The sequence below is a fragment of the Lottia gigantea genome, assembly GCF_000327385.1.
Source record: "Lottia gigantea unplaced genomic scaffold LOTGIsca_33, whole genome shotgun sequence".
NCBI lineage: Eukaryota > Metazoa > Mollusca > Gastropoda > Lottiidae > Lottia > Lottia gigantea.
In genome coordinates, this window is record NW_008709110.1 from 441,804 (window position 1) to 506,752 (window position 64,949).

Genomic DNA, 64,949 nt, shown 5'->3' on the forward strand with positions numbered 1-64,949 from the left:
TATTTACAAAACATGATCTTAAAATTTAGAATAAGTATTTTTGTCCATATTTGGTGCACAATTCAAAATATTCTTTATAAATAACCGTGTTATTACATAAGTGTTTTTGATATTTCTCCTTTTCAAAATACACTTTCAAAAAGCAAATCGTTCGTTTTTATTCCAAATATTCTCAAATATATATTCTGTTGTTTAAAAATATTTCCTATTATCAGTAAACATCTAGTAACGGTTGATATTGTTTAACAAGCTAATAGACAAAGTACTATATTATTTATAATATATAGAGTCAAACAATTAAACACTTTAGATGTTTCAAATATTGTCTAAATAATTTACTAAACTCTTGTATTGTATGGTATAATGTCAACTATTTATCTACAAGGATGTGTATTAGGCGTCAGGGAATAGGTAGAATTATCTATACTAACAAAATTCTTTACTTCGAATATCTCTTTTCATTTAAGACGTGTTTTTTTTTTAAGTTTGGCATGTCAAGCATGCTGTGTATATCAAGTCCCTTTTAGTTTTGGTACTAAATTTTTAATGATCCCAGACTGTTCTACAATTCTTTTGAACAATAAATATTTCTACGGCTATTGTTAGTAATAAAATGATTCCCTTTATTTTGTTATCTTTACTATTGATCAGTTTCATTATATTTCAATCATATCCTTTGGAATTATATCGAATTGATACCAAAATAAAAATCATTATTTACACACTGCAAGAAAGAAATTAAGACAAAAACAAACTATTCCTATATTAATATCTTGTGGGTTTTTGTTTTGTCTTTCTAAAGTTGAAAATCATTTTTTTTCTCATTCCTATCACCGAAGCTTATTGTGTGATTGGGTTGACCAAACTGGTATTGAAGTAAGAATTATATTGTCAGTAAGTCTACGGATCAAACAAAAAGTATCATCTTAAATAATTACAAAATAGTAACATCCAAAATGAATTAGCGTTTGCGTTAATTATTACTTTGTGTGATTTTCTGATACTTCAAATGCTTTTGGTCAAAATGTCTTCATTTTTGAATTGCTGAAATCAATTTCTGGTCGGTTGTCCCTTTTTGCATTTTTGCGCTGCCTGAAACACTTGTACTAACCAATTTGTAAGAATGTTAATTCATTTCAAAGATTGCGTGACGGAATTAGTTGAGGTATTGACATGAGATGAACTTAAAGTTTAAAATTACCAAGTAGTTAATCGTGATATATATCTAATACTCCATATAGCCCAGACTTCTCTACATCCATCGTCGCCAAAAACCTCCCTCAAACAATATCTTACATAGATCTGTTATTACTGGGTGACTTCAGAAGTCAAATAAGTCGAGACAAAATATTTTATAGACAAAATATAAGCACTTAGATTATAAGGTACATTATTTTAAAAAATGTAACCTTTTAGAAAATATATCATTATAAATTATAATTATAGGGTTAAACTACCATTGAATAGTGATAATCCATCTGATGCCAATTTTAGATAAACGTTTATTTTTAAACGATAAATTTGGGGACTAAATATTCGTCTAAAAACCTTCGTATTTTTTTGAACAAGATATACCTTCTTTTCTTCTCTGTGTATAGAGCCTTTTTTTTAAAAATTGATAATATTTTTAACTTTTATTCTTAGCTGGAATAAGTAATTTTATACTTTTTTACTCTAAATAGAGCCGATTATTGGAATTATATTAGAACCTAATTTCCGAACACCATGTTTTATTGCAGGAGAAGAAAGCGAAAAAAGTTTCACCAACTCAGAACATCCGACATCTTTATCAAAGCATAAAAAAGCAAGAAAAGCACGAACAGCGTTTTCAGATCATCAACTTGGTTCCTTAGAAAAAACGTTTGAGCGACAGAAGTATTTAAGTGTACAAGATAGAATGGAATTGGCGGCAAAATTAAATTTAACAGATACTCAAGTAAAAACATGGTATCAGAACAGAAGGTAGGATTTTAAATTTTTATAGAACCTACAATATTACTTTTTAGCGCTGGTTAGTGAACCATTTTCGCCATTTTCAAGGATTGATTTTGGTCTTGAACATATGTAAATTGTCTTCAGAGGTACTAGAAATGTACAACAATCGCATAATTTCGTGAACAATGCCTCAAACTAGGAATTTCGCTTTCTATTACTATATATTATGTCTCTTGTATATATAGTCTCTAGAAAAGATTTCATTTCAACTTTCAAACGCGGATAATTCTGGACACATAGGCTCAAATTTCAACTGTGAGCTGTGAACACTGTTACTTTAAGTAGCTGTATATTCTCATTCGGTTTATCCGCTTTATATTCTTGATCAACATGTTTAATGTTTTGATCCGGCAGTCATAATACAATGGAATTCTCCAAGACAAAATAGAATAGCAATATAAATACATGTATATTAAAAACTTTGGATGCCAATGAGCTAAATTAAAAAAAAAAACTTTGGTTGTTATATTATCAATATTTCTCAACATATTTAAAAGTTATTAAACATTAAAAAAATAGCTACCGAAATTCTAAGTTAAGCACCAAATTGACTTTTGATGACATTTGTTGAGCTAAAGGATGTATTAACTCAACAACTAGATTGGATTATATGTGCAATATCAGAATTTGAATAGAAATAAATATCGTATTTACAATGGCACGTGCAAATTTAAAGCCGAAATTAATCGTATAAGTTAAGTACAACACGGCATGTGTTTTTGGTGAAAGGTAACTAGCACGATCTTGCACAATCATGTGCATTAATTGAACATAATAACAGCTCGAATTGGGCATACAACTATGATTAAAAAAGATAATTTCAAGTTATTTCAACTATTGAGAAAACTTTCTGCCCGATTTCTTACTTTATCAATATGTATTAAGAACAGTTCATGCTGAAGTAGAAGATGTATAATACTATAAACTATCATTTTAATATTTACTTCTAAAACCATCCAATATTCTCTATATACATACTCAATAGCTTTATTGATGAATTTCAAATGGAGATGCGATATCTATCATCCGATTGATTGTTGAAAAATAAACCTGCGGGGATTCTTTCAGTAGAGAATTTTAAAATCCAATTTCAAGAGTTCAACGAGTGTGAATATGTTTTTAAGTGATGTAACAAACTACAAAGACATGCTCTCAAGTCCGATTTAGATGTTATTGAGGTTCGTGGGTCGAGATCTAATAGAAGAAAAGGGTGTATAAAAGTGGTCCCATTTGTAAGATGATACGAGTTTATTTCTATCATATTAAAAACGTAAGTCGATATAACAAGACTTTTCACTGTGCTTTATGTATACATTTATTCAATACTATGGTGGCTCTATTTACACAAAAGTCTCCCACAAGAGCACAAATAACAGCAATGTTATCTTATTGGTGGGTTTGTACAACTTTTGTACGACTAACCTGAGTTTAGTGACAAGAATATATAAGCAGATTTCTTCAAGGCAACAGTGATTTACAAGAGACAAATAGAATGTCACTGTAATTTTCACATCTTTAGCGACCTTGCCTAAAAAGTCTACTAAATGATATGTTTAAATGATATTCTACTCTTTTTTAAAGTTATATATATATATATGGATTTTCTTCGATCAAATGTTGATGCAGGAAAGAGCAATCAAACAGATATCTCATTAGGTGGCCCTTAAGTCTTTAATAAATAACGAATTGTCCTCTACTAAATACTTCAATAAAGAAGTTTAAATAAGGATACAAAAGGCGTATCACGAACATATTTTAATATGGCACGAAACGTCTTCTACCTTTAATCTCTGACTAAACATTACACTTATATAATTTTATGTAGAAAAAGAAAATTGTTATAAAATGAATTAAAATAGGATACAGCAGGTGGATAGGCTAAGATGAAAGAGAATTTTTAATTATGGAAAGGATTTGAAGAATAAACTTACTTTATTTTCATTAGGTGAAGATAAATATAGCAGTAAGAGTTATCACCACCTTGTAACCTTCTACTATCTCGGTGGGTGGCGCTACTCTATCTGACCACTTCATATTGCCAATAAAAACTTTCCACCCAAAGCCACAAAGGAATAAAATTACATCACTTTGTTACGAATTCTCCTGGATGTTAGTGTTCACTCATCTTTTAATTTCAATTCAAACATCTGATCAAAGTTGAAAAGACATATAATCGCCCTTTAAAAACACAAATTATAAATGTGACAAGTTTAATATAGTTGAAGCTAGACCCACCATTACTAAATATAGCCTACTAATTAAATCCCTTCTAAACAATATATTTATATTTAAACACATTTTCATTAAAATTTAATACAATACACACGTTTAATTTTAGTTTCAAAGACAAAGTTAACCGTTAATGCCAGCAGTTAAAGTCAATTCCAAAGCTTCCAAATTTTCAAACGTTACATTTATATCGAAATTTTAAATCATTCTATAAAGTTGCACCAGAAGGATGCATTGCTTGTTTTTTAAAAGTATTTGGATTTCATGCAGAAGTAACTTATGAAGTGCTCTTGTTAACTCTTGTGTCGTAATAGGTCGCGTGTAGAAAATCTATACCACCTAATAACAGCCTCTTTATTCATAACTGGTTAATAGAGTCAATTAGTGAAAGATTAGTTTATCAAGTCCTAATCTTCTCATCTAAACGCTGATTAACTAAATATCTCTTTAATGACGTCCTCGTTTTGTTTAATGAACTCTCTTGTAACTGTTTCTTCTTTATGATCTGATTTATGAACCAAACCTTCATTACGCTTGTCCTATTCCGTTAATTCCGTACTTCGTAATCGAGAGTATTCAGGCGTTAACGTCTATCTCCGCCATTCAAATATTACGAGAAGGCATATGGTGATAATACAAATACTTTATTTATAACGGGTGTGATGTTTAGAATAGAGCAATTAGTATTTAAATGACAAGAGTAGTAAGAGATTGTTCAAACTTTGTTGGTGACAGAAGTTTAGCCATAGGGCATATCTCATTTAATTTTAGCACATCTCTTTTCCAAACAGACGAACCGCCAAGTCAAAATGTGCAATAACATATCATGTCGAATGGTGGCTCTCATGTGAACTATAAATTAAACATTTAAAATACACCGTAGATTTTCTTTGAGTTGAAATTCGTTTTCCTCCGATACATCCTATCAGTGATGCCTTTTTAAATATAAGGAAGCATTCTGTACGGGTATTGGGTTACAGAAATGAAAATAGATATTACAGTTATTTAGATATATTCAATGTTGTAACGGATACATCTGATAATCTTTCCAGCAAATCCCAACTTGTTTAATAAAAAGGGAAGCCGACATTTTCAATAAATTGACTACTTAGAAATAATTAACTGTCTTGTCTTATAGGGTTAGAAAGCTTTTAGAAGAGTTTAAATCGCTACCTCTTCCCAATGATTCGAATGACTGCTTTCCTCAATAGACGATGTTCAAGGATCTGACACAAGCCTAATCAAAGACTGAGCCTAAATAAAATGGTAATGAAGCGACAAGTTGCGCCATTTGTATCCAAAGAAAACTAGAAACGTTGACTGGTTCCCTTAATACACACTAATGAACTGAAATGAAAAAGGCATTAGAAAATCATTGGAACCAATCACTTAATTTTTTGTTAAGTGATGCCATTTTCTTCCCTTTTCGCTCCTCTACATTTCTCGCTTTATCGCGTCGTTGGCGAAAGTTCTACACGTCTGGGTTTTGATGGTACAAACAAAACAAAATCATTCAAAATTTACTTCGAAACATCATCCAACAACAATTTAAAAGTATTTTCTTCTGTCAACAGTTAAGAACAATAGTTTGATTTTCTTCAGCGAACTTGAATTCATGAAAATTGAAGTGACTATACAGTTGGTCAATTAAGTGGAAAAATCTAATTGTCAAGAATTTTCAGATAATATCAAATACTATGTATCAAAATATATTATTAAAATTATAAAAGGCAAGCAAATTCGAAACGAAACACTACTTATAAAATATTCAGTTTTGTCTGTAAAAAGGTTATGGACCGACAACTACTCAACTCATAATGTCTACATTACTACTGGCAGAATCTGAGATCAACTGGATTTGTATAGACTGGCAACTGGCATAAACTAAGAGAATCTAAACAATCTCTAGATCTGCACACCACCACCACCACAACTCTCTGTTGTTGACGTGAGCGGTCAGAATCTGCGACCACGTGGTTTGTCGGTGTTGCTAGTATTTATTCCATTTCTCAAATGAGTGTTTCTCGTCTTCATTGGCCGACATGGTGCAGAAAAGTAGGACGTAAAACTAATTTCATTTCATTTCATTTTTAAAAAAGTGTTCACTCATATCGACAGCAACCAATGTTTTTCTTCTTCAAATGCTCATTTCTGATTTTTGTATGTTTTTCAGAACCAAGTGGAAGAGACAGACAGCTGTTGGTTTGGAATTATTAGCTGAAGCTGGAAATTATGCTGCTGTGCAACGAATGTTACAGTCAAATCCTTATTGGTCATCATATCATCCTGGTACTTCAGCCATGTTTTCTAATATGGACGCTCTTTATTATCGTCATGGGGTTGGTTCACTTCCAGTTTCCCGACCAGTTATACCGCGCATGTTTATTCAAGGTCTCCAGCAACATGTAAGCCAGATACCACCACCACACTGAAGTTGTACATAGTATATCATCATGATTTGTGACGTAGATGAAAAGGGGTAAAAGTAGGAAAAAAAACTATGCCGTTTGATGAGTAAGAATCTCTTTATCGTTAGACATTACTCTACAAAATAGATATTCAGTATAAAATTCGGCTATTAGGATCGTATTCATCTAGTGAACCACCATTAGATTGAGCCATGTATCTCCGAGCTACATCTGTGTGAACAAGTTTAGTTGAAAAGAATTCCTGAAAGCTGAAAGGGAGGATTAGTCTCGTGACCAGTATTGTCTATAGCTTTATACAGTGTTATGATTGTAATACTTAATATTATCATGTATATAAAATGGTTTTAATTGTTATTAATAAATAAATGGTCAGTTATCAATGAGCTGTTTATAATTTACGAGGATATTACCATGTTACCGATGTCACGCCTGTTAACAAAATAATTTATTTTGTCAGCTATGTCTGTTATGCTTTCACGATATCCCCTTTATACATGAATATTTGTAGGCGAAGCCACCGTTTACATCAAAATATAAATTTTAGCAATGTCACCGCTACGTATTGGAGAATAATTATTTATTTGTCAGCGATATCATCCAAGCAAATCATATTTTTCAATACACAATACTTTCAATAATAATTAACTATCAAATGTTACACAATTAATTTTTCAGCAATAATATCAAATGTTTAACAATAATTTTTTCAGCCACGCTACCAAATGTTAGACCACATATTTGTTTGAGATGCTAATAACAATTTAGACCATATATTTGTAAGCAATGCTATCAAATGTAAGACAATATATTTGTTAGCAACGTAGTCTCATGTTAGACAATTAATTTGTGAGCAATGCTATCAAATGTTAGTCGATCAATTCGTCAGTCATGCTATTAAGTGTAAGACGTTAAATTCATCAGCAATGCTATTCAATGTTAGACAATGCATTTGTAAGCAATGCTATCAAATGTTAGACGATGCTTTTTTGAATTTGTAATCAATGCTATCAAACGTTAGACGATTAATTAATCAGCAATACTATCAAATGTTCAACAATAAATTTCTCATTAATGCTATTCAATGTTAGACAATATGATAGCGATATGATGCTCTCTAATGTTAAACAACTTCAGCAATGCTTGCCGTAATAAGACAATAGTTTGTCAGCAATACTATCAAATATTAGAAAATTTGTCAGCGATGCCATAAAATGTTAGACAATAAATTTGTCAGCGATTCTTCTCAATTTCAAGACAATAACATTCTTTCAACAGTCTGTCAAGCTTACACGAATATAATTACAATTGTCAACAATGACATCAATAATTTACAAAAGATAAAAGTTACCATTGTTGACAATCCTGTATATTCATTAACACATTGCGGGATATATTTATTTTACAAGAAAAAAAACAGCTCTGCATTTTACAAAATTGCTGACTTTTTTGGAGGTAATAAACCAATATCTAAACATTTCGATGGATAATGTTAAAACGTAACTTCACTCGATTTCATCTGAAAGAAGGGACATAACCAAAGTCTTAAAATACAGTGAGCGGTTATAAATCATTAATTTTGGTTATGAAAAGAAGAGCACGCGATTAAATAAAAATAAATGAGGGAGGGTCCTTTAATCCGTTATTTAGTTAATATAATGTAAAAGATAGTTAATGTCTTCAAGGTATTTCAAGGGTATTTTCGTACATTTATTAGTCTTTATTAAAGTTATTGATAAATGTATTAGTTATGACACGAGGGACGGAAGATTGTCTAATATTAGAAACTGGGGATTAACAGTCGCTTAATTTCACTTAAAACATGATTTTGTAGCCAAGGTGTCTATGACATTCTAACTGACACTTCTATTTGACTGTATAACTTACCAGGCTGTTTTTATTCACACGATTTAAGTCTCTTTCTTCCATTCCTTGTTATTAAGGATCATTTAAGTTATGTTGAAGGTATTTTGGGGTTCAATCCGTACAGATTATTGTACATATAATCTTCTGTTATTCTAATAACTACATTCACAGTCTGTTAGTCATGAGTTTTATTAATAGGTACAAGATATCCTCATTGTTAAACAGCGCCGCCTGATCGTAATGAAGTTATTTTCGCGATTTCAGTTAATTGAATATGATAATTATTATTAATGATCTGATATTATATTAATATTGATATAATAAAAATTGGTCATAAACAATTGTAGCATGGATTGTTACAATCTGTATCCGAGAATTCAGTATCCGAGAAAAGAGACAGCTTACAGATCTGATGTTGCCGGAATATGATAGGACGACAGCCGATAAATTTCAGTATGTCAAAAAACTTTGGAAATAGCTGTTCGGTTTAAAAAAAAAACATTATGTACCGATGAAAATATTTGCCAACTGTAGCCAAATTATGACCAAGCTTGAAAACTTTACCTCGACTAGTTATCTCATCGTGCAACACAAATACTATTTTTTTTACATGTTTCTTTAAAAAAAACTTTGGTGCTTATTGATGGTCTAGGTGCCTTTTGATGTCCTAGATTCACTGGTAAAGATCCAATCGACTAACACGATGAAAGAAAACGGGTCATATGATCTCAAAAGTTCCCTCTTAAGGTCAGAAAACCACAAACCAGAATATAATTTGTGCCTTAGTTGTTTTTCTGTAATCATTTCTGTTCTACTTTCTGGCTACTTACATCGGATCTTGATTAACACAGAGGACTCAAACTCAAAGCGAAGTTGTATTTTTCCCTTTTCTGGAAGACCACAAAGTAGTTTAAATTTGTTATTCTGTAAACTTTGTTTTCTTTCTATAAATCGGATCTTGATTAACATAAAAGATGTAAAACGAAGTTTCAGCTCCATTCCTGTTATGATTATTTCTTCTTCCAAATACAGTGTACAAGTTGTCCGTTAGTGCATATTAGTTTGTACAAACTGTCGGATGATTTCATGAACTCTCTAATTTGAATCATATTAAAATAATTGCTGTCAAATAGTGGGTTATCAAGATCATGACATGAACATGAAGTCCACTGAGAGCTGGAGATTTTCAATTCCGCCACTATATTTACCATCATTATTTTGATTTGGTGTGAGATGTCTGAACACTTAATGCAGTTTATTGTTCAAATTTCATTTAAACATTTGGTAGAAATTAATTTCGATATTGCATCTTCTCTACTCCAACACAAAACATATTGGATTTTTATTGAAAACCTGTCGTTGACTTCTTTTGTAAGCTTTATAAACATTTATTAAATATTAAACGGGAAATCGCACTAAATGATTGGTGTCGTTCGGCTCGGAAATAGTTTAATCTAGTGGAAAACCTGATCATATTTAAAATCGACGAGACGTTTAGTGGAACGATATTATTGTTTAAATATTTTACGTCGTTTAAAAGCCAGGCTTTTTGTTTTCCACTATACATTACTCTTGGGGTAAAAGACTTTTATCCACATCAGCAAATCACCATTGTCTATAGAACCAAATCGAAATCATGACAGAACGTATGTTATATATTATTTAGGCTCCATTTGGTCATGCCGTAAGGGGCCTTTGTAATTTCTTAATCAGTCTGTGAGGTATGTATAGACAAGTGAAAGGCAGAGATAATAGTATATGATGTTACGTTAAAGTGTTTTTCGAGTTCCGCTTCGGCTCCCCACAATAAGTTTGTAAATGATTACTGAAATACAAGCGGTGGAACTAAGGCCTAGTGAATTATTGAGCAGTATTGAGTGTTATTCTCCATTGAATCATTATAAAGCTCCGATTATTCCATGTATGTACTGTTGTCGATGACGTATCCAATTATATTACATTTTTTGTTACAAAGTGAAACAATGGATTACGTATAAACATTAAAAAAATAGAATTAGGATGTAAACATATTTGTTATGAGGATAGTGTAAAAAAAAAAAAATCACCGTTTACCTCGCAGTCCTGACATCCGTGACAGTAATACAATTAGACAGAGATGTTTAATAATAAACACTGTCTATAGACTGAGATATTTAATAGTTAACACTGTCTACAGACCCAGATATTTGATAGTTAACACTATCTACAGACTAAGATATTTAATAGTTAACACTGTCTATAGACTAAGATATTGAATAGTTAACACTGTCTATAGACTGAGATATTTAATAGTTAACACTGTCTACAGACTGAGATATTTAATAGTTAACACTGTCTATAGACTGAGATATTTGATAGTTAAGACTGTATATATATTGGGATATTTGATAGTTAACACTGTATATAGACTAAGATATTTGATAGTTAACACTGTCTACAGACTAAGATATTTAATAGTTAACACTGTCTATAGACTGAAATGTATAAAAGTTAGCACTGTCTACAGACTGAGATATTTGATAGTTAATACTGTCTACAGACTGAAATATTTGATAGTTAACACTGTATATAGACTGGGATATTTGATTGTTAACACTGTCTACAGACTAAGATATTTGATAATTAACACTGTACACAGACTGAGATATTTGATAGTTGACACTGTATACAGACTAAGATATTTAAAAGTTAGCACTGTCTACAGACTGAGATATTTGATAGTTAACACTGTCTACAGACCGAGATATTTGATTGTTAACACTGTCTACAGACTGAGATATTTGATAGTTGACACTGTCTATAGACTGGGATATTAAATAGTTAACACTGTCTACAGACAAAGATATTTGATAGTTAACACTGTCTACAGACTAAGATATTTGATTGTTAACACTGTATACAGACTAAGATATATGATAGTTAACACTGTATTTAGACTGGGATATTTGATAGTTAACACTGTCTACAGACTAAGATATTTGATTGTTAACACTGTCTACAGACTAAGATATTTGATAATTAACACTGTATATAGACTGGAATATTTGATTGTTAACACTGTATATAGACTGAATATTTGATAATTAACACTGTATACAGACTAAGATATTTGATAGTTAACACTGTATACAGACTGAGATATTTGATAGTTAACACTGTCTACAGACTGAGATATTTGATAGTTAACACTGTCTACAGACTGAGATATTTAATAGTTAACACTGTCTATAGACTGAGATATTGAATAGTTAACACTGTCTACAGACTAAGATATTTAATAGTTAACACTGTCTATAGACTGAGATGTATAAAAGTTAGCACTGTCTACAGACTGAGATATTTGGTAGTTAACACTGTCTACAGACTGAGATATTTGATAGTTAACACTGTATATAGACTGAGATATTTGATTGTTAACACTGTCTACAGACTAAGATATTTGATAGTTAACACTGTATATAGACTGGGATATTAAATAGTTAACACTGTCTACAGACTAAGATATTTGATTGTTAACACTGTCTACAGACTAAGATATTTGATAGTTAACACTGTATACAGACTGAAATATTTGATAGTTAACACTGTATATAGACTTGGATATTAAATAGTTGACACTGTCTGCAGACTAAGATATTTGATTGTTAACACTGTCTACAGACTGAGATATTTGATAGTTAACACTGTCTACAGACTAAGATATTTGATAGTTAACACTGTCTACAGACTAAGATATTTGATAGTTAACACTGTATACAGACTCAGATATTTAATAGTTAACACTGTATACAGACTAAGATATTTGATAATTAACACTGTATACAGACTGAGATATTGGATAGTTAACACTGTATATAGACTAGGATATTTCATAGTTAACACTGTCTACAGACTGAGATATTTAATAGCTAACACTATCAACTGGCTGGACGGACCCACAGGTCGACGGAAACCTCGCGTGGACGTATATAAACTGTTTAATTCTTTATCATATTTGTATTGTCTTCGATGGCTTTCCTAATGTAGCAAAATTCGAGAAAATACCGTATAAGCTACATCTGATTCTAATTTATAATTCCATTATAATAGTTATAATGTGAAATATGATATACTTTGTATGATTCCCAAGAGTAAGTTTTATAGAATATTATATACTGAATACGCTAGGGAAATAAACATATTGCCAAACATGATTATCCATCTTAAATTTCATTTTGTCACTTAATGTAAAATTAAATTCCTTTTAATATTTCAGAGGAAGTGTCTTTGAGATTTTTTTACGTTATAATTGTCAATAAACCAGAGGTGAACCTATCAAATTATATTCGAAGCTGAACAATTTTTTTTTTCGATGATCTGTTTTGTTTAGAGCAACATTGTTGTACCATATTATCAATTTCAAATTTGATCACTAATAGTAGTCAAATTGACAAACAAATATCGAACCGTATTACGAATAACGAGTCAACAAACAAATTGATAAAGGGTTCGTCATTACATTTTTTAACAGTTAGCGACGTCTTAATATTCACTGCATATTTATTGTTCGGAATTGGACCTTTCTCGTACTTTCTCGTCAATAAAAAAAACAACAGATAACGGATAAAAGTTAAGTACCTTGCTACTATTTCAAAGGATGAAAATATCGTTAATTTGAATGTTTCAATAAGCAAACTTGTGCTCGTTGGAACAGTCTTGAACAATAGTTTTGAACTATGGTGAACTGTGATCTGATTACATTGATTACAGTTCATTTTCATTACTTTAAATCACATTATACACATAATAACTGATGAAAACTGTAACACTTATCATACAATTATATCTTTATGGCGTGAAATTAACTCAACGACGCAATCAAAAGTGTGCTAAGTGAATGATAATCCGAAAGGTTTATTAATAGTCAGAAAGTCCATTATCATTGCTCGCATGAAAATAATGATGAAGTTGCCTACCGTGACGGATTATTAAGCATAGTGAATATGGTGTAATATCTAGGTAATTTCATTTCCAAACATACGCCCATCAAAATGTTTTATATTTGTCTGATAACCTAACACAATATTAAATAGGACATCATGGGATGAATAACTTTTCTTTCGTTTCATTTTATTCCGGTTCATGAATTTGTACCAAGTCAACTTTTTTAAGTGACCGACTGTGCATACGAAAGCAGTGTTATTTCCCACGAAGATAAAGCAAAGAATTACGGGTTCTTTGTAGCGAGGTCTTTTAATATGCCCTCGCAATGAAGAACAATGAGAAACAATTTATGCTAGCTGTTGATGTTCGTGTGTTTGTTAAAACATACGTCAGTTCTTGAAGTTAATCTACCTTAACGATACGTGTGCAATTCTTTTATTTTTTAATCTGTACAAAATTTCGTATTGTTCTCTTTAATATTAAAAATATAGAAATGCATAACATCTTTCAAATGTTTCAGAAGTCTCAACGTATTTCTCTTTGACATCTAAATCGATCTCTCCGAATCAATTTAAAATTGGCTAGAAAAACAAGAAGCCAGTTAAGGGTTGTTCATTTTACAAATTTCCGAAACATTACCATTTGCCCTTGACGACAGTTCTCATCTAACTTTCTGCTTGACTACTCTTCAATTTCCGGTTTTAGCGCGCGAAAAGTGAGAATCTCTTTAAAGCTTCTTCCGGTCCATATTTACGATATAATGTATCCATTTAGTGGTGAGTGTCTTAAGATAACGCTCATAGCGTTTCCGCGAACAGCTGATTTATCGCCTCGACGATCTTTAACCTTCCAATTAGTCAAACAAAGAAGAACGGATTCATCACGCTATCTTTCTTTCTAAAGACAGTTAATATCTGATTCTATATTATAACAGTTACCATGTGATTGCTAAATACCTTAACATCCAATTCACGAACCTTCTTCGCTATTTGCCCATGGCATCTGCTTTGTTTCGTATTTATCATGATTCTTATACTGTTATTACAATAATATGACTCTGATTTCGGTATCAAAATTTCGTCATCAGTTGTCAACATGTTAATGCAGTCAATTTCCAGAACGTCGACATTCACGCCAAAAAAGTAGATGTGTTAGTTTTCTTACAAGGAGAAAGAAAAAATCTTAGATTGCGTGAAAAGCAATGATTTAAACTCTTTAGTGAGTGAAATAAATAGTGGTCTACTTCCGATATAACTCATGCATAAAACGAACTGGTTTTAGTTCGGAAATGAAGAATTTGGAACGTGATGGCCGTCACGAGGTCTATCATCGACTCGCTGCATAATTCCAACTCTTATTTTGACAGCTTCCTCTTTCCGGTAAAGGAAATTAGTGAAGCGCAGGCGCAGGATATTGCATTGAATGCATGACTAGATCAACACGTCATAAGTTGATGTAGCGGTTAACATGACCAGTATTTTGTGTTTGAAAACATCCACACTTGTCAGTATCATATTCAGATGTGAAGACAAAGAATTTTGAACTTTGATGACTGTATAACACTATTCTATTGCCTTTGAAGTAAAAGATAATTACGAGGAATGTGATACAGATACTCAAAGTAGAAACGAGTTTTACGTCACCTTACATGACCCAACCATTAATCGGTCAAGAGTATCGCCTAAAACACTGAGAACATGCTTTTCATTTGTAGGTTTTGAGTTGGTTATCTTAACTTCAAATTGAAATCGGCCAGTATAATAAAACTCCAAGAGAAAGAAGGTTTTGTATATGTTGTAAATCAGTATATATTGAGGATGAATTCCTTCTTTATTGTCCAATTTATACTTCTTTATATCGTCTTTTCTTCCCCTGATATTTTTGGTCATTCCCGTCCTTGCGTAAAATGAATATGTAACTTAATCCAAGGTCATTAAGAGATTTAAAAAACTTTGGAAATTATTTATTTCAGGCTTATAAGTTACGCAATTAGCTTTTATCATAGAACGAATAACTCTTTATATTAATCTATTTAATGGTTATCTTCGGGCAAACATGATTATATTGTATATACCTTTATATTCAGACTGTTTTCCCCGATTTATTTACAATTTGTTAATAGTGCATAGTTTATATATATTTTACTTATTATAGTGTGTCAATGCTTGGTTATCATTTATTGTATTTTGTTTGCAATTCTCTGGCAATAGAAGGTAATTGCTTAGCTTCATAAAACTAATATGTAATATGCTTATCTTTATTACTATCATAATTGTATGGAATATAACCAGAAAAAGGTATTTCATCGAGCAAATAGATATGCTAAAATAGTCATAATTTAGCTATAGTTGCAGTTATTTTGGACAAATTGTGAAGACTATGGAACATACAAATGCTGAAATATCAACTTTCATATATGTTTGCTCTTTATTTTCTTTTAAGTCGCTTATTCGACACTATGTATTGGTTTACCAAAGTTTTATTCTGAATAATCATTTTTATAATATAAATTTTGATTTATATAAACATATGGATTTTTCTTCCTTTTCAGTAAAATATTATGCCACTGTTTAATATAAGTTATTCCGCACTCTTTTTTCTCAAGTTGCAGCGTCTTAATGATTTTATCATTTTGAAAATCGTTTCCCATCAAGTTAGTAAGAAAGCTGTATATTTAACATATTTTTAAAAATATAAGTCCAAATATTACCTCCCTTGAATGAGGTAATTACCCCTCAGCAACATTCTCTTATGCGACTAAATATAGGCTAAGTTGATTCGTTTTTTTTGCCATATATAGTCTTTATTCTTTGATTACCTTAGCCGTCATAAAAAAAAAACTTTCTTATTGAATCGAGTTTGTCGTGAGCTTGGATTAAAACTGACTGCTGTTTTGGTTACGTTATTTTTGTTAATGATTTTGCTCAATGTAATTTAACCATGATGTATATTCTTTTGAATCATGTTATATGTATTATGAAATAATAAGTATATATTATATTTATATGTTCATGTTTGTATATTTTTGTAAATAAATTATACTATAAACTAAAAAATTAAATAATTGGACCATGATGGCTTTAAAACGCTTAACATTTTCTTAAATTTTCACTCAAAGTTTGCAGAGAGTGATTTGATTCGTGGTTACATTTCAATGAATTTCATGTTTGAGTCTCCCGTGGCGTATTCGTAGGTATAATTATGCACTAATGTCACTTGTGGTCAGTAGCCATCCGCAAAGTGGCAACCAGACTCCAGACCAACAACGTACTACGAGACAAAGAGTTCAACGCCATTAAATGTCGCTGCGGCCACGTTGCCACAAGGTCGCATGGCCTCATTCAATGCACCGAACTGAAACCCGCTCGAAAGCCACTGACAGAGTACCTGGAAACCAACGGCATACCACTCACCATACAGAATGTTTTGGCTCCACCCACGGACCACTGGTATACGATAATAGAACTCGTCTTCCATTTCATAACCAAATCTGTCTTGAACAGTTTCTTAACACGTTTAATTATATCCAATCAATTTAACAAGTTTCATTGCAGAAACATCAGAGAACATCTTTCCCCCTTTTGTTGAAAGCTTTTCCCCCTTTTATTTTTTTCCCCCCTCTTTTCTCACTTTCTTTTTTTCTTCTAGTTTTCAAACAGTTATTATATTATCTAACCAAACCAAACCAAACCAACGACTACCATTCGATCAACAAGAAATACCACGATCAGAACGAGTTTGGAAGAATGAAGGAGATCGAGTTACTCATGCCACACCATCCAGGGCCGAGTTTCACCGCCATTTCATTCGACCCGACCAGATCTAACAAAGAATCAACAACCAAACCAACAACACAGAATCATCCAATTTGAACCAATCCAACTACCAACTATACTACGACTACCTAGTTTGCGATATCAGCATCCGCTGGAAGCGAACGTTAACTTGTCATCTACCAACCAACCAACTTGTGGTCATATTAATGTACCCTGGTCATATCGTTGAGGCCTTATACTTACCTAGTAACCACTAGTCCTCTACCAATAAACTTCTCTTTTTTTAGCAGCTTAAAAGCTTTAAAATGGCAGCTTCCTGTTTAAATTTTGTCTTTCTCATTTCGTGCCCTTGGTGGTATTGATCTATTTTTTTTAATTCTTTCAGAAAACTTTAAAATCCATAGTGGTTATTTTCAAATTACATGAATGACACGTTTTTTAGTCCATCTGTGACTTTGAACATTCGTGAATGTCATGAAATATATTCACACATGACAATTTTGTAAATTGGTCCAGAGCAGAACACAAAAGATAATTTTTGTGTATATATGTATCATATTTCCTCACTTCACCTGATGATGACAATGTAGATGTTGAAACGTAGTGTGTAATAAAATAGTAGTATACCATAAAATTGTGTCCGTTATCTAAAAGATGTAAAGGGAGCTAACTGTAGTGGATACGAAAGAAATCCAGACAACATAAATATTACAGCTCTGACTTGCCCACTTGAATCGATTCTTGGCATTTACAGCTTATGAATTTAATCTCAACAGATAAATCTCCGGATTCGCTTGGACTTGATAGTATATTATATGTCATAAGACTGTGCAGTGGAACAACGGGTTGTCTTTATGGACAACGAGCGACAACTATAAATTACTCTTTGTGCGTTTGTTGTGGTGTTTAGGCTATAAGCGGAAATATCGATACAGTTCAAAATATAAGAAACGAGGTAAGGGTCCTGGCAGGATTGTGCACATTTTTGGTCCGGTCAGATTCAGAAAGTATGTTGTAAACCTTTCAGTCATTTTTCTATTAATTCTTTCAATTATAACGAGAAACTGGAACTGGAGGTTCTTACTTGTAAGACTGAAGTTAAATTCTTATCGTTCTCATTGACGTAGGCCTAGCCTATATGCTGTTTTGAGGAAAAGTGATCGTTGCCTATTCCACTGATTGTATGGTGTTGAGCGTAACTTTGCTGTGAAAGAACAGCACGTTAAAGATCCCTCGACAGTTGGAAATCGAAAAAGAGCAGGCTAATACCACTATCCTGGCAAAATTTCCCTCATCGCACCCTGCATGGCGTTGCCCGTCTTCATTAGCCCACATGGTGCAGAAAAGTAGGACGTAAAACTCCATTCATTTCATTTCATTTGTGAAAGAACAGGCCTGTTGTTAAGAGTTGGTGATAATTTAAACTGTCGGGATCGTAGCCTATATTTCACTGGTTGTATGTGTATAACTAGAATATCAGTTGGAAAAAAAAAATCATTGTCTTAGATTCACATTAATTAGATAAAGAACTTTACATTGTTTTATTTGAAATATTTTAGATGTACGTGTGTTTACGTACTGATAATTTTAAGACGCCGTTTAGAAAGGCTATATCTACCGCACAAAGTTGTCAGAAGTAGTCAGACAGAAGTGCTTCTATTCACAATTCAATGGATAAAGAACGGCATCATAAAAATTGTCAAGACGCCAATGTCACGAAGAACTACTGGTCAATTCTAAACATAATTGGAATCAATTACCCCCCTCTCCCCTAGAAAAGTAGTTTGCACCCCCAATTGTACCCCCACTTTTTTCAACAAATCTAAATGTCTACAAATTTTTCTTCAAAATATGTGTCAGAATGAATAACATCAATCAATTTTCCTAAAGTTTTCTTGAGAGAACCATCTAAGACACCACCACAGAGTGGTCAAAATTTGAATTCAGCCTCAGCAGTTGTCCCACCATTGAGTCAGTCCCAGAAGGCTGGTGCCTTGTAAATGTAGGGTTTTTTCAGGAGTTTCACATAACGGTGAGGTCTAACATTCAAAATGCTGAAAAAAAAATTATGACATACATTTGAAGCCCTGCCTTGTAAAGTCAACGAAATCACAAGATCTTTAGACTACACTCCATATAGTCCAATATTTGTTGACTTATTGATATGCTGTTTCGTGCAAGAATGTTTAAACAATGTCTCTTCAATGTAGTAATGGGCTATAACTAATCATGCCATGACAAAAATAAGACCACAGTTAAATGGCGGTTATTTAGGTTGTCAAGAAGTAATATAATAACGATTAGCAGGTATTACAGTATTAATATATCAACTCAATCATAATAATTGACAGTAAGACTGTAAAGGAGCATGGCATGTCACTGTTATCTGATATTAAGAATACTTCAAGAACATTATATAGACCCAGGTGATCAGTTTGTCGAGTTTGACAGGTATTGACTAATAATGATCCCTGTGGGCTTTGGATATTTGGACACATAGACGCAAATAATTATGTTCTTTTGTTTATTATCTCTAACGCAAGCTTTAAAACCAATAAGTAATGTGGTGATGACTTGAAAATATTCCAAGTAATCTAAAAAGGTTAAAGTGTAAGTTGTATTAAATTACACGAATGCCGAGAATCTAATATTAACTTATTATTATAAACAGCTGGTATGTCATGTTTCATTTTTCCCTAATTATTCGGAAATGTTTTTTGGCTCATTGGAATCGTAGCAGTTATATTCCGACTTGCTGACGTCAAATACGTTACTTTACATGAAAATAATAGATTTCTGACGCCAGTCGTTCTAATTATTTAGCAGAATTCCAAGAATTACATGGTTTGATATAAAGAATCTCAAGTAAAAAATAATGTTTTGAAATGAAGCTTAGGAACTATACTGTAGTCCACAAATGAAGGATACTGTTATGCTTGCAAACACAATGTGACAGATCGACGACACAGTTATACTCCTCTGTGTTTGCTTCAAACATTGCATGTATGTAAATGAATTATATATACGTACGATGTTACCATGGTTACGTAGACCAGTTTAAATAGTATACTTATCAGAGGACACTGACACAAGTTAAAGGGACAGTTCTATATAATCATTAGATTCAACTCTTCAAAAACCTGTAAATGGTGATCGAAATAGGATCGATAACTTATATAATTTATTGACATTATTTACTTAATTGACCTATATATTACAATGTAGGTTAAACGATTCCTTTCCATAATAAACAGAGTACCTATCGACCTTACCAATACTGCCATTGTTCAGTCTAGTTACTCATTGATTTTATCAGGTCCTTTCTCTTCCTGTCTTCATTGTTTTTCACAAATTGCTACAAATCCAACAGCTAACTAGCTTATTAATGCATCTAAAACCTACATATACTGACAGAAAACATTGATCTGAAAGAAATCGAAGATAAATTCCTCATTCGTTTGGTCTGATCGTTAAGTCTGAATAATTTACTATTCTGTAGAACTGTTGCATGTCTTAATAGATTGAAAAGAATTAGTCCTAATGTAACATTTATAATTCTTCAGTAGCAAACTGTTGATTTTAAAGCGATTGCAAACTGTCTATTTATGCTCTTTGGACTCTCAACCTCAATTGCGAAATGTACAGAGATCATATGAGCCGAAGAAGCTACTCAATATTACCAGATTAGGACTACGTGTACTTTATCTATTGAAATAAGATAACCACACGGCCTTGAAAAGCAATCTTTGATTATCTGCATAGTTAAACACTCAGTGACCTTGTCTGATATGCACTGTGTAAAGACTATTGTGACATTTTGGCTAACACTAAATTGTAACTGTTGCTAAGAATGCATGTTTGATTCTTGTGCGTTGTCTACCACAGGCGCTCCAACAGCAGACAAAATATATCGTATTTATAACATGTTATCTCAGTTTACCTGTGAAAAGATGGTGACCTTGTAATAGTACTCTTAACTGGTATTTTTAGTCGACCTAGTTGTGAATAGGTAATGAAATCGAAGACAGATAATGCCTTGACTCAGGTTGTAAAAAAAAAATTTCCTTCCCAGTATGCAATGTGCCCAGGGCTACAGGAATAATCTGAAATTACAGTAGTCGTTTTCTTTACTCGCTCTGTAGATATGAGCAGCATAAATGTTTAGGTTTTATCATGTCTTGTCAATCTGCTGATTAGTTGTGGTTGTGATGATCGTATATTACTGCTCTACGAAAAGAAAACTATTAAAGATCACCCCTCTTCCAAATTTAAGTATCAGTACATTGACCTGTACTTCAGGAAGAAATCTACTTTCCCTTCCCTGAAAATCAATCAATTTATCTCTTCAACCGAGGAAGTATCGTGACCACTTCAAAATCATTTTCTTGCCTATAATAAACGGCAGTGTTTTCGTCGGATTTGAAGGGACCTAATTAATCATCACTGAGTTATAATATTTGTATATTATTATAAAATATTATATGCATCGTTTATCAAAGGAAATGAATGAAGTTTTATGTAACATGTATAACATGTTTATTCTATTACTAGAAACTAATTGTCACATATATTACAAACTGTAATGTGCAGGAACAAACACATAAATTAGAAACGCTTGCCCATGTCAGTTCCACAAATCTTAAGGTATACTTTTAGATAAAGGCGGTATATTTCCGAATGCCAGTCAAAAGCCTTTCTTACAGCGCAGAGACAAGAAACATCAATCTGAGTACATGCCTTGTACATCCAGGGAGATCAGAATATCGTTGTTTGGTATTTTTAACTCTTTGATTTTTGAACCAGTCATTGGTATTCTTTATATATGGGTGTTTTTAAGTCAATAATTATATGATATACGATTGTATTCACTTGAACTATCAATTATGATTGGATGTCCTTGGTATGGCATTTGATAGGGAATAAGCTATTTGGTTCCTGGGTCTTTATGAATTTGAGATAGTAATATTAAAATTACTATATTTGTAGAGGCAAGTAAGCCTCTCATGCATTTTGCCCAACTTATCTATACACACAAAATTAACATATATTATACAAGCAATATAATATTGATAAAAGAAATAAATTTTAACTGTCAAGCTGGTAAATTTATATACAAAATTACCGTTATTTTTATTTTGCAAATAGACAACGAAATATTTTTGTACACTGTTTGGTGATTGTTCAATTTTTTGAGAGTTGAGAGAGGCTATTCTAAAGTCTTTATTGGTGATTGTTCAATTTTTTGAGAGTTGAGAGAGGCTATTCTAAAGTCTTTATTGGTGATTGTTCAATTTTTTGAGAGTTGAGAGAGGCTATTCTTAAGTCTTTATTGGTGATTGTTCAATTTTTTGAGAGTTGAGAGAGACTATTCTAAAGTCTCTATTGGCATTGTTTTTGGTTTTGGTCACATGAGGCGGCCATATTGGCGCATAGTTAAGGAAACCTATATATTCAAGTTTTAATCATTAAAAAATTATAAATTTAATTCAAAAATATAATCACTTCCACATTAAGCTATTTATCATAACATATGGTAAACGATTTGAATTAATTAACAATAAAAACGATAATAAAGATTATACGAAACAACACACCTGACTTAGTTTCTAGAATCAAATCACAAAAATAGATGACCGATTTTTAAGAGGCGTTATTGAACTTGGTAATTTTTTGACCAATCGTACCTTATTCTCAGAAACGGGAATTCTTTAACTTAGCTAATCAGTAATAGTTAAAAAGACGGCTCGGACATATAGAAATAGAAAGTGAAATTTCTAATTTGAGGTATTCTTGAAGTATGCGATATTCGTAACATTACTAGTATTTCTGAAGACTAATGACATAAAATTATATTTAAAACTCTTCACTAGGGAATCTGTCCCTTTAAATATTAAATTCAGTATGTTTTTCTCCCTTTTTCCGAATTTTCAGAAAAGACCAGTTATCAATATGTCGTATGTGATCATTGGGGCTTTGTCGTCTGGAGCGGTGTAATTGAAAAGAGACAATGACGGCTCATCTGAATGACAGTATTCATTTTATCAGTATATCAATATTAATATATTTTAAATGGCCGAAATTTTATCAATGAGTCGGACGATTGACTTGTTTTAATTTCAGACTGCTGTTAGAGACTCAAACGTCATGCCCATGACTGTGTTTAATATTTAAAACATTCAGCCTCTTTCATCATAATTACATTTACATAAAGACTAACTTTCATTAATCAGCGACAGTCTGCATATGTGATATATGAATCTATATAGAATCGAGACAAAAACTGTCTGCAAGGTCAGTATTGATTAAAGTCTAGAGAATCCAATAAGCTTGAAATCTGTGGAATCAAATTGGTTTCATAGAAGAAAATTGATATAAAGGATGAGGCAAATATCAGGTTTGCTGGATTACATTCGAAACTGTTGAATATCTTGTGTGTTTGACACGTACTCTCTGAGAGGCAGCCATCAGAATGAATATTGGTCCGAATTCGATGCCAACTTACGTACATGTGCATGTAGTTTCCAAGAAGGTGACGAAGTCAATTGATTGACAATAAAGTAACTCCCCATGTCCCTACTTTGGCTCCGCCACTGTCAGAAAATTTGATATAAAAGAGCGAGGCATAAAATATTCCGCGACCCTCATTTAACAAGTAATTTAATTACATACCAAACCAACCGACATTTTACTAAGGTAGCACTGCTAAAATGGTTTTAAATTGTCAGATTCGCCACTTATTTTACCAATCGTACCTTAGTCTTCTGAAGTTTGGCTAAAAGATCCAAATCAACCCCCGAAAATGTCGAATCTGTCTCTTTGAGAAGATTCTGTATTAAAAAACTGCACTTTCAACAATTGTACTGAAATTGTTCGTAATTTAGTTCATTGAAACATTTTACGTCTATATTTTTGTATAATCTCTCATAAAAACTACAATAACAAAATATATGAAAAGGTTCAACATACACATTGTATACTGCTTACATTTTTGAATATATAAGAGGCTCATGGTTGAAAGTCCATCGTTTTGGAAGGGTAAAGATTAAATCTAAGTCTCTTGGGTTTATTTTCACTTTTTGGCGAACACGTTGTTTAAACAATAACTGAACAAATTAGCTCTACGCAAGAATATTTAAGAGAGGCTAAATAAAAAGTATCACTTTTAATTTTGTAAACATTGCATAATTATATAACAAAATGTTAAAGCCCATTGGTCGGGTATATTCTGCTATGTACGTCCATTCCCTTTTATACTAACATATCCCAATGCAATTATGTTGCATGTCGGGATAAGGGAAAGGAAGCTGTAAAATATAGAATTCGAACTGACCTTGCGTTTATCATAATTCATATGGTTTAAGTAAGGTTGAGCTTAAGTACATATATGTTATTTTGATATGTTAATTGGTGACCAAATTCAAAGTTCAAATTAAGGGCAGGAAGTCATCGACATTGTGACCTACTGACTTTTTGTATCATTGACTCGTAGTATATCAACTAGTGCCAAGCATTTCAAAAACCATTGTCGGGATGAAAAGTCAGCTAAAAAATTCCAGTTTCTGAGATCAAAGTAACCCGCTACTTTTGAATTGTGAATACATGAATACAAGAAAATCAAAATGTTGTTCGTTAGAGATATTTCTGTTTGAAAGCGTAACTTGCGAATGTTGATGGAACTAATTTAAAAGAAAACTGTATACAGTCACGAAGAGGACACAATTTTCATCGTTTAATTATCTCCAATCCAACATAGAATTAAAAAGAAAACAGGAAGCCAAGCGTTGTAGCTCTAGGCACTATGTGTTATTACTACTGAGATATAATTGGTTTGATGCTGTATTAATTCTCTACTGATATCAACCACCTGAACCTCTCTATGGTAGAGTATAAAAAGTGGAATAATCGACGAATATATTACTGATATTGAGAAGAAAATGATTAGTCTGACTAAAAATAAAACTGAACAAATTATTCGGTATATAACTGGAACAATTAACAGTAAAGTCTGATATTTTACTACCACTAAATTCTACTACTTATATCTGATATTTCAGTATCTCTAAGGTTTGATAGTTTACTACCGCTTATGTCTGATATTTAAATACCACTAAAGTCTGATATTTTACTACCACTTATGTCTGATATTTCAATACCACTAAAGTCTGATATTTTACTACCACTTATGTCTGATATTTCAACACCACTAAAGTCTGATATTTTACAACCACTTATGTCTGATATTTCAATACCACTAAAGTCTGATATTTTACTACCACTAAAGTCTGATATTTTACTATCACTTATGTCTGATATTTCAACACCACTAAAGTCTGATATTTTACAACCACTTATGTCTGATATTTCAACACCACTAAAGTCTGATATTTTACTACCACTTATGTCTGATATTTCAACACCACTAAAGTCTGATATTTTACTACCACTAAAGTCTGATATTTTACAACCACTTATGTCTGATATTTCAACACCACTAAAGTCTGATATTTTACTACCACTAAAGTCTGATATTTCAATACCACTAAAGTCTGATATTTTGCAACTGCTTATGTCTGATATTTCAATACCACTAAAGTCTGATATTTAACAACTACTTATGTCTGATATTTCAATAACACACTAAGTCTGATATTTTACTACTACTTTTGTCTGATATTTCAATACCACTAAAGTCTGATATCTTACTACCACTAAAGTCTGATATTTTACTGCCACTTATGTCTGATATTTCAATACCACTAAAATTTGATATTTACTACCACTTATGTCTACTACTACTTATGTCTGATATTTTACCACCACTAAAGTCTGATATTTAACAACTACTTATGTCTGATATTTCAATACCACTAAAGTCTGATATTTTACTACCGCTTATATCTGATATTTCAATACCACTTAAGTCTGATATTTTATTACTACTACTTATGTCTGATATTTCAGTACCCCTAAAGTCTGATATTTTACTACTACTTATGTCTGATATTTTACAACTACTTATGTCTGATATTTTACTACTACTTATGTCTGATATTTTACTACTGCTTGTGCCTGATATTTCAATACCACTAAAGTCTGGTACTTTACTACAACAAACTTCCGATCAGTAAGTCTGAAATATCATGATCATATGTCTGTTTTTTTTTATACAAGTTGACAACTAATCATTTGAACTCATATACCTAATATGATCACTAATAACATTTGGGTATTTTATGACCACACACAGCCTGACAGTTCCAAAACATTGTAGTGTGAGTTTGATATTTACTAATGTATGTCACCTTATCACAATTTATGTTTGAATGTGATAAACCAGAAATTAATCTGCAGCATTACATGGTCATAAGATGTCCTGATACCTAAAGATCACCGAAACCTAGGTAGCACGTTGAACATGATAAAATACTGATATCATAACCTTGAAGTATTAGATAGGACATTTCATGACCGATAAGATTATGAGTGGATTTCAAAACCCTTCAAAGATAATTCGATTCTATGATTACAAAAAAAATTCATTATGTCATAATCACAATCATTCTCATCAAGAAAGTTTTAGTGATCGAATAGGAAATTCAAGTATTAAATATTTGCGTTTTTATCAATGATTTCCTATTAGTCCTAAATGGTGTAGTGATTAGTGGTAGGTTATATTCATAGCCTTTTGGCGTCGTGTAGGGTATACACTATATAATGGTTTGACATTTAGTCACAATAACAAATGACTTTTTCTTGTCTGGAAGGTGATAAAATGATTCTCTAAGCAGTCTTTAGACAATATTGTCTGCGTCACAAGTTCAATCACATCATTGGATATTCATAGCTTATTTGAAATGGTTGAACAATCGTTATGAGATGTTTCAGTACAACAGGGTCGTAACCTTGAAACTTGTTTTTAGCGTTTATTTACTGATATATACTACTTACGTTGGACTTACACATTCAGCATTAAGTGGCATTAAAACATAGTTTCTGTGGTTAATTGGCATTAAAATATATGCATTATGAAATACAACAGGCTATCGTTGGTTATGATAACGCATGAGCCGAGCTAGTTAAAGGTAAACGTAAAGGTCAATAGGCATAAGGGATAATGGAAATGCCAACAGTGTATCTTTAAACGTCCACATGATAAGATTTGGATAGGAGAATTAGTCTAGCAAGAGATTTGATAACATGTTGATAGTTTAGCCAAATCGATTGAAACTTCCAGCTGCCTGTCTATATTAGAGCTATATAGTAAATCACGTGACTTGGGTAAGACGCGCTGGTCGACTGCAGTGGTTTAGCCAATATAACTGTATACATTAACTAGAATTTCTCAGGGGCGAGTTGTAGTTTCACAGATAATATATATGCAGTGTGCATGCTGTAGTGATCATTTTGAGTGCACAAACACGACTCGGCTAAATTAAACAAGATGGCCTCAAGAAACCAACAAACAGACGTAATAGTTGTTGGAGGTGGATTAAGTGGCTTGTCAGCTGCTAAATTACTCAAGGAAAAGGGACTAAGTGTTTTGTTGTTGGAGGCTCGTGACCGAGTTGGTGGCAGAACATTCACTATTCAAAACGACAACGTTAAATATGTGGACCTCGGAGGGTCCTATGTTGGTCCGACTCAAAACCGTGTGTTGCGGATGGCCAGGGAATTTGGTGTTAAAACATTTCTCACTAACGAAAAGGAAGATATTATTTATCATGTAAATGGCCGTAGCAGACGATTTAAAGGAACATTTCCCCCTGTCGGAGGATTCTTTGCATGGATGGATATGAACAATTTGTTTCGTACCATGGATAAAATGGGAGAAGAGATCCCTTTAAACGCTCCATGGAAAGCACCACATGCGGAAGAATGGGATAAACTGACAATGCAACAGTTTTATGATAAACATGTTTGGACAAAAGGAGCGTTGAATTTTGTTCAAGAATTTGTTCAGTTGAACGTTACAGCTGAGCCATACGAGTCATCTCTATTGTGGTTTTTATGGTATGTTGCTCAATGTGGTGGTACAGATAGAATTTTCTCTACGACAAATGGTGGACAGGAAAGGAAATTTGTTGGAGGATCACAACAAATCAGTATTGGTATCGCCGACAAATTAGGTGAAGATTGTGTATTGTTAGAAAGACCAGTTAGTAAAATACAACAAGATAAAAATGGTGTAATTGTTACAGACCACCATGGTAATAATTATAGTGGAAAGTATGTCATCATAGCTACCCCCCTTCCTCTTCAAAATAAGATTATGTATGAACCACCACTTCCTGGCTTACGTAACCAATTGATCCAGAGAATACCAATGGGTTCTGTTATTAAAACATTTATGTATTATAAAAGACCCTTCTGGAGAGAAAAGGGATTGTGTGGTTCTGCTGGAATTGATGATGAAGGTCAACCTATTGGATTTTGTTTAGATCACGTTCACCCTGATGGCACAAAACCTGCATTGATGGGATTTATTCTTGCTGATAAAGCTAGGAAATATATTGATATGACCAGAGAAGAAAGGAAAAATAAAATTGCTCAATTATATGCTAAAGTATTTGAGTGTGAAGAAGGTCTTCATCCAATCCATTATGAAGAAAAGAACTGGATGGAAGAACAGTGGTCTGGTGGATGTTATACAGTAATGATGCCACCTGGATTCCTGACTAATTTTGGTAAAGAAATCCGTCGCCCTGTTGGCAGATTGTATTTTGCTGGAACAGAAACTGCAATTCAGTGGTCAGGTTATATGGAGGGTGCCATTCAAGCCGGAGAGAGGTCTGCTCGTGAAATACTGTGTGCTATGGGTCGACTTCCGGCCAATCTGATTTATCAGGATGATCCTGAAGACCCAGAAGTCAAACCGAGGCCATTTGAAAAGACATTCTTGGAAAATTACGCCCCTTCTGTTCCAGGATTTTTACGTTTAATGACATTTACTACTGTAATGTCTGGTATTGCTGCTGGTGCTTTCTTTTACCATAAACATGTCAAGTAAACTGTGTTTTTATACCCTAACCAGTTTTTAACAAGTTTTCAATTTTATTTGTTCTAACAGATAGCCACTATAATATTGAACATTATATATTTGTAATTATATACGGAATTTGTAATAAAAGAATAAAAGTATGTGACAGCTTGCAGTAGCTTGATATCAATTGACACGCAGCGATACGATGGGGAAAAGTTACGGTTCTTTAGGTTTTGTCGACTTAATTAATCGTAATAAATAGTTATTAATTATTTTAATCAGCATTGCTTGATGTACAGGTTTGCCCAGTAAAGGTAAATTTAGCGGATCTCATAGAATTCATCGCAGCCGACATGTAATGAGCTAAGTATTATCGAGAAATTGATCTCATTTGTGTTCAGTTTGATTGTAGCAGCTTCCAACATGTCAGGCTGACGGAAAAAACCTCTATATTATGCCAGAAAGTAGAACATGGCCAAATTTTCAAGTTGAAGATCCTTTAGAATTAACCCATTGATTGATTATGTTCCCCCGGGTGCCAGTTGCTAGCTGTCGTTGAAGATCTACTGCCTGTCCCAAGGTAGAATCTGAGCTTCCTTTTGAAAAATCACATCTGTCACAATTTGTTTCATGTGAATATAAATTATATTACACTGTGATATATAATTGGTATATTATTGGTAGGTATAAAAACCAGGCCGATGAAATTAGTTTTCTAAAATAGCTCAACCCACAAAGCGATGAATAGTACGACAATACTCGGCGATATAAACACATGCAAAACAATGTCTAATTCGACACCTTAACCTTATTAAATGAAAGATATTGGTATGGAGCCGCTAACAATGGGAAAAGGTATGAATGATCAAGCAGTATTTGTCGGCATTAGTAGTGGAAGGGCAATAACTCACTTACAAAAATGTCTGTAATCCGCTAACTACATTAACTTCTAAATACTATCAGTCTAAAAACAGTCCTAACATACCATGATATAATGATCGCAAACACTTGCTTGAAATATTTATATTAATCTTACAATTCCTGTCTATAACTTAAGAATATAATCTCTTTACAAGACGATGTATCCATTAAACTAAATAATTATTGAAACACGCTTCTAAGTTAGTTATTTGATTTAGAGTGTATAGTTTTCACACCACTTGCAAATTTTAGTGTTGGACTTTTTGCCAGATCTAAGTAAGTGGTATTTGGGTGTATTGACACGAGCCTCGATGAAAGCACTGACCAAAGATGAGAGGCGTGGAGGGTTAAGTAGTGAGGAAGAATAAGTAGGAGAATGGAGAATAGTGTAGGTATTGCAGGTGGGGTAGTATGTTCATGGTATAAGTGCAAGGGCTTATTGGAGAATACTGTTTTATCAAGAGGCACACGTGCCTGCGAGTAACGCTGTACAGAACGGGTCAACGGGTCAACTGGTCAACTATTTATGTATTACTACTTATTGTTCTCAATTTGGATACAAGTGTCACTTGACATTTTTCTTCAATAACAAATCATCAGTAACAAATATTCAAATCTTGCCCAACAAATCTTGCCTAACATTTCTCGAAATACATTTCTTGAATATAAAAAGCGCCACCTGTCTTCATAATTGTGTGCATTGAAATTATGACGACAAGCGGCGCTGACCGTTGTTAGCTTATCTGATACAGGGCTAGGGATTAAGGATTAAAACGTCTTAATATTGGGCTGTTTGGTCTTCCATAAGTAACAACAACATGGTTAATATTAAGACGTCTTACTAGTAAGTATTTTATAGTAAATACAATCATTTACTGTAATAGTCTCAGATTTAGTATTGATAGTAATACAATCTAAAGCAGGCCTATTTATTGTATAAAGGTAAAAGCACAAAATAAATAAATAAATAAATAAAAATAATAATAAAAAAATAAAAAAAATAATAATAAATGAACGAATAAATAAATCAATAAATCAATCAGTCAAATTGATTGATTGATTGATTTTTTTTTTTTTATTTATTTTTATACAATCCTCTGATAATTCGAATTCACCAGACTAAATTACAAATTTTCAACAATATTTCTATATTATCTTGAAATGGATAAATTCTACGTGTAAATTTCAAGTTAAATACCACTGTTCAGTTTTTAGATTAAACCATGAATGATTAGAGGAAGAGTATATCTTTAAGTTAGAATACATAATATTTATAAACTAATGTTCAAACTCTTTGATTATAACATGTGAAAGCGTGCAATGGCCTGGAAGTCATTAATACTGAATAAATTATTATCATTATTATTATTATATAACAACGACTCAAACAAATGAATAGGTGGTAGGGACAATATTTATTTAGTTTTGCTGCCATTTGAGTTAAATAGATGTAAATATATATCAACTCTGTCTGATTGTCTACAACAGAATTAGCTCTGATATAAATAAATAAGTTGAATCAACAATATTTAGTTAGTTTTACTACCATGTCAGTTAAATAGATGTAAATGTATCAGTTGTTTTGAATGTAGATTATGACGCCAGAGTTCCTTAAGGCCAGTGGCCTCCAGAATGATGCCAACAGATTTCAGATGGCCTGAGATGAATTTTCAGCATTTGGAGGACTCAATATGCACTGCAAAGGCCAGAGGGGAGAGGCCTGACCCAGCCGCATACCTCCCAAATACTCCATCGGTCATGCATTGCATTGCAATCTCTTATTGTTGTGACAACCAACCAACTTTATGGGCTCCTTAAGTACCTGGTGGGTTGTTTTACGTGTAATATTCCACACACTTTGCATATAATTCTATTTGAATACTTCTACGGATGTCTGTGGTTCCCCCTCAATGATTTTACACTATATACACAGTTAGACATATCTCACAGGGGCGCGGTAATTAGGTCACAGGAAATTCGGTCGCCGGAATTTTGGTCACAGTAAAAATGTCACACGGTAATTTGGTCACAGTAATAAGGTCACATGGTAATTTGGTCACAGTAATAAGGTCACACGGTAATTTGGTCACAGTAAAAAGGTCACACGGTAATTTGGTCACAGTAAAAGGGTCACATGGTAATTTGGTCACAGTAATACATTCACACGGTAATTTGGTCACAGTAAAAAAGTCACACGGTAATTTGGTCACAGTAATAAGATCACACGGTAATTTGGTCACAGTAAAAGGGTCACATGGTAATTTGGTCACAGTAATACGGTCACACGGTAATTTGGTCACAGAAATATGGTCACACAGTGGTCTGGTCAAGGCAAAACTAGTAAAATGAAATTACTGGTAACTGGTGTAGTGATATTTATTTCATAATACATAATATAGTGTTCTGCTTGCCCTCTGCCAGAGATGGATGGACCTTGTGGGACCCTGAACGGTCGAACAGTATTTGGTATACCTGTCAATCTGCAGCTATATAGTTATTGCTGATACAACCCGCCATCGGTCTGCCTTTTAAGCTTGCAAGCCATACCACCGTTTAACTTTTGCCGACTCCCGCCATTCCAAATTACAGAATTCTCACTCACTGGATGCAGCCTGAGAAATCATCCAGTATTGACTTCAGCAATGAAGTTGATTTAATATGTATTTTATTTATAATCTCCACTACTCATAAATTTGCGTGCCTGTACCAATAACGTGAGCGTTTCAAAGCAGATTCTTTTCGATTTTCGGGTGGGGGTAGGGTGAGATGCTTTGCACGAATCTCACGTATCTGAAGGGCGCCCATCTCACCCTACCCGAAAATAGAAAAACGCTCAGGTCATTGGGACAGGCGTGGAAATTTACGAGCAACGGTGCTAATATATACGAGCGGATGCCCACAAGGCTATACGCACACCAGCAGCAAATCTCATCACTACTTCCATGTAGCCAATATACACAGGTAAACTAGGTTTCAATCGAATCAAAAAATTTGAATTAAAAGTCAATTTCAATAAATTTTGTGCAAAGTCGGGGGCCATAACTCGGAAGAAGTCAACGAAATCGGACATACATCAGTGGGTATTGAGATGCTACCAATATACACAAGCATACCAAGTTTCAATCAAATCCGATAAAAATTGTAGTTTCTATCTTCTTAAGAAGCCAATTTTAACGAATTTTGCGCTAAGTCAAGGGCAATAACCCGGAACAGGTCGGCGGAATCGGACATACATCTGTGTGTATTGAGATGCTACCAATATACACAAGCATACCAAGTTTCAGTCAAATCCGATAAGAATTGTAGTTTCTATCTTCTTAAAAAGCCAATTTTAACGCATTTTGCGCAAAGTCAAGGGCAATAACTCGGAACGCGTTCGATTTAATCGGACAGACATTAGAGGTTATCAAGATGATACCAAGCATACCAAGTTTCAATCAATTCCGATAAAAATTGTAGTCTCTGTACTCTGTAAGTCAATTTTAATGAATTTTACGCAAGGGCAATAACTCCGGAAGCCTTCACGGGAAAAAGCTGAAAATCGAAAGGAACCGAGATCTCATCAATACAGACATACATATCAAGTTTCATTCAAATCGGATAAAAATTGTAGTCCCCACCGTGTTCACAATCCAAATTTAACGCGTTTTGAGCGCGTCAAGGGCAATAACTCAGAAAGCGTCGGTCGGAAAATGCTGAATATCGAAAGGAACCGAGATCTCATGGATATACATACACATACCAAATTTCATCAAAATCCGATAAAAACTCTAGCCTCACAAGCAAATTGTGGACGAACCGACGGACGGACAGACGACAGGGGCAACGACAATATACGTCCACATTGTGATGTGGGTGTATAAAAATATGTATAGAAACAATAAATGACGCCGAGTGAAGCAGGCACGAAAAACTTTTGGGGAAATTCAATTAAATTCGGAGATTTAAAACGAGCCCTAAATTTTCAATGAAAAGCCCATGTTCCATTATACGTAGCTACTATGAATCGAGGGCTCCCAAGTATTTGATCCGTCGGGCCCAAGCATTTTCCAACCGGGCCCATAGAGTTCCTTCCTTGGGCCCCAGAGAGTAAATCTTGCCCTCAGGGGCCAGTTTCTCGAAATCTTAACATAAAAAAGTTGCAGATTTTAAGAAATGGGGTCATTTGATTGGTTGATAGTGCCATATTTAAGATCGATTTAGGGATTGACCAATCAGAGAACTAAAATACTAAAATTGTGTTCTCTGATTGGTCAATAACTAAAATTGATCTTAAATATGACATTATCAACCAATCAAACGACTCCATTTCTTAAAATCTGTAGTTTTTGTAAGTTATGATTTCTAGAAACTGGACCAAGGTCTTCAATTCTTAACGTTTTTATGCTTTTGCGGTTTGTCGCCAAGGAGGGCCCACATTCGCATACCGACGTTCCAGTGTGACCGTGTGACCCTTTTACTGTGACCGAATTACCGTGTGACCTTATTACTGTGACCAAATTACCATGTGACCGTATTACTGTGACCAAATTACCGTGTGACTTTTTTACTGTGACCAAATTACCGTGTGACCTTTTTACTGTGACCAAATTACTGTGTGACCTTATTACTGTGACCAAATTACCGTGTGACCTTTTTACTGTGACCAAATTTCCGGTGACCGATTTACCTGTGACCTAATTACCTACATTCATTTCATATTGCACAAACATCTTACATACCTCACAAAACTGTGATGTCAGCCATCCTCTGCCAATAAAAGCACAAGTTTTTTTTTTCATAAACAACTCCCATTTCAGTTCTTAAATATTCCAATATATTCAAAAGGCAATGAATACAAAACTTGTCTAAATTTCTAAAAGTAAATTTTACATTATCAGTTATAATTATAAAACAACAGGATACTCGCTACCATAAGTGCATAGCGCAATCTATACTATACTCTGATGCTAAAATTAAACAATACCCTTCAATATATTTTACAATAGTGATCGACGATCACATCTTCTTGCACTCAGATGAAGTAAATGGGGGTTACTTTGCCCAAATTCAAGCTCATTGGGAAGATTACTTGTTCAAATTCACCCAAAATGCAATGGAGGACTTTTTTCACATAACTGAAATTGAAAATAGATATAAATAAATAAACTAAGCACCAATGATCCAAACCACAAAACGAAACCCATTGGTAACAGCTTATAAACTTTTCACATGAGGAAGTATATCAACCATAAGTGATTAAGTATTTCATAATGAAAAGTAGTATCAGGTGTCTAGAAGAGTAAGCATACACAGCCTGGCGCCACACCTGTCATAGCTGCTCAAATCAAATGAAACATTTCAACCTTACTTCATTTTCAGTTAAAAAATAAAGCAAATAATTATATCATAATACACCTACCAAATCACAGCATCATAACATAAATACAATAACAAAATCTCATTTGATAAATGGAGAAAGCAATTTATCTAGATAATCCAACTAAGGACTGGGTCTTGTGTCAATCAAGGACAAAAGGAACTTTACTCTATGATTATCACAGTAACAGACGTTTGTACACTACATATTTCACACTTGATCTCTAGTTTGTATTAGTTTTAAAATTAATGTATAACCTAAAAACCCCATGGAATATAGATCAAAAAAGATCAGTTATCAAAAATTATCACAAAAATATGTCACAATCTATTCGACTTGGGTCATTTTGTATTATCAGTAACACTTATATTTGTATATCCTTGAATATACTGTCTACAGAATGGACAGTTTCTATCAAGTTTAGTGATAATAACATCAATACATTTTTCACATATTTCTCTATGACGACAAGGATAGATTTCTACATTATATTCAGCATCTTGGCAAATCTGGCATTCATTTTCCTCATTATATTCTTTCTTGGTTTTTCTTCGCCGTACAGCATTATTTCTGGATAACACTATAGCTGTGTGAGATACATCAGGTCCACCACCAGCAGAATGCTCCTGACTTCGAAAGCTTCTATAGGCATAGTAGATAGCTGCTATTCCTAAAGATAAGATAGGTAGAGCAAAATACGCTGGATGTACCATTGTTCTTTAGAAAGTTGTTATTAAACATCAGCAGTATTAAACTAAGCAGATCTTCCTTAAGGTAACATTTAATTTTCTAGCCTCATAGGCCTACCTCTCGAAATATGTTCTGATTTAACTGAAAATAAAAATCAATCAGACATGAAAACGTGTAAATGGGTGGGCTATCACCTTCAGTAGATGTATTATTCAGGAGGCCTAAGAATTGGTTTGTTTTTGGGATAGCCTTCCAAGCACTTTGAAGAATACTAATCACCATAATCATATTCTTCATGTAGAGTCAATACCCATAACCAGAGACCTAATTAATGGTAATATTTTTTTGTTACAGTATATTTCTGGCTATAGTGTCAATGCCCAAGCAGCACCAAAAGACATGTTGGTTAATTGCCCATACAATATAATAATCATGCAATATGCACATCAGGAATAGGATTTAAAAAAACTCTGGCTTGATCCAGCTATGCTAATGTTGACTTATATTAATTTTATAAATTAGACATTTTTTGCGACTTGTTAGTTTGAAGACCTGATCATTCTAAGACACTGATGTTAATGTCCATTACAGTAAATAAAAAACCACCAAAACAGACAATATTATTAATTGTTTATCTGTACGTGCGCTTTGTTTACACATTGACAAAATATGATTAGCTTGTTGCGTTAGCGCATTATTATAAATCACACCAGGCATAATACGACCTTTATAGTTGTACGGAGGGTAAACTATAAGGTTTGACTGATATACAAAGTAAGGCCATATTTCACGGTAGAGACTACAGCTTTAATAATGACAAATAATACCTAATCAATCGATAAATCATAGCAAAAACGTCTAATTAGTTCAGTAAATAAACTTTCGCTTTCTATTTCCTTCTAACGTCACCGGAAAACTTTTCAATTTTCAAGTCTGTGAAAGTGGTAGTTTCCGGTTTATTTCACGTGTGTTTATTTAATGAGTTTATTTGGCTAGATAACATTTTACAAACAATCTGAGACAAAATGGACGATGCTTCTGGTTTGCAATTAAACATCTTTTCAAGTGGAAAACTGAAAAAAAAATTTCGTCCAAAATACCACAGCAAGGTAAAATTTTGTATTACTTTTATGTTGTCCGTGTCTGAATTGCTTCAGACCACAATGATTGAATGTTCATCAAATGAATATCCTTCCCTTTCTGTTTCTCAAAGACCAGTAAAAAGTCTATTAAATGTCTGAGAGTTTGAAAGCAGTTGATTGGCAAATCATTACTTAAAGAGACAGAAACAGGAATTTGCCAGCTAAGCCATCAGTAATAGTGTAATTTGAGCCTTCAAATCCATGTGTGTCCAGAATTATCCGTGTTTGAATGTTAAAGTTACGACTTGTCAATTTAAGATAATCTGTGTTAAAGGTCTGCGTAGATATAAATAGTGATTAAAATTCATAGTTTGAAGTATTTTTGAAGGAATTATCCGATTTTCGTATATTTCTAAGAGACCTACTTTTGAAGACTCTTTACATTATTCAAGACTCAAATCAACCCCCTATATCGAACCTGTCCCTTTAATTTATTCAGAAAGAGAGAATCAAAGAAAAGAAAGTAGAGAAAAAAGCAGCTCCATTTTTAAAAGCAGTAAAAGTTCATCAAGAGAAAAATGAAATTCAGCAAGTGTCTTCAACTGATAATATTAAATCCAGACCCACTTTAAATGAAAGCATGTCAGAGGGAATAGAAAAGAAAAGAAATAAAGACCTTGACAGAAAAAGGAAAAGTAGTGAAAGAGAAAAGAACATAAAGGCATCTGAAGATGTGAGTTTTGATCACCGACCACCACCTGCTAAAATTCAGCGCACTGGGCCCTTTATATCTTCACTGTTTAAAAGTAATCCTGATATCCCGAAAGTTGATAGGTAAGGCACCTTATATAATCTTGAGATATTGAAAGTATTTGTGGTATTATATCAGAATATAAAGTCTGATACATGAAAGAGGACAAAAGCTACAGTTTACTTGTAACTACTATACAGACACATGTCAAACGTTTTAGAAGTTTGATGGTATTCCAATGATACAATGTTAGACTTTATTATTATTATGTATATTACTAAATCAATTTGAATGAAACTATTGAGACAGGAGCCCTCATTGTTTTTAACTTATATTTCAGTTCATCTGTTCAGACAATAAAAGAAGAAGTATTTACTTCTAAAAAGTTTGGCGATTTACCATTGAGTCCTAATATGGTAAGATTCTGTTATCATCAAGGATTTGACAAAAGGGTTATAAAATACTTTGTAAATTTTGGAGCAGGGCTGTTGATTTTAAAATCCCAACCAGATATTTTAATGTGTAAATGAAGAATTTGTATCAATTTTATATCACGAATTCATGAAAAATCCAGGTCCCATACGAAAAGTTTCATTTATTCTAAATATATTTGCATGTGGAAAATTAAAACAAAGCCTTTCAATTATTTCGCTCGAAATTATAGCTACTTATTTTTACTAATCTTATTTTGAATAAATATAGATAACTAACTTGGAAGATAGAATGAATATGAAGAATATGACCACAGTACAACAGTTAGCTATACCTAGAATATTACAAGGTCAAGATGCTCTAGTTAAATCTCAAACAGGTTCAGGTCAGTGTTTTATCTAATTGTTATGATTTTAGCAGACATGCCCAGTAGAAACCTCTGATGAAACTCTTTGACTTTGTCAACTGACTGACCCCATAGATAATATCAAAACATTTTTTAATATCAATTTTGCTACTGAAGGTGATACTGAAATGTAGTGTATGTTATTATTTATATTTAAGGTAAAACTCTGGCCTATGCTGTTCCTATTGTTCAGAAGTTACAAAGTATCACACCAAAAATAGATAGGTCACATGGTCCTTATGCTATAGTAGTTGTTCCCACTAGAGAGGTAGGCCAACCATCATATTATATTTAAGATTGTCTTTTCTGTAAGAACCTGACTTCCTCTTTGCAAATCGAATCAAATTTTTTTAGTGTTTACTATAATTTACCATTTCATTTGCCATTTATATGTTGTATATTTCTCTTTACAGCTAGCAACTCAGAGTTATGAAGTCTTTATGAAAGTGTGTAAGGTATGATTTGAATTTTGCTAACAAATTTACCATATTCTCTGAAGTTTTGTTTGTTTATATTGTAGTAGAATCTAAGTTTAATTGATTTTGTTGATTGTATACATGTATGTGAAATGATTGTGTACTCTTTAAGCTACAATTTACTTTTCAATTTCCAGCCCTTTGTATATGTGGTTCCTGGTTGTTTGATGGGGGGAGAAAAAAGAAAAGCAGAAAAAGCAAGGTAGATATTAACCTTACATAAATCTTTATGACAATGGTTAATAATTAATGAATGAGAACTGATAGGTATTTGGGCTGGGCAATATTAAAGTGAACATCATGATATTGGTATATATCACAATATTTCTTAAATATGGTTTTATTGGTTTTTATGTTCTGTTAGATAATTGTAAAAACCATAAATGCCTATAAAAAACAACATATTTGTAGAATAAGAAGAGGTATTAATGTATTAGTTGGTACACCAGGAAGATTGGTTGATCATCTACAGAATACACATGGTTTATCTGTTAAACATGTTCAATATTTGGTATTGGATGAGGCTGATAGGTGAGAATCTAATAACCTATCAATTAGAATTAGTCAGAAAAGAACAAAATTTAAGATTATTTTGAATTATTGTTGTGAATTCAACAAATTTTTCATATTTTTTTTGTATACATAGAGTCCTGTAGATCCAGCTTTTTGACTGCAAATTTAAGAGCTTTATATGACCAGCTTAATAAACAGCCTACTTGTATCTTTTTCTAGCTCTTTTGCTGGAAGCTGTAAGCCTAAACATGTTTGCACAATATATTATAAATGTTGTCATTGATTTAGATTGTTGGATATGGGATACGAAAAAGATGTAGCCCAGATTGTAAACTCATTGAATGATTATGGTGAAACAAAACGGCAAACCATTTTATTATCAGCCACATTGAGTGAAGGTTAGATATATTTTTACATTGCTATTATATTTTCTTTGAATGAAATAAATACTCTAATATTACTCTATTACATAATGTGTGATTGATAATAACCTCAGCTCACATAACAAATTTCTAAATTTAAATTCAGCTGATCTCTTTTACTCATGTAATTATTTTTTTGTAACTCAAGCTCATGTATCACTATCTGATTAGCTTATAATGATTCAAGTATCTTTATCTCTCAATGATTCAAGCTAATATATCACTATCTGGTGATGAATCAGACTCATGTATCACTATCTGATTATCTTATAATGATTCAAGCTCTTGTATCTTTATCTCTCAATGATTCAAGCTAATATATCACTATCTGGTGATGAATCAGACTCATGTATCACTATCTGGTGATGAATCAGACTCATGTATCACTATCTGGTGATGAATCACACTCATGTATCGAGCTCATGTATCACTGTCTGGTGATGAAGTGAGCTCATGTATCACTATCTAATTACCTTATAATAATTTAGGCTAATGTATCACTATCTAGTCATAATTCATGCTCATGTATCAATGTCTGGTGATGAATCAGGCTCATGTATCACTATCTGGTGATGAATTGGGCTCATGTATCACTATCTGGTGATGAATCGAGCTCATGTATCAATATCTGGTGATGAATCGGGCTCATGTATCACTATCTTACAATGATTCAAGGTAATGTATCACTATCTGGTGATGAATCAAGCTCATCTATCTTGTGATTATGTATAATTCATTACAGGTGTAGAAAGATTAGCAGGCATGTCACTATCAAATCAAGCTCATGTATCAGTGTCTATTGATTATGTATAATTCATTACAGGTGTAGAAAGATTAGCAGGCATGTCACTATCAAATCAAGCTCATGTATCAGTGTCTAGTGATTATTTTATAATTCATTACAGGTGTAGAAAGATTAGCAGGCATGTCACTATCAAATCAAGCTCATGTATCAGTGTCTAGTGATTATTTTATAATTCATTACAGGTGTAGAAAGATTAGCAGGCATGTCACTATCAAATCAAGCTCATGTATCAGTGTCTAGTGATTATTTTATAATTCATTACAGGTGTAGAAAGATTAGCAGGCATGTCACTATCAAATCAAGCTCATGTATCAGTGTCTAGTGATTATTTTATAATTCATTACAGGTGTAGAAAGATAAGCAGGCATGTCACTATCAAATCAAGCTCATGTATCAGTGTCTAGTGATTATTTTATAATTCATTACAGGTATAGAAAGATTAGCAGGCATGTCACTATCAAATCAAGCTCATGTATCAGTGTCTAGTGATTATTTTATAATTCATTACAGGTGTAGAAAGATTAGCAGGCATGTCACTATCAAATCAAGCTCATGTATCAGTGTCTAGTGATTGTTTTATAATTCATTACAGGTGTAGAAAGATTAGCAGGCATGTCATTATCAAATCCAGCTCATGTATCAGTTTCTAGTGATGATGTTGATCATGATGATAACATAGATTCAGGAATAGAAAACGATAAAAACGAACCTAAAGAAAGTTTTGCTGTACCACAAGAATTAAAACAGCATTTTGTTATTACACCTTGTAAATTAAGATTAGTAACTCTGGTTGCTTTTATTCTTTCTAAATGTCGGGTAAGTATTGAATAATTTAAAATTTGATTAGCCATAGCCAATGTGTCATTGTTTTGCTATGATGAATCTCCTGCTGAAAGGAGTTTTTTATTTAGTCATTCCTTGTATGATACATTTACTTATATCAGTGTCTTTGATTGTTTCTTGCTCTGTAACTCTAGGAAGATTTTTTGAGTTATTAATAAATGTATTTTCTTTCCATTACAGTTAAATAAAAATAAAAGTAAAATGATAGTATTTTTATCAACTCAAGATTCAGTTGAATTTCATCATAAATTAATCAGTGATATATTCTGTAAAACCAAGAAAAAGAAAGTAAAATCTAGTAAAATAGAGGATATAGTTGATTCAGAATCTGAGTCAGATGAAGAAACTGATATGAAATCTTTAAAATTTGATTTATTTAAACTACATGGTGATATGGCTCAAAAGGTGAGACGTTATTCTGGAATATATATATATATAAAAAAAAAGTATTACAATAACAAAATATTGTCACTGTTAAAATACAATTCAATACATCAATCATAGAGCAATATGAAAATGTTAAATACATGTAGTGGTAAAAATTCAGTAGGGATGTAGGCTGAAACAGGTCAGATCACATATCGTGAAATTTCTGAGTAACAACATGTTTCTAAATCAATTTTTATCCATATGACATTATGATATCAGTCTATGTCAAATCCTGTTCCATTTCTAACTGCCGTTCTTTTAAAATGCTCAGAAGTACAATACAATACTGGCAGATATTAATGTTATAAATATATGTTGTTATTTATCTTGTCTAACTAGGAAAGAAATGAAGTCTTTAAGAAGTTTAGTGAAATTAGTTCTGGTGTTTTGTTATGTACAGTAAGTATTACTTTAGAAAAGTGTTCAAAAATCCTCCCTCCTCCTAAAAAATCCTTTAAACAAAAAATAAAACATTATACAGAATACTATTATATAATATTGTAAGTTATACTGTAGTTATAGTAATGTGTGTTCCAGGATGTTGCAGCTCGTGGTTTAGATCTACCACAAGTTAGTTGGATTGTACAATATACTACTCCTGGTCAGACATCAGACTACATTCATCGTGTAGGTCGTACAGCTAGAGTTGGTTCACAAGGACAATCATTACTATTTCTTATACCATCAGAGGTTAATTATATCAAACAACTTAATGATAAACATATAAGGTTAGTTTTATACCATCATTTAAATGCTGAGATCAATTTAAACTAAACTTTGTGATTACTTTAACTATGCCAGGTCACATTTTATGACATTTGTAGAATGTTAAGATAAGTCTACCGTTATAAGGATTTGAGGCAGTTTTTGGGAAACAGTTATGTGAATATTTACTAGTAGATAAAGATCAATTTAAATAAAAAAAACTTTATATTGTGCTGTGCAAACAGTTTGTTAAACTTTGTTTATGTGATAAAGTTTACTAGCATAGGTGACAACAGTCTATATATCAAGACCTCTATAAACAATCTAATGTGTAAATTGAACATATCACTGATATTTATTGAAATGTTTATGATCATTTTTCAGTTTAAAAGAAATGCAAATGAAGAACATATTAGAATCATTAATGACTGTAATAGAATATATCAAATTTCCTGAAGAAAACAAGGTAAGTTATGGAAATTTTGTAAAATGATACTACTTTTAAATCTGTAGGGAAGGAAAACAAATTTGTCTATTATCCCTGAGAAAAATTTGGATGTGATATGTTCACAGAGTTAGGTGATATTTTGTGTACTCTCTGAGAAAATTGAAAGAATATTAATAGTTATTTATGTATAGTTGACATAAGTCTCACAATTTGTTTAGAAAGCCTGAATAATTTGATATTGAGCAGATCACATCTGATAAGTAATTTATTACTATTTAATATTTAGAGACAGAAACCTAGAATGTGGGAAGAAGCAGCTACTGCTGTACATCAGTTATTTGAGATGTATGTAGCTAAACATCCTAGTATGACAGAATTATCTAGAAGAGGTATTTGTGTGATAATTTAAATAGCATTATGTTCAAATGTTGAGTGCATCTCGAAGAGGAGTATTCTCTTACATTCATTATATAATGCAATTATTATGACCTAGGGCACATTCTTACTTTCATGTAGCATGTTCTAATTGAATCAGTCTCAGTTGAAAGTCTCAGTTGAAAAGAGATCACACAATTTAGGATGGCCTCTACTGGAGTTAAACAGCCTTGAAACACGTGGGTGACTTCAGACGGAAACATGAAAAATAACATCTTAGGAGATTCAAAGATTTTGGGGTACCTTTAACAAAACGTCTAGAATGTCTTGTTGAATACTGGTTTTGTCCTGATATAAATTTGGACATATATTAAGATTTATTTAAAGGCATTGATATCTTTATTTTATTTCAGCTTACCAATCATTTATTAGAGCTTATGCTACCTATCCTAGTCATATGAAACATATATTCTCTATAAAGAAGGTACATCTAGGTCATTTAGCTAAGAGTTTCGCTTTACGTGAAGCACCTGGTTCTATTGGTGTGGTACAAGCTAAGAAATATCAGGAAGATCATGCTCAAGATAAGAAAGACAATAGGTATGTTATAAGTATATTGAAGAAATTTTGACTTTTACCAACATTGAAATATTAACTGTGTATTCTAAAACATGTATGACATTTTTTTTTATTGAAATTGCCTTTTGAAGATTTATGAACTATTTCCAGTTCAGTTCTACATGTTATGTCTTTGTTTGAGTTCAATCTAGATATATCAGCAAAACTACACTTCTAAAAACCTTGAGATGGGGTTTGTCATCTTTTTTTTCAATTTCACTGAATTATGATGTTTTCATTTAGCTTTTAGCAGTCATTCTGATTTCAACAAACATAACATAAATGTTTTATTTTTCTTTATTATAGATATGTCAAGAAGAAATCTAGAAATGTGATGTCTGAATTTTCTAGTGGATTGGGATCTGAATTAGGTGTTACACCAAGACATAGAAATATACAAAAAAAGTTAGCTCATAAAAAACTTGTAAATGAAAGGAAACAAGCCAAAAAATTAGCGAAGAAGAAGAATAAAATTTCTGCCAAATAAATAAAGATTATTTTGAAAAATATCTTTATTCTTTTGTGTTTTGATTTCATAAGCTATTTTATGTCTGGATGATGCATTAAATGACAACAATAAAACTATTTGTCCATCTTTCCCTATGTATGTTAATGTAGACAAACCTTCATAATTCATTGTTCGTTTGGCCATACATGTAATGTTAGATACTGTAAGTAACAAAGATGATGCAAGTCTTAGTTTAGCTCCAGACAACCACATCACTCAGAATAACTTTTTTATGAACAAGAATCATCATGGTCTTTAAAAGGAACATCTATTTTAGTAACTGGAACACCTTCCCAGTTGCCCTGTAATTACACATTTTTTAATAGAAGGTTAACGGTTACAAAATGAATGCCGCTGGTTGTGATTCATAACAGATAACAGATCATGAAGTGTTTAAATCGGTTAATGAATGAAAACGTGTTATAAATTACTTATAACATGATTGACAAAGGTCTGGCAGATGGGGAAGTGGCCTTCTTATTATGTAATAAAATAGGGCTAGTAAAATGTCAGCAAAGATCTGTGTAGTAACCTTAGGTCACTCTTTTCTATTTACACATTATACCACAGCTAAGCACCACCCACTAGTTTATACGAGGAAAAGATGTAAGGGAATTGTCGAAATCATGTTATAATTTTATGTAAATATTTTGTTTCACGATTTCCATGTCTCTAAATTACCGTGGAATTGTGAACATATTAAATGTATATGTTGTAAAAAAACTACTAACTGGAAACCTATGACCATCAGATTGGTTACACTGCATTGATATGGGTGATGTCTGATAAACATAGTCTAATAGATGGACATTAATAGGTAACCATGGTATACTGTTATAGTTATACTTAATACCTTCATTAATCACTATATCTACACTTTCCATTCTATAAAATAAATAACATCAATACCAGTTATTTCAGAATTTGGGCTTGAAACTGCGCTTTTGTGCTGAGTTTCTACGAATTCTAAACCATTCTGTTGCAAGAAAATTTTGACGTGGCATTAGTCTACTCGCTCTGATTCGGAACTGTTGAGAAGTGTTACATACCATGTAGCACACGTGGCTCATATCATTGCCTCCAGCAAAAGACTGGTTTCGATGTTACCTCAAACCTTCATCACTTTCGGGGGAAATGGACTGATAAGTTAGAATGTGCTATATCAAAGAAATACTTCGCTGCTTCCTTACAATACCATACGAAACGCCCTAAAACGATTTGTTGGGCTCTTTTCACGAGTGTGCCGGGGTCTAAACTTCCATTTCGATAGGATTGTTCCGCTTGAGTCTCGATTTGCTAACATGACTACCACAATCTGCTTCCCTAAATTGAGATGATCTGGTACTTAAAGATGCTTTCCAATCCCTTGATAAAGAACCGATGAGCTCTGTTACGGTATGATTCATTTCGCGGTCGTAATCGAGTTTGATCCGATCTGAGCTAGTCTCCGACTGGTATATCAGCAGCTGGACTGAACATTGACTCATTATCACCGGGTTTTAAGAACATGATTTCAATTCGCAATTCCATATTGTGGGGGAACCTAGCATGCAGAAATGGTAATAATTATTATTTACCTCTTCATAAAATAAAAGAAGTTATATAGACTGTCATAACTGATAGAACTTTTACAAACTTCCAAATTTACTTTAGGATAATAATGTATATAATTTACACACATTTCTTCTGTGATCGAAAATCCACCCTGAAATTATAATAATAATAAACATATACTTATATAATGGTTTCAAATAATTTTTAAACAATACTTGTTAGCAAATGGTATAAATATAAAATAGATGATGTTCGGAGCGATCGCATCAACACTGGGATGTTATATTCTAATGTTCTCTGCAATTTTCTCTGCTATATGTGGCACCTTCGCATATTATATTTTGGATGGGTTATAATATAATAGAAGCAACTTACAAATGTTACGTTTCTTCTATCAACAGTACTGTCTTCGCATTCAGTAATTAACGCATCACCTGGTAATATATTGATTGGTCTTCGGAGAACTCGAACTTCCTGGAAATGTGGACTATAATGGTTGTCACGATTGACCTCTGGTAGTTCCAACCCATTCCGAACATGTTTCGTCCAAACTCTTTTACCTGTTAGATGTGTGTGTAATTGTGATGCAAAAATATTGATTCCATCCTTAGGTAACGCCTGTAAATATTGAAGGTCAAAATAAATAATCAGTTGGATTCTTCAGCGATGTTCATTGCTTTAGATAGGGGAGGTTAACTTTTTAAATTAGAATAGAATCACTGGATAGGAGGGAACGAGAATATCCCGCAATTAGCGACCCTTGACTAATACATAATACACAAGATGCACTGCTGATATATTAAATCTTCATAATATACAGGTATAGTCTAATATAATATATATTGGTACCGTAGCATTCCAACTAAAATGAATAAAGAACACAAGTAATAACGGTCCGAACATCAAACCAAACTCGAAATCCAGAATATCATTTTGGCAATACATTGGTAGCGGCTTATGATCTTTTCACAAAGTAGTATATAAATCATAAATGAGGGAAGTTTTTCATAATGAAAGTGGCATCAGGCGTCCAGAAGAGTACGATTTGATATAATGGTATAATTATATTCACTGTAACTGTTTGATTCGCAAAAAGAACAACTTACCATCTGAGTACAATCAGCTATACAGTAACCAGACAGAGTAAATCTATCTTCTCCTGGTGGTATGACCATTTTATCAGTGTACTCTAATCCTAGTTCCATTATACCCATATCATACTGTCTTAATGTTGGTGTTACGTAGAATCTTATACCAGAACTGTCCACGTGACCTAGAGGAAACGAAAAATACACAGAATGCACAAAGCTTTTAGCAGGCGAAGGAATTCAAGAGACACAGGTTTTAGCAACACAACAACAAAACAAACTATACCAACCAAAATGATATTTTCGATAGTGACGATATTAAAGGAACCACACAAGTCAAACATGATATCGCAATGGAAGTCACAAATGTCCTCAATTAACTTTCGAATATAAAAACTTCACGAATCTTCTTCATGTTCTTGTCAACTGCTTTTCATGGTAGTCAATGCACAAAGTCCTCGCATTGCTAAAATCAGGAATCAAGAAACCATTTCCGACAATTTGAGGTTTAGTTCTTTTGTTACAGTTTTACGTTTAAGAGTTGTGCCATAGATCTTCCAATTATTATAACTACTGTAATTCGGTTCAATTCCATATCATTGACTTCATATTTGTAATGTCTCTTCAAACTGTTTTAAACGATATAAACTTTACTATTGATTTTTACATTGGTATGAAAATTGTCATGTCTTTCAGAATGAATTTGAGCGCATAAATCAATGTGAAAACAATAAATATTGAATCAAATTTACCTGTCTGTAAATGTGGGTTATGGAAATGAACTTCAAGTAACACATAATGAGAAAAATCTTTACCACCAATTGGCGAACCAGCTTCTTCTGGGTAAATTATGGGCTGTAAAACAACAACATCAAATGCTGTACGGAGTGAGAAAAAAACACCGATGATGTACACGATCAATGGTAACACGTTCTCTTGTATCTGTGCTACCATTTGATACATTGTCAAGCTTCTTGACATTAATATCTCTCAAAATACCCAGAAGTTTTGCAAGGAATACAAACCTCTGCTCCCATGGCCCAGGCTCCCATAACATTTTTACATCTAGCCAAATCGGAATTAGGATCCATTTTACCCTCGGGTACTTTAGGACCACTGTATGGTTTGACGGGATTATTACCAAAACAATGGAAAACTTCTATATGATGTACAATTCCTTCATTTTCTTTTTGTATAATACCTTCATACTGAAAAGTAAATAAAAGCAATTGTTTACGATACCTTATCATGAATAGCAGGTCCCATTTTTGGAAAAAAAACTTAAGCAGGAAAGGAAACACTGGTTTTGGTTAGGCCTACTACAAGGAGTCTCAAGGCTAACCGGAATAGGTTGACGGTAATGATGAAAAATGCTGGTCTGAATTCTAAAAATTTCAAACATTAACTATAGGCGATTTAGAATATTCACCATGTCAGAAGTTTAGATGTCTTACCCTTACGATATGTTGTTTGTGGTTTAATTTTGGTAATGTTGTTATATACCACCAATATGTTGTTTCCACCCCAGGAACATGGACCTGATAAAGATAAAAAAAAAAAAGGTACAATGTATAATGTGGCCTCAGTTCAGCCTGCTAGACTTCATTAAAAATTAAGAAAATCTGTACTGCTCTGTATGTAAGACAGTTTCAAATCCTATCACACCACAAATAAGCACTTCTAGTAAATGCTGCAGTGAGATTTGCAAATCTCTTTGGGGAACTGAATGCAGTTAAAGAGGTCCTGGGTCATTTCTTACAACCCCGGCTTTTGTGCTGACACTTACCTTTGGTGCTGTAATGTCAAATGTCCACACATCACTAGGAAGTGAAGGTAGATTAACATCAGGTTTTAACAACTGAACACGTTGAAATCCATGGCGCAGTTGTCGAACATCTTTACCAATACATGATGATGGTGTTCCTTTAGAGGTAAAATATACAACATGTGTCGTTCCATTCTGAAAAGTGTATAATGCGTTTAAGTATGCTAATGATCAATTTCCCTGTTTATAACATTGTTGACTTTCACTAAATATTTTCTATATCGTCCTTAGATATATAACAAAAACGCCCCTGTACAAAAAAAAACTGTATTTTTGTAACACAACTAGCAAACCTTCTTACTTACATCTAACAAATAATCGTGGTCGTCACAACTATCAAATGGTCTAGAAAATTCAAGAATAGATAATCCATGTTCAGTTCTAGCTTTATTCAGATAATAATCTTGAGATTTATCAGAATGAAGAGCCCCTTTGTCATCAGTCCAAGAGTCCTGAAACAAAAAAATGTCATTGACATCGTAGTTGAAAAAAGCAGCTTTTAATGCATGTGTTATATATGTTCATAGGCATGCCAATCAGTTGACTTCTGCTCACCTGTAAATGGTGCGTCTTTACAGGATCATTCCAAAACACTACAAAATCAGCGTTCGTCACTTCTCCATAACCAGAAAATCCCACTCCAAACCAATAATCAGGTGGAAGTTGACAGGTGATTCTAAATGACACAGTTTTATTTTCATAAAATACATTCCAACACAACATCAATTTGGATTTCATATCCAGCATCACATGGTATTTATATCCTTCCATCAACCGTTTCATTTTATCCATGTCCATATTATCCATATTTCCATTATCCTTTTCAGAGTTCATACTCATTGACATTCCCATGGCATCATCATCGCCCCTCTTCTGGATAGGATCTTTATTGGCGGAATCTTCTCCGAATATGTCTGCTGTCCACATGTGATGATCTTGTTTTACCACATCTTCAGTGTCGCCAACTGTACTCAAGCTGTTGTAAATGAAATCTAATATGTTCTGTTCATCTGCTGGGGATAGGTGTGTCTTGCTTTGTGCTCGAGTAACGTCGAAACCAATGTTTTTGTCAGTAGGAAGACTTTCATACCCATGTTTTTGTCTTTCAAGCGAGACGTTCTGGAACGATTTTTGTTTAACCTCTTTATTGAGCTTTTGGAGCACTTTCTTTAGAGCTTTCTTTTTCGAACTGATTTTATTATCCACCAGGGTTTTCTTGGCCGTGGAATTTTGTTTTCCCTTAAATTCAGTTTTGATAGGCTTTGTAAGGTGCTGATGATGTTCGTTTTCCATAAGGTCTGGGCTAGGAGATACTGTTGCACTTTGATCCACGACATGGTTGGCATGATCTTTCCAACTCATTGATTTTAAAGTTTTAACATTTTCTAGGTGTCTTAAACCAGGACTTAACCGTTTAAACTCATCATATTTTGATTTTGTATCCAGAGTTGGGTTCAAATTCTTTAAATCAAACCTTTCAAAGTCGGTATTATCAACCACAGTTCTATCCATCCATCGAGTCATTCTCTCATGTTCAGGAAAATTAGTTTTTCGATTACTGATATCAAATAGAAATCTTTTCTTGGCATTATTCAAATCTTTCAGAACCTCACGACTAGTTTCTGCATCACTCTCCAATTTTCTGTAATAATTGCCCAATGGTCTGATATGATGACGACTCAAATCGACTTTGGTTTTAGCAAACCAATTCTTTAGTGTCTTGGGATATCTTTGTCGTAAAATGACCCAATCTAAGTCATTTTCAAAGGGTATAGCAAATACACAGGGTAAAAAGAAAACGTATATCGACAGTTGCATTGTTGAATGAACCATGTGAACTCAAAATATATCTAAAAAGAGTTTTTCTAAAAATGTTAATTTTTGTTACTCACTAACAAGATCCAATAAATAATATTTATATGTACATTTATATCCGTTTCACTCCAATGATTTTAATAGAAAAAATGAATTTTTAACAGGTCTGTGTCTTATCCTATAACTTGCAGCAAGACATTCCACAATTTAATCATTCAAAAATCTGCATCTTAATAGATTCACATGCCTTCGATGTCCCTGGTACAATGTTAGACAACCGTCATCTGAGAAGTTGTTGGTTGATTTAAGATTACGTGGAGATTTCATTATCCCACTTGTGAAGCGAGTGTTTAGGAATGACAAAGATAATCCAATCAGAAAGACTGACTCTTGTCAATTGCTCTCCAATTATCATGTATTATTTATAAGATGAAGTCTGTTATGGTATTGTGTGATCTTTGATTAATTTTCTTATAGCTATACCATATTGGATCATATAGATTATTAATTGGTTTTTATCTATACCCTGATTATCATGGTACATTATTTTAATAGAGCTGAATAACATTCCAGATACTTCTGGTAGCCCTAGGGGTTTAAAAAAAATAAAAGGTTTACATGAGTAGTTAAAATCAAAATTCAATTTTGTAATCCCGAAACATGATCAACTGCCATACTATTGTATTTAATAATGGATATTTATTTTAGTTTATCATCCTTAAAGGGACAGATCCGTCATTTTTTTTTTACCTTAGTCTCAGAAACGGGATTTTTTTTTTGCTAAACTAGTCAGTAAAAGACCCTTCAAATCCATGTGTTTTCAGGATTATCCGCGTTGGAAAGTTACAAAGACGAGTCGTCTTTTTAACTCTCTTTAGCATGTATGTATGAAAGGTAATATGGAAATAGTACGTGTTATGATCCGATTTGATACTTGCTATACGAGTAGATTTTATATTATTGTTTTTAGTTTGTTGGTTGATGCTCTTAATTTTAATATGTCAAATTGATTTAAATTTGTTGAATCTTGGTATGGTAGTGAATTTATCGCGATATCAGTAATTGCCCATGACCATGTTCATATTGATGAGGTGAGAAGGTAAAGGTTGCACTTTTGAAAAGTTAAATTACAATGAACATTACTGTTGTGTGGGCGTCAAGTCCTACTATTGAATAGGTTTATACAAATCGGTCTCATAATCAGTAGTTTGGTCAATGACAGTTTTAAAATACTATTATAAGAAGAATTTAATGATTTGGAGATCAACTGTGAAATATTGAAGTAACATATAATAATATTGATTGATATACAAATTGTGTATATAAGACATATAATTAACTGATGATTATAAATAAACAAAAACGTAGGCTGTACAGTTTGAACTCTGGCATTCCGAGTTTACTTCATCGCTTCATACTTTAACACGATGGGGGGAGTATACCTTCTATATTCTTATTGGCAATTCTGTACTGTATTTCATTAAAAACACTAACATTTGTATAGTAAGAAAGTTAATCGACCTCTCTACCAATTGGCACAGGACACCAAGAACAGAACTAATTTCCACCATAAGTGTATGAAATATAACCAAATAATAGTTATCTCTTAGTTGGTTCCGTATACAAAAATTTGAGGAATATTTACCAATGAAGTCTTAAGTTGAAAACGTTGTTAAGAAAAATATGGTGAAAAATATCAACTTGCACAAAATTTCATTGGGAATATTTCATTGATTCGTATTTCATGTTGTGTTCTTGGTAGTATAAAAATGTTTTACAAAGATATCACTCTTTGAAATTATTGTTTTGTATTAGGACAATCAGTTTATAAACAGCAGAAAGATAGGCTGTAAAACTTCATTCTATTTCTTATTGATTAAGGGTTCTATTTAATGGTCAATTATATGAATAATAGATATAGATTTATGTAGATATTATAAATATAAACAACTCAGATACCCTCTTATTAATAATGCTGCGGTATATAGAATTCTTCTTCCAAAATCGAATATGTTAACTCGAGATATATTCTGACATACTATTTTAGGGAACTGATTATAAATATGTAAATTGAAGTCGTTTACAGATCTCATCAAATCACTTGTTATAGATTTATTTGTGCAAACGACATTCAAGTTGTTCTTGATGGCCGTCATTCAATTGAAAAGGAATTAGTTTTCTATGCTTTACTACCAACCAACTGACGTCTGTTCATTTTAAACACGCGCTAAGAACGTGAGGCTTATTTCCGGGAGTTTTCATTTATTTATTCAATCCATTGCTGACTAGTTCAATCATTTCCGGTATATTAATCTGAAGGAAATAAATGGAATCTCCGATTTGACTCTATGCTCTGCCCATTGACACAACAGTTTGTGGAATCCATAATCAGAAAAAGGACAAACAATCAATCTAAATGCAAAGTGCAACCTTCATAGTATCGTAACGAAGTTATTCTTGGTTCACAGCCGATTCAATGCGCTTAACTTGTGACCCTTTGCTATAAAGATGGAACCTTTGATAAAAACTATGTGTAAATGGCAGCACTAGCTATGGCTGTTCCTGCAGATACATTGCTTACAGCAATAGCAGTGGCATTTTCATCCCCCCCCCCCCCCCCCATTAAGAAAATTGCATTGTAGACCTACCCCAAATTCATTATTAACCAGTTTTAAATCAGTTCTATTTTTCAAACATTTTCGTTGAGGAGAACCATAACTAATATTTCATCATTAATTTTTGATCGGAGGTTTTCCTTAGATAAAACTTCACGCAGAGTTGTCCAAGTGTCTGGACATTATTCACTACCAGGTAACTCGTCTTCTATTCTAAACACAGCACACTTACCGTCAAAAGATAAGGTGGACTTATTATAATATCATAATAGTTGGGCCTCTATTATGAAAGATAACGGAACCAGCGGGGGATTAATTGACTGTGTTTTGTAGCTAGAATTCATAAAATGTAGTTGCCTCCCTTATACCATTAATATTTCCCTTGAAATCACGTGATCCATGGAGGCGGAACTGTAAATGTTTACATTTTATTTTGACAGAAGAAAGGCCACAATCATCTGTAAGAAAACTAAAATGCCGATCTTAACTTGAAAATAAACAACAGATGAGCATCGAGCTACACAAAACTAATTAGAGCAGTATTTTCCAAAGGACATTTGAAAAAAAGGTAATTAATCCATAAGGTCTACTCAGCCTCTATAAAGGCTCTGGTCTACTGTGTAAATGTGTATGGTGTTTTAATTAGTCCAAGTATTCTGACCTTATCTATGGACTACCCAAGACGACAAACCTTCAAAATCATCAGTCGGAGCTTGTAGATAGTTCAGAGACTATATTCTAGTGGGCCATCAACAGAGATCTGCATTATAACCCATTAGCCTACTAATAGTCCTACTACTGTCACTATCACCAATGTGTTTAGTTTAAGCCAGGTCAGAACTATAGGCTACATATGCACACTCATGTCTTGTGAAGATTTCGGTAACTACTGACTGCTAATTATTTAGTGCTGGACAAAATGATTTAAATAATCGATTATCGTCGCAAGGAATTTATAATTTCAATTATCGATTATAAAAACCTTTTTGTTTTTGTATTTGTGGTTTTGCCTTGACTTATAAATAATTTAAAGATTATTTGAAAATTCATAATCAAGCCACTAACGATTTTATCATTTCGGACAGCAGGTAGTGGGCGTATGTTACCTTGTCTTGCAAGCTGTCTTTGATTTACAGGGTTTCTCTTATTTCGATTATTAATCGTTTATTGATGGACAGTCTGTCATCGATAATCAATCTCAAGGCTTAACAGGTTTTTACTGTGATTTCCTGAACACTTCAACAGTTCTAGTAGACAAATCAAATTTTGTAAATCTTCAATTAGAACAGATAGTCTTGCAATGAAGAATTCATTCAGACAGATTCCTTGATTTTGGCCTTTATTGAGAACACCATTTCACATTTTTTTTTTATGAAATGTTCATTGTCATTGTCACAAGTTTGTATAATTGAGTAACATTAAAATTTTTTCATTTCTGAAGCTACTTAGGGTTTGATAAGGTTGCTCTATTGAAAGATATTTTTAGCCTTTATATCAGTGAGCTACTTGAATCTTAGATACGGCTATATATTTTATTGAAAGTGTTAAATTAAAAGAGAAAACTGATGACATTTAAAGTTCCAATTGAAACCTAGAAGTTAGACAACTGTTATTGTATATTGTGATGTATGTATACAGTATGACTGATGACTGAAAATTATTGTTTTCTACCTTCATTAATGACTTTGCATTTATTGAATTATGGAATGATTTATGCATCAGAATTTCAGAACCTGAAACATGTTGTAACTGTTTTTATTCTATAATTTATGTATTATATCACAGAATCCTTTGTATGTATTAAAGTCCATTCTACATAAGCAAACCTTAGCCGGGCCTGTTGAGAAACTTGTTGAAATTGGACGCAACAAATTAATGACAAAGCAAAGAAATGTTTATTGTGAATTATTGCCCTTGCCCTTGTTCTTTGAATCTACTAACAACTTTGTTGGATTGTAAAATTATTATGTTTACCCAAAACTGAATTTACTCAGCAAATTATGCCAAGGAAAAGGCTGATATGGCACTGTGCAAACTTCATCAATATAATGGAATTCCTGATAGAAATTATTGGTTCATTCTCTTTAAGAGAATTTATTGCGTTAGTGGAACAGATGAAAATAAATCTCTGGTCTAGAGAAATTCCAATATTTGGTGGTAAGCTGATAATCAGACTAGATTGTAAACTGTGTAATATTGGGTGAAGATTTTATTGATGTTTCAGCCGTCATGTGGAAATCAAACTAGAGTTAAAAGGGATCAATAATGAAATAAAGCAGATAGTTGAAGTTGGTAATAATAAGCTGGAATATGAAATAGAGATAAGTACATTGGTAATAGTCTTATGATGATTTTACTCTAGTCAAGTGTATAAATGTTGTATTAAGAGAAACTATTGATGTTATTATTATATGTTATATAGTGAGATTGATGGTAAATACTTTTGACTTCTTCATTATAGATATAATGATTTTATAGTCTGTATTAAACATAGGATGATAAACAGTAATAGGAATAGAATACGATCATCAGGTTTGAAATGTTTTGCCTTCTGGTCTTTAAAAGATATAACAACTATTGATGTTATAAGATGATGGTTGCAGGTGGAAGGCATGGTAAATCAGTATGACTTCTTCAATATAAATATAATGATTTTATAGTCTGTATTTAGTATTATAGGGAAGATAAATAGTGAGATTAGAGAATAGGTTCATAAGGTTTGCTTTGCTTGAAGAGATATAACCAAGTATATGTTTATATAACCATTGATGTTATAAAGTAAGGTTGATTATAAATCGCTATGACTTCTTCAATATAAATATAATGAATTTATAGTCTGTATTAAGCTTGTTTGATATTATCCGTAAGATCACGGAGAATAGGATCATGATGTTTAAAATGTTTTGCGTATAAGTGAGGTTGATGATAAATCACTATGATAAATTAATGATAGTCTGTTACTAGTATTATTGGGAAGATAAACTGTAAAATTAGAGAATATGATCTTGAAGTCTGAAATATTCCTTGGCTTCAAGAGATATATAACTATTGATGTTATTATATATGTTTATTATAGTGATACTAAATCACTGTGACTTCTTCATTATAAATATAATAATTTGATAGTCTGTATAATAAATGGTAAGATTGAAGAATAATCTAGAAGTTTGAAATGATTTGAGATATAAGTATATGTCTAGAGAACTATTAATGTTCTATAATATGAGGTTGATGGTAAATGACTGTGACTTCTCTAGTATAAATCTAATGATTTTATAGTGTGATATAAGTGGTCTATTGATTGTAAAGGGTAGATTAGAATTAGAATCATTAGAGATTAATTGTTTTATAATATAATGTGATGTAACTATATCAATCTATGTGTAAAGTGTTGTGGTGACTAATACAAGTAAAAATAAATAAAATCTGTTTCTTGTCTGATTTGAAAACATTTTCCAGTCATGTTTGATTTTAGCCTTGAAATGTCAGTGTTGGAGTTTTATTTTTTGATCAAACTGAACTAGTTTTCTAGTCATTATTTTACAAAATTATATCATACTATGTATAATTTTACTGTAAGTATAATTTTAACCTATTTGACAGACATCACCATCACCACCATGTCTGTGGTTCCTGCAATTTCACTAAAACTAAGTGTTTGATGACCTCACTAAGTACCTTATGTGATAAAGCATGTTTTGCAATTAGTGACGTCAACACTTATTTTCTTATGGAATTGCAGGAACCACAGACATCTGGAATGGTGCAAATTTATTCTATCAGTGTCCCCGATACACACAAAAAATTCAGATTACAATCACTTTCAGAATTATTTTATGGATATGTTCATCTTTGGATTCTTTGTGATTTAAATTTCCTTCATATGTTCATGTTTTAGAGAAAATGTAGAAACTGTCCTTCACACAGATTAACTACAAAATCAATAGCTAAGATAGATTTTACAAATCTCTTATATTCTGACTCATGTATTCATTTCTGTAATATGCCAGTCTGTGGTTAGCTTTGTAAATGTACATTATATGATATTGTGACTGGATAATTCTTGTAGTTTTGGATCAGCTGAATATATTCTGTTGATGTTTGAATAGATCTTCTTAACTCTGTATTATTCTAGTGGACACGGCTGGATACTGATAATCTGAGGAAAACTATTGTCAAGAGATTTGATCAAAGAACATTAATTTTGATGAATAGGTTTGCATGAGCCTTTTTTCTCTTAAAATATATAGAAGCTCTTTTTAAATGCAAAGAGTGGTAATTCCGGAAGAATTTCTTTACAATTAGAATTATTGATTGAAAATAAACTTATCAATTATTCAAGAAAATCTCCATTGTTTAATTTTCTGCCTTCTGTTGGTAGTGTATTAGTCATTATTAGTGTAGATACCTTACTTAATTACTGGTCTATATTATTATTTATTTATTGTCTTTGATTAAAATTGTCCTCTATACTCAGTGTGTGTAGAAATCTGATGATTAAATTCTCAGGATGAAGTGGAATAAAAATCAATGATATACCACTGTCTATCTAATACACTATATAATGTCATGTCATCTATTGGTGTAATAGGATTGTCTTTTTGTAGATCAGGTATGTTTGAGTCTATTAGTTTTGTAAATGTTATATATGTATATATTTATCTATTAGCTTAATATCAGTGTGACATTCAGATTAATGATGCAGTGTAGACTGCAATTTTTATAATGTGCCATTATTGATAGATATAATTCTATTCTTACTTTAAGTTATAAAAGCTCTTCTATTATGATACTTATGTATTTTGTAGGGATATTTGTAAAACTCAAAACACTGGGCACTGTTCCTCAAAAAATCTTATGTTATGAATTTGTCATAAGTGTGAAATTTTACATTGTGAAATACCATACTTATGACAAAATTGATCTGTGTTAGTATAATTTGTAATGGCATTGAAGATTAGTTTTAAGGTAGTCCAATAAGTTCTTACTAATGAATCACTGAACACATTTAAATCATAATTTAATTTCAATTTACATCAAAAGTCATTCCATCCACAAATTAATTTTAAAGGGACAGGTCAGCATTTTAGGGTGTTGATATGAGTCTGGAATATATATAAATAGTCTTTAGAAGTAGGCCTACTAGAAATGTACCAAAATTCATAGGAATTTCTTTTCCTTTTTCTATATGTCTTTTCTATATATATGGCAGCTTCTAGAAAAAGACGACTTGTCTTTTTAACTTTCAAACGCAGATAACTCTGGACACACATGGATTTGAAGGCCCAAATTTCGATGGTGACCTCTGACCACTATTACTGAAAACTGAAAAATTCCTGTTTCTGAGACTAAAGTATGAATGGTCAAACAAGTAGCGTATCTGTCCCTTTAATACAAAAATTACTATGGTAAAGTAGGAATATATGAATATTGCTTGAGAGATTCATCAATAAATTGATATATATTTTATTTTTCTTTTATAGAAAAGAGTAGGCAGTAAAGAATGATTAAATTTATAAGATGTATAAATTGGGAGTTATTATAATATTTCATATCATTTCATTGTCTTTAGCTGAAATAAGTAAGTAATATTTTTATATGATTTTCATTTTAATAGAAGCTACAATTACTTGGCTCGTCCCAGCAAATAGTGTTTTTGGAATGCTAATACTGTTAGTGAAATTCTATATTGGGGTTCAGATGTTACTGAAATAACTATTTATATTCAGTTTCTTAAGTTAAAAAATGATAAGAGTCGAGTAAGTTATGTTTTTTTTTTATCAGCTCAAGAATTGGCAATAATTTCACAATTTTTGACCTTTAGATGCTTGTATGCTATGCTTTACATGTTTAAGATTCCCTTATGGCCAAACTTTCCAAGAATTTCTCCATTGCACACAGTTAGTTTTTTGGCAATAAGATAAGGATTTGTTTTATTTTTCAGAATGGATAGCTCCACCACAACATACAGTTGTTATGTTAGGAGGAGATTTAATGTTAGATTGTTCAGCTATAGAGACAGACAGTCAGAGTTTGATATACCAGTGGTATTATAATGATACAGTACTACCTAGCACATATTCTATCTTTCTTAATAATTCTCTATTTATACCCAGTGTAACTACTGATAATTTAGGTGATTATAAGTGTATTGTTAATACATCTACAGATCAACTGATATCACCTACAGCAACTGTTATTGCTGCTTGTAAGTTTTTTTAATAACCAAGTTTTATATTTTATTAAGATAGTACAAAGCAACAGAAATCATCTGTTCATTTCCATTTTTTATCCTTCATGGTTGCCAATTTTGAATATGTTTTATTTTTACACTAGCTTATTTCTTATGCCTTATTTATAAAATTTTATTACCGGTGATTACTTTGATAACAATGATTCGTATTTAACTCTTTCCTACATGAAAATGATGCATTTTTTCAGACTAGTTCACTAACTATGTTTTTGGTGATTTTGTCTAGTTTCCGCCCCTTTTTTGACTGCTCAGCATATTTCATGCGTGTTAATGCATGCTTATCTAGATACTTTGTTAAATATTTTTTTCAGTTATTGATGATTTCATCAGTAGACCCAAATCATATCGTACTATACAAGGTGAATTATTAACATTTGATTGTATCACTGGTAAAAGTGCACCACCATCTAATAGTTACTGGGAACTAAATGGCAAGAAGTTTACACAGGGATTACAGTTAAACTCTTCTTATGGTGATTCTGACCCTACTCGTCTCACTAATCAGTTATCAATGAAGTTAGAAATCGTGGCTGATAGAATCAATGCTGGAACCTATAGATGTGTTGCTATTAATCCTCTGTCAAACCAGACAGTTAAAAGTGAGGAGGGAACATTATTTGTGGGATGTAAGTATAATGCTTCAAATTGTTAAAAAATCATCACTTTACGAACTTTGATTGATGGAATCAAAGAAATAGAATTAATGAAGTGTAGTTCCCTTGCTTGTTTTTGTTACAACAACTGTCATTAACAAATTTACTGTTAGTGTAGTGACTGTGTAGATCCAAAATATATTGTTAAGCAGTATTCCTGCAATAGTAGTTGTGTATTTTGTGAGAGTACTTGTATGAAATTGTATAAATTGCCTTTTTTCGAATGTTCACATAACTGATTTGTTATTCTTTTCAGATCGTTCAAGTAAACCAGTTGTTAAAACGTATTTTAAACCAGAGGTTATGGTAGCTGAGAATGAAAATATAACAATAGATTGTGAATACGAGGGTTATCCTAAACCTACAGTATGGTGGTTTCATAATAATATGTTATTAGACGATACTCTACGTCAGTTTTTCTATTCTAATGGATCACTAACATTTAAACCTATTATTCTACAAGACGCTGGAGAGTACTATTGTGAAGTGTTTAATAGAATGGGACGAGTCCGTTCAAATACTACAAATATAACTGTTACAGGTTTGTCTTTTAACATTGAGTTGTATTTGAAATCAAATTGGAATATCTTGCATATTTCCCATATCCCATAATTCTTCTGTTGATCAGATTATAACTTTAACTATAACATTACTATAGCATATACCATTGGACATAGTAATTTGGTCAAGTTTTCTTCTTGACACATACAAGGAAAGATTTGGGTATATCGGTTGTAACTTTTCCTTTCAGATGATTGTGATTGGTACTGCTAGATTATAATCACCCCTTATTTATAGATGATATTTATTATAATTATAACAGCACATAGATATACATAGATCTAGCTCATGTTTTCTCCATATTATATCAGCCTGACACAAGGCAAGAGAATCTCTTAATAACATAGAATATTTCCAATATATAGCAAGAGTAAGCATTTATATTGTTTATCATCTCTAATTAGTTTTAGAAATATCATTTAAAGAAGAACCAAGTAACAGTTTAGTATTTGCTGGACAATCTAAAACATTGAAATGTGTACCACCTAAAAGTGTACCACCAGCCAATATAACATGGTATAAAGATTATAGACCATTAACTCTACGGTCTGGTGATATGGCAGTGTCTATTATTGGACAGTCAGAAGGAATAGGAGATCTATATTTTAATTCAGTACAAAGACAAGATGAAGGGATTTATTTCTGTGTAGCTTCCAATCAGTTTGCCATACCATCTAGTAGAACTTCTAGAACAGCTTTCTTATCTGTGGAAGGTTTGTGAATTGTTTGATTACTTATTTATTCCTATACAATCAACTACATGCATGCAAATATAAACTGGACAGTCCTTCAATATAAAACAGTTGATTATACAGAGACCCAAATTAAAGAGCTAGTATAAGATAGAGCACAAGACTGTCCAAAGTTATAAAAAAGGGTTCAAACTTCTTACTGATATTATTAAAATGATAAGAAATTAAAGACATTTAGCACTTTATATTAAAGATGGCTTTATTACAGGTTCCCCAGTTATAACGCAGCCTCCAAGTGATACTAAAATAATAAAGGGAAGACTACTACAGTTGATGTGTTTGGTGGATTCTAAACCTGTAGCTACTATACGTTGGTTATTTCAAAATTTACCACTTCAAATATCATCAAAAATTACTTTTAGGTACGTAAAAAGATTTACGAAATTCTTCTCTAGTCTGTTCGGAACTTTCCTGAAGACATTTCTTATATATAGTTTTTTGACCAGAGCTCACCTTTTTCTTTTGACAAATTCTTTGGATATTCTTATAAAGACAGCTAATTTTAAAAGAGTTTTCGGGTTCCAACATCTGGAAAAGACATGATCAAAGCAAGTAAAAATTTAAAAAATATAAGAGTAGAACATAATAACACTATACATGTGGTTGCTCTAGTGTATGATGTTTATGTTTAAGAAGTTCTGATTTGAACTTTACTGAATTTTCCAGTCAGAATAAACAGGAATTATCAATAGGTGATATTGGTAAAGCTGAAGAGGGGATGTATACTTGTATAGCTAATAATAGCTATGGTCAAAAACAAGCCAGTGCTACCATCAAGATAGTGGGTAAGTTCAGATTGATTAATATTTGTATCAAAATATGACAATCATTTGTCAATGTACTTGTTGAAGCTAATTAGATGGTGGATAAAGTAGTATATAAGATAAATCAAGTAGCTATGATAACATATTGTGATGTATACAATGTTATATATAATAATATTATTATAGTACCACCAGTAAGAGTTAGTATGTTAGGTAATGTGGTATATAAGATAAATCAAACAGCTAGTATACCATGTGATATTTATAATGTTATAATAATATTACTATAGTACCACCAGTAAGAGTTAGTATGCTAGGTAATGTGGTATATAAGATAAATCAAACGGCTAGTATACCATGTGATGTCTATGGAGATCCCAAACCAACAGCAACCTGGTATAAAGGTAATACTTTTCTTGGTTCTTTAGGAAAGGTTAGGCTTATTCTGTTATGCAAAGTCAGTATATATGTGTATCTCTATAATAGAGTCCACTCTGTGCTGGATATTACTAGTAAGCTTTAATTGCCTTTCTCTTTTATTGTTGGCTATGTTTTATGTTACTATGATATATATATCTGATAATTTCCTGAATACATCCTTTCACCTAATCATTTCCTACTGTTAAATGTTTGTTTATACTTAAATGCTGTGTATGTATTAAATGATCATATTAGTATAACATAACAGTAAATTTGTATTTTCAGATAGCAACATCATTAATAACCCAGAAACAAACACGGCTAATAGTTTGATTATCTCTAATATACAAATAACAGATGAAGGCAATTATTCTTGTCAAGGTGTAAATGAGGCAGGGAGTGCTTGGACTAATGGTACACTCAGAGTTAAAGGTAATAGCAACAAATAAGAAAACAAATGTATTGGTAAGTAACTTCTTCAAAAGAAGTCTAGTCTATTGATGAGTATCAGAACAACTATAGCTTCTAGCTTCTTACCCCATTCTTACACCCCTTTCCATGTCAGTGTTTTTTTGTAATTCCAGAAAACTTGAACCAGATTGTGTTGTCACCAACTCAACATCCCAAACCATTTCGCTTGTTAGTTTTAGGCTAGAAATGATCACTTGTCATTCATTTACACATATGGATTGAAAAAAATATTACATGCTCTTATGTCTTTTCTTCAACTATCTTGTGAATAAAGTCTTTGAATGGCATTTAGCAATTGTGAGTACGATATAGACACAGCTTTATGGAACAACAATCACTGGTTAAAGTTTTATGCAACGTTTCGACGTGTTTCCCCCGTCGTCCTCAGGCACATAATGAGAAGAAGTGATGGGCAAACTATATATACATTAATGCTTATTATTAAGAACACACAAGAGATAAATGGTTTATTGATACATTACATTAAATTTTAACAGGTACAATAAGAGGTATATAATTCTTAAAATAACATACAGGCTGATTAAGTAAAATAATTGAAGTAAATGAATTAAAAAAGATTAATTGAAGATTAAATAAACTATTGCTAGTATTGGAGTCTTTCATTAATAGAAACTACATTGTTCATATAACTAACTATGCTTAAAGTTGGAAATTGTTTGAATATGAATATTTACAAGTTGATAAGTTTATCATATGCATGCGATAAACGAACACCTTCATCTCTGTTAAGGTCAGGCTGATATCTTCTGATGTGGATAGCTTCATGAAGTCTCCTGGTTTTATCTATGTGCTTATTGATTGTCAGTATGTTGGTGTTGTCAAAGTTGACTTTATGTCCTGTTTTCCTTCCCATAGCAAGATGTTCAGCCACAGCAGATGTTCCTTCATTGCCGGGCTTGTCTTGATGGTCTTTGAGTCGAACATCAAGGGGTCTCTTTGTTTCCCCTATATAAGAGCTTCCACAGGAGCACTCAACTTGGTAGACACATCCCTTAGGTTTTTGGTTGTTGGAGGGATTCAATTTACCACTGGCTCTGAGCAAATCTTTAAGCGTTGAGTTGCCAGAGAACACTGTTTCAATGCCGACTGACTTTTTCAGGATCTTCTTGATTTGGTATGATGCCTTTCCGATGAATGGGATAGCTAAGCGGGTTGATGGTCTGTTGGGATTAGGCTGTT

At 32.5% G+C, this 64,949-nt stretch overlaps 5 protein-coding genes across 5 annotated transcripts; 3 read left to right on the plus strand and 2 right to left on the minus strand.

The window, feature by feature from the left end:
- Positions 1-1,798: 1,798 nt before the first annotated feature.
- On the plus strand, positions 1,799-6,656 carry LOTGIDRAFT_120090 (hypothetical protein; the record flags this gene model as incomplete). The annotated part of the gene is made up of 2 exons (XM_009058185.1): positions 1,799-1,962; positions 6,398-6,656. Coding segments are annotated over 2 exons (423 nt in total), but the record flags the coding sequence as incomplete, so codon positions are not given.
- Positions 6,657-27,442: 20,786 nt separating this feature from the next.
- On the plus strand, positions 27,443-29,364 carry LOTGIDRAFT_190244 (hypothetical protein). The gene has a single exon (XM_009058186.1). It carries the CDS (start codon positions 27,657-27,659, stop codon positions 29,220-29,222), a length of 1,566 nt encoding a protein of 521 aa, XP_009056434.1. The 5' UTR covers positions 27,443-27,656; the 3' UTR covers positions 29,223-29,364.
- Positions 29,365-34,909: 5,545 nt separating this feature from the next.
- LOTGIDRAFT_232889 (hypothetical protein) lies at positions 34,910-37,062 on the minus strand. The gene is made up of 2 exons (XM_009058187.1): positions 36,993-37,062; positions 34,910-36,306 (listed from the first exon to the last, which is right to left on the minus strand). The coding sequence occupies exon 2, from the start codon at positions 36,186-36,188 to the stop codon at positions 35,817-35,819; it is 372 nt and encodes a 123-aa protein (XP_009056435.1). The 5' UTR covers positions 36,189-36,306; positions 36,993-37,062; the 3' UTR covers positions 34,910-35,816.
- Positions 37,063-37,887: 825 nt separating this feature from the next.
- LOTGIDRAFT_120211 (hypothetical protein) lies at positions 37,888-44,483 on the plus strand (the record flags this gene model as incomplete). Its single annotated transcript, XM_009058188.1, has 16 exons — positions 37,888-38,081; positions 38,339-38,414; positions 38,701-38,815; positions 38,995-39,104; positions 39,250-39,291; positions 39,450-39,514; positions 39,724-39,843; positions 40,114-40,223; positions 41,645-41,868; positions 42,076-42,193; positions 42,239-42,300; positions 42,664-42,723; positions 42,862-43,052; positions 43,414-43,495; positions 43,764-43,866; positions 44,266-44,483. 16 exons carry the CDS (start codon positions 37,888-37,890, stop codon positions 44,481-44,483), a joined length of 1,890 nt encoding a protein of 629 aa, XP_009056436.1.
- A 1,172-nt stretch (positions 44,484-45,655) lies between these two features.
- LOTGIDRAFT_120180 (hypothetical protein) lies at positions 45,656-50,216 on the minus strand (the record flags this gene model as incomplete). The annotated part of the gene is made up of 10 exons (XM_009058189.1): positions 45,656-45,863; positions 46,556-46,683; positions 46,908-47,150; positions 47,639-47,805; positions 48,373-48,475; positions 48,646-48,828; positions 49,075-49,158; positions 49,407-49,580; positions 49,751-49,897; positions 50,001-50,216. 10 exons carry the CDS (start codon positions 50,214-50,216, stop codon positions 45,656-45,658), a joined length of 1,653 nt encoding a protein of 550 aa, XP_009056437.1.
- Between the last annotated feature and the right edge of the window lie 14,733 nt (positions 50,217-64,949).

What these genes read in the sequence shown, in the direction of transcription:
- LOTGIDRAFT_190244 (XM_009058186.1), top strand. Translation starts at nt 27,657, where the DNA reads ATGGCCTCAAGAAACCAACAAACAGACGTAATAGTTGTTGGAGGTGGA.
- LOTGIDRAFT_232889 (XM_009058187.1), bottom strand. Translation starts at nt 36,188, where the DNA reads ATGGTACATCCAGCGTATTTTGCTCTACCTATCTTATCTTTAGGAATA.